The 72089-nt window shown below is 44.1% G+C and overlaps 1 protein-coding gene across 2 annotated transcripts; it reads left to right on the forward strand.

The window, feature by feature from the left end:
- Positions 1 to 16284: 16284 nt before the first annotated feature.
- On the forward strand, positions 16285 to 54833 carry CLEC3B (C-type lectin domain family 3 member B). Of its 2 annotated transcripts, none has more exons than XM_082259791.1 (3): positions 16285 to 16477; positions 50878 to 50976; positions 54052 to 54833. In XM_082259791.1, exons 1-3 carry the CDS (start codon positions 16384 to 16386, stop codon positions 54450 to 54452), a joined length of 594 nt encoding a protein of 197 aa, XP_082115917.1. In that variant the 5' UTR covers positions 16285 to 16383; the 3' UTR covers positions 54453 to 54833. The 2 variants fall into 2 exon arrangements, with proteins under 2 accessions (XP_082115917.1, XP_082115916.1); XM_082259790.1 differs by having other exon boundaries at positions 16293 to 16477; positions 50875 to 50976.
- The last annotated feature ends 17256 nt before the right edge of the window (positions 54834 to 72089 follow it).

The following is a 72089-nucleotide window of genomic DNA, read 5'->3' on the forward strand; positions in this document are numbered from 1 at the left end:
GGGACCCCTGAACTAGAGCACAGTGATGATCGACCAGTCACTTTGGCTAATATCTACAGCACATTTGTCAAACACAAGGCCCGCATGTCGAATCCGGCCTGCCAAGCCTTGTCATGTGGCCCTCGCACCCAGTTTTGCAGTTCCGCCACCTCTGGCTCCCACCCAGGTAGGAGAGAGATGCAAGGAAGCTTTAGGGGGGGAGGTTGGAGTTTCACACTGTGCATAATGCACCCCTTAACCCTGCACACTGTACATAGCACACCCCTGAACTCTGTACATAACGCATTACTGAATCTTGCATTCTGTATGTAGCATACTCCTGAACTCTGTAGCGTAATCCTGAACTCTACACTATGTACGTAGTGCACACCAGATACAACTGGCCCTTGAGGGCATCCACACCGCTGATGTGGCCAACGGTGAAATTGAGTTTGATACCCCTGATCTATGTCCTTTGCCAGTGGAATTCTAATACTGGGGACCAATTTTAACCCACTAGTCAATCCCCTCACTGACGTCTCTTCTGGCACATATGTTATTCCCTACAGAGATGTTAAATGCTAACTGAATTTTTGCCCCACGTAACATTACACCTGTATTTGGGATGTAACATGGTGCAATCGGGGGTTCCCTTGACATTGTACAAGGTTCTGTCACTTTTGAAATTGGTGTCACAGTGTGGACAGAGCACAGAGATCTGTGAATGAATGCAGTACAAGTTCTGTCTTCCACCAATGCAGACAGATTTGTAGTCCTCAATGAAATAAAAGTGCAGAGATCACCACACTTGTAGCTCATTGACACCTTCTCCAGCTCCGTTACTGGTAGCCTGTACCTCGGTACAGGCAGGGAGCTGGAGGAAGAGCCTGGCATGGTTCCTTATGATCTGCGGAACGCAGTGCAATGCTTTGAAGGCTCCTATAGAAAAAAAATAAGTAAATCTAAATTTGTTTTCCTGCAAAAAGGGGAACTTAGCCTTCAAACAGATTATATGATTACTTCACTCTCCCCACAATATGTTGTGTACGCTAAACACTAAAGAGAAAAATGACGCACATTACTCCTCTTTTCATAAGAATTATTCCAGGTTAGACTAATTTTTTTTCCCCAAACTATACTCTCCTACCTGGAGAAAGCAAGGATTAAACTCATGACTGTCTGGCCATTACCCTGTTACTATGACACTATTTTTCTTTCAGCTGGAACATAAAATGGGCAAACAAACCAAATGATTTCTGATCTTTAACCAGAAACTCTTCCATGAACATAGCAATAAAAGCAGTAGATTATTAACCCCTCTTGTTTTTTAGCTAAACAGGCATTCTTATCAGTCATTGCCATAAATGTTGTTGGCTGCAAAGTAAATGCTAGAAATGACAGCATAACAAAACAATTCCAGGCTTTCCCCTATCAGCACCAAGTGTGTTGATGGATGAAATGCATTTTCTCTAGCCTGCTTTAAGTCGGCCATAGACTGAGCGAATCTCTTTTTATCCTGACTCCCATTGTTGTAATAGTGACTTATCCCTTGCTGAGACCTATTCCTGGCCTGTATAAGCAGATACAATCACCCCAGACAATTGTTATCAGATAGCTGAACTCTCCAGACACCATTTCTTTCCATCCACCTAGTTTTATTGCAAGCAGTAGGTATAGCAGACAACAAAATGTGGAAGAAAGATGGTATCTGCAGGTCAAAACATGGTAATGTGTTGCCAGATGTGAGCAGATTGTGGAAGGCCTAGACAGATGTGGCCATCTCTATCCCCACAAGCATAAAGTAGCAGGGACAGGAAATACATCATAAGTGGGAGGGGACAGGAAGGGAAAGGAAAGTGCAACAACCAAAATACCACAAGATGGCAGTATAATGGCCAAACTTATAGACATTACTATAATTATGTATTATATTATATCTTACATATTGGTGTAAGAGCACACTTTCCTTTCAACCATGGGTTGCAGGAAAGAAAATTTCTCGATTCCCCCATCAACACAGTCAGTGTTGATGGGGAATGCCTCCCGTGGAGCCCGCGGGGGGGGTAGCTGTCCCTGCCACCGAAGAACGCACAGTAATTATTGCTAGGGGCTATAGCTGCTATGATCACTTCTACAGGAAAGCCCATTGCTGTCTGCAAGATTTGGTACCAGATCATGGCTAGTACGTATGCACCAGTGTTAGTTACTCAAAAAACGTAACTAGTTACTAGTTACTTCTGTAAATTGTAACGAGATTACTTTACTAGTTACTGCATTTGAAAAGTAACTTCACTACTTATTACTTTACTTTCCTCTTTCTTAATTGACCGTGTAGAAGAAGATACATGACACTCTTTCTGCATAGAGTTTATTGTATAAACACAGGCTTTGGGAAACATGAGAACAAAACCTGAAAAAAACAGAATAAAACATAAAGTGCAACAAAAAGTCATAAACTTCATCCCTCTCTATTCTTCGAAGTAACGATTGTATCGCACGGCTTGGGTAACGCAGGAAAGCGCGTTCCTATAGCCTAGTAAAGTAGTGTAGTTACCTCCTATAGCCTAGTAAAGTAGTGTAGTTACCATTATTAGTATTGTAACTAGTTACATTACTTAGTTACCAAAAAAAGTAATGTAGTTACTGTAATCAGTTACATTGTAACTAGTTACCCCCAACACTGGTATGTACCATACCCATCAGTCACTAATCAAGAAAAATACACTTACAATTATTATAACAATATAAAAGCAAACCAACTAAATTAAAATGGTTAAGTGTGCCTTCAATAGAAGTGGGGACCTAACCATTCAAGGCCGAGTGCAGGAGCCACAAGGAACAGAGTTGCCATCACATCCCTAATAATATCTGTAAAAGTATGTATAGTATTTACATGTGTTGCCTGCCCACTATAACATGAAGCCAGCCTAATATCATGTAACCTTCTCAAAGAGAGTGATTATATTCACACCTACCCTGATTATGCCACAAGAGGCGATGGAAAATTAACATGTGTTCCTATCTCTCCATCTTGGAACTGCTATATTGATACACCCAATACCTCTGTATACAGATTTATACCGCAAATGAAATTATATTGTTACTGTACTGTCTGCCTTCATGTTGTAAAGCGCTGCGCAAACTGTTGCCGCTACATAAATCCTATTATAATAATTACATAAATGCTTGGAATCCATTTACATTGAATAATCTTCTACTAAGAGATGGACACATACCTGCATTGGTAATATTTTTATTTGGGTAGCACAGATGATTTCTCTTGGCTATTATCTAGGAACCAAAATTATAGTTACTAATAACTTATGGGTTCCACTCAAGAATATCTGCTCAAATCTAGTTTAAGCTTTCATACCTTGGGAATAGTGGATACCAGACCTCCGGAATAGTAGATACAAGATCTCCTTATAGAGCTTCCACCTCAATACTATAATTCTACTGGACATATAAGTAAGGGGTTATGTTTCCTTTACAGTCAAAGTCCTTTAAATCTGTGCTAAATGAGTAAATCAGTTCCGCATACACAACCTAGATGGAATTATCTCCCCCACAGATGTGAATGAACATACCATCTACCAATATGTGTCAAGTTCAATAATGGGGATCTCTACCCCCCCCCCCACACACACACACACACACACACACACAGCATAGGCATGCCTTTGACATCACTACATGTCCAGGATAATGTCAGAGAAGCAGACAAAACTAGGAAAACTAGAGCCAATCAGTAATCCCTGACAGGAAGGGTGGCCCAGAAGACAGCATTATACCAATAGTTGGCAAAGAGCAGGTGGCCCCCATATTCTACCCCATAAGCCTTATATTCATGCCTGTCTAATCTCTCGTAGGTTGTAGTGCATGGAGAATTTCCAGCATGCCAAGAGGTCCCCTCAAACTCCTGTCTAAACTCTCGTAGGTTGTAGTGCATGGGGAATTTCCAGTATGCCAAGAGGTCCCCTCAAACTCTACCTACCCAGGGGATAGCAGGGAAGCATTTGAATCAGGGCAACAACCATATATACAGTACATTTAACATAAACAATTATCAAACACTTATTGGTATTGTCAAAACCACCTCACCAAGTCTTATATGATAATATTATACACTACACAACCTAAGTATATTAACCAGAATCAACATAACACAGCGAATAATAAAAATGTTTAAAGCTGGTGAATTCATTTTAACCTGGGTGGACAAGTAGCCTATAGAAAATGGATCCACTGCACTTACATTTTTTAACTTGGTCTCCTCCCTAAGAATCTGGGTGTTCTTTTTTTTTTTTTTTTTTTTTTTTTTATTCCTACCTCTTTAACCACTAGTTTGACTCCAAACCTTGCAGATATTACTCTCCTTCCTTGCCTAATATCGCTTAAAGAAAAACACTGCTTTCTCCTAAAATGTATGTACCCTATAGAAGTACTATACAAAACCTTCTGTTATTAAAAGGTAAATAAAATGTACCCTTGCATTTTGGACTGCAGTCACCGTGATTTTGTAAAACGTAAAAAAAAAAAGATATGAAAATCCTGCATGTTACATAACATAAATCTGTAAGTAGGAGGTCCTAAAACAGACAGAGCCTAGATTAGTAAAGTGCAGCTGAGCCTAATTTACCAAAGTAAAAAAGAGAGGAGGAGGGAAATTCTGGTCAATTTAAAAATCTGGCCACTTTACAATCATGGAGTTGAAGTTTTGTTGTTGTTTGTTTTTCAATTTCCCCAGCATATGAATAGATGTAGTGATGATCAAACCAAGTAAAGTTTGCTGGACATTTGCCAAGAATTAGCAAACCCCCAACACAATGTATGAAACCCTACTGAAGTCTACGTTAGCCAAATCTTGCATTTTTCTGGCTTTTTTCAAGGTCAGTATGAAAGCATTTGTTAAAAAGGCATTGGTAACTGGGCATTGCCATGGGGGACATGCACTAATGCACTAAAAAAAATGTTTAATGATACTGTTTAGTGGGGAGTAGGTTTTTAAATAGACCTAAAGGGCAACATTAGAATGCAATATTTATTTAAATACAATGCATGTTAAAGCGGATCTTCACTGCATCTGAGCGCCACAAAGCAAAAACACTATTTAATTCATTCTTAATATTTAAAGCAAACTCCACCATCCATCCATGTCTCCATGCTTCATTTTGTTGAGAAATCACTTTAAAAAACAACTCCCCAGCATTTATGGCGATGGCCATCTTGAGTAAGGGTAGATGATTCATGTAGCATTTACTTCCTGGAATATTTCTTCCCTTAGCTGAGGCAAGCATGCAGGAGAGTGTGCTAAGCTGAGAAAATCCCTCCTCCTCTTTTCCCTTCCTGAAGACTCCTGGGATGTATGACATAATTTGCCAAGGCAAGAAACCAGGAATCAACTAGAAAATGAAAAAACAAAAGAAATGTAAAAAAAAAAGTTTAAAACAAGTAAATATAATATACTTTCCTATCTATTTAATAATGCTAGCAGCAGGAGGATTAAAAATAGCCAATGTTGATTGGGAAAGTGAAGTTTCACTTTAAGTGTTGCACCTTTAGGGTGTGCTATAGCAAAAGTGACATTTAAAAAGAAAACGTTCTCTTTCGTTCATTGACGGACACAGCTCCTAATTCTTCTTAACCATTGGGTTATACTGCCACCTACAGGAGTAGGACACTAGGCAGGAAAAAGTTTGACTACGCCTATGGGCAGTCCCAGGGGCACTCAGTTTTTTTCTGCCTAGTCAGGAGTAAGGACCCCCGGGTTCTCCTCTTTCCCCCAGCCCCTCTAAAATTTCGGTGTTCACTGTGGGTTTTTCGGACCCCCCTCCTTGGGTAAGGTTATGAACTGGCTGTTGCCACATGCTCTTAAGGAGGGATGGTTGGAGTTGCTGCTGACTGGGTTTTTCCTGGTGGGCAATGAGGGGTTAAGCAGGATTCCCTGCCACCCTGGGGGTTGGTGACTGGGGCAGGGGTGTCCTCTGAGCTCCCTGCGGCGGTTGTTGGGCTGGGGGACCGGATAGTTTAGTGTCCGTGGGTCTGCGCCTCACGCAGCCGGATCGGGCTCAAAAATGTAGGCAGCGGCTTTGCGGCCCACCAGTTGGAAACTACGTGAGGTGGCCCCTGTGAGGGTGGCTGAAGCCACTGCCTCCGGTTTGAGCATCCACCCTCCCCTCCGCTGCCCCTGGGTGGTCAGCTCCACTGGGGCTTGCTTTCAAGCGGCTGGGGGCCCACAAAAATTTAGGCCGCGGCCTGCTAGGCCATGCAGCCGAGTCAGGCGCCTCTGTTGGGTGGCGCTTCATTTTTTTAATGACAGCTTTGCCACAATTATTGTGTGGGCCCACCTGTGTGTCACGGCGGGCTGCCTCCTTTTAAGGGGGCTATTTCCTATTATGTCCTCTATGGAGGGATCAGGGGGAGACCCCCTTGTTTTTTTGCAGGGTCCAGTAGGTGGTCCATTTGTGAGCACTTGGTTGGTGTCCAATTTGCAGGGTCGCAGTTGGCGGCCTCCCCTGATTGTTATTTTTTCCGGGTGAGCTTAGTCCACGCATCCTGAGTGCTCAGATAGTGAGGATGGTTCCTCTGCTCCTCTAGCCGCGCATGAATAGGCGCTGGTGGATGCACTGTTTGTGTCAGTGTGACACTTTAAAAATGGAGGTTACAGCTGATGCTGCGTCGGAGGCGACAGTCCCTTTTGGCACCCACAGGCCCTCCAAATCAGCGAGGGTGCTCCCTTTCCTGCTTACTTTGGCAACATTGTCACAAAACAGTGGGGTTGTCCAAAACGCAGTGGTTCCTAAGCATTTTTTGCTTGCGGCGTCCTTATGAGGATTAACTGCGTTAAAGGTGGACGGTCCCACCTGTAGTGGATTTGTCGGTTTCCAGGTTAAATAAAGCTACCTTCATTCTGGTTGAGGAGACCCCGGCCTTTAAATATCCAGCTGATAGGAGGGCGGAGGCTCTTGCCCGCCATATGTTCCCTGTGGCTGTTTCGGTACTTAGTTCAAATAAACAGATTCCCCTTGTCTTGCGGAGCTGGTGTATCAGTTGGTCCAGGGGCTACAGTTTATCTGTGATGCCTCTTTGAATGCCGCTTTCTGATTATCAGTGCAGCCCCAACAGTGGACATCAGTGCCACCTCATCCGTGCCCATCAGTGCAGCCTCATCGGCACACATCCGTGAGAAGAAAAATTGCTTATTTGCAACATTTTATAACACACTAAGAAAAACATTTTCTTTCCCTCAAAATTGTCAGTCCCTTTTCGTTTAGCAAAAAAAGAAAAAAAACAGTGGTGATTAAATACCATCAAAATAAAGCTCTATCTGTCTCAAAAAATATTTCATATGAGTACAGTGTTGCATTATTGCACAATTGTCATTCAAAGTGTGACAGTGCTGAAAGCTGAACATTGGTCTTGACAGGAAGGGGGTGAAAGTGCTCAGTATTAAAGTGGTTAAAGGGGGCTTCCATATTCCAATAGGTCCACTAAATACAGATTCCTGCACCCACCAGGCCAGGAATGTGGGGATGAGGCCCTTATCCTCATCAATATAGGGACAAGGTTTTTTGCCATGTATTTTGGGGGGACACCATGCTATTTATGTTGTTTTGCATTTGGCAAAAATGAGGACACAATGGCATTTTTATATATTGTTTTGCATTTGGCCCCTCTTAAATTTTCATACCAGACCCCTACCTAGGATAAGGGTTTGATAGAGATTTTGATGGGAACCTTTGCCATTTTTTGCATAAGGCCCTCTCAAAAATCCATACCAGATCACAATCTAGGATAAGGCTGGGTTCACACTTATGCGAATTGGATGCGGGGCTCCCCGCATCCAATTTGCATGACAGGAGAGTGTGACCGGCTCTCAATGGAGCCAGTTTATACACCTCTGGGGAGGCCAGAGTCCGCACTGGAAAAAGAGTCCTGTGCATCCTTGGCTCTGTTTTAAGTCTGAATTCGGGCAAAAATTTGGACCTGATTCGCACCTGTAACGGAGAACAGGGACGCACCAGACCCCCTGCTGTGAGCTGCAGCCGCTAGTGTGAACCCAGCCTAAAGGTCTAGTATGAATTCTAAGTGGGATCCCCACAAAACAACAAAATCAAAAAAAGAATATAGCAAATAACAATATTAAAAAATTCATTCCGGACCCTTAGTCTAAATAGGGGGCTGGTTTGGATTTTAAGGGGGGACACCACATGCACACTAAAAAAAAGTCATGGAATCACCCCAAAATATCAGACCCGTATTTAGGCATGGAGCCTGGCTTGTCAATAAAAAGAGGGGCAGCAAGTATGCAACCCTCTCCCTCTGAATTATACCGAGCTACATACCCTCAAAAAGGGCCTAATCCCCAAATGGCTGGGTGGATGATGTTGGGGTCTGCAAAGGAGACTTATCAGAAGACCCCTATGAGCTAAGAGGGGGGGCACAGATATCTGACTCCTCTATGTGAATGTACTCCTTTTTACTCATCTAGAGTAGATCCATCACATGAAGAACGCATAAACATGATGACCAATGCTGCCAATCCTCTCCCAATTAATTCTCATTACAAATGACAGCTCCTGGGCCAGCTGGTGGCCAATGACATCAACTGGGATGTTTGCTGTTTTTTATACCATTTGAAACAAACTGGTGGGCGTCCAGAAGCTTAATTTAGTGGCAGCGGTAATACCATCACTAGATGAATGACTTCTGTCTGCAGCAGCTGGTGGTTTGAGTGGGCAGATGAACCAGATAAACCTGGTAATTTTGTTCACCTGTTCAACAAACACAGGAACAGCTCTAGTTTGGGTTGAATTCATGGTCAGTGCAAATCTGAAGCTCATCCCTAATTGGATACTTGAAAATCACACTTAGTTTGCTTCACATGACCTAACTATACACTTTAGTAAATAAGGCCTAGATTAATTTTATTTCACAGAGGTGGATCTGAAAACAGCCATTTTACTTGTTTCACAAGTGAGATCAGATTTTAAAAGTACATTTCATATTCATATGGGCTTAAAAGATTTTAGTAGCTTCTTAGTTTAAATCAGATACTTACGTTCCATCAAAAATTAAAATTAAAAAATAGGAGTAGAAAAGCCTGTCCTCTGCCACCAACTGCTGCATAGTCAGACCCTAGCCATGTGTGGAGAAGCAGTGGTCTCCGACATGCTCACTGCCCACTCCTAAATCTGAGCAAGCCCTCTCCAATCCGTGGGGAGAATAAGCTTTGCTGATGGCAGAGCTCTGGATCTGATTCAGTATGTAACATTGTGTCAGACCAATGGGACCACTTCTTCCCCACAGCAAGAAAGGATCCCACTCTGCAGCTGCTGGCAGAGGACAGGCTTTTCTCTTCAGGCTGCGGCTGCTTTACAAATACAAAGAAAAAATCTGAAAGACATTGAACATCTTTAGTTCAGAAGCACCTGTAATATATTCAGCTGAAATATAATGAAGGGGTAATTCGGCTTTATGTAGTTATGGTTGATGGTCACAAGGTACACATGCAAACCTTGCTTGTGTACCTTTGCTATTATCTTTCTTCTGACTTTTTGGTTTCATACAAGATTTACACTAGACATGTGCATGAAAAAAAAATGTTGCTTCCTTTCGATTCGTTAATCTAGTTTTTTTAAGTTTCGTTAAACTCGGTTGATTAGCTCAATACGTATTCAGAATTCTTTCTATGTATTTTTGGAATTTTCTGAGAATTTACCAATTTTTTTCTATTCAAAACGTTCGAATCATTTAATTTTTTAAATTGGTCAATCGAAAACGTTTGATTTCTTTTTTTTTGTTCGAATGCGGCAGCCGAGTAACCAAACATCTGATTGTTATTTATATACATTGATCTTGTTTGTAATAATAGTACGTTTATTCAAAATATGCGACGTGTTCTAAATAATAAAAGTGGTATCTAAGTGCCGGTTCACATTCTTGCGGCTGCGGCGATCGCATGTAATATCGAAGCGCACTGCTCCTTCATTACATGCGATCGGCTGTGCGGTGCGAATTCAGCCATACACTTTGCATGGCTAAATTCGTACTGCACCCGCACCAAAGTCACACAGGACCCTTTTTTTCAGCCGCATCAGGATCGGATCGCACAGTGGTTCACACTTGTGTGATCCGATCATGTGCGAACTGTAAAGATCGCACTGCAATATGCAATCAAACTGGGGGTGTCGTTAACATTTCATTGACACCCCCAGCGTATCGCATATGGCAGTGTGAACTGCCAGGGGTGCGTTTGCGATGCAGGAACAGGCTGCGAATTCGCAGCCTTCCCGCATCGCACAAGTGTGACCCGGGACTTACTTTCCTAGTTACATAGTTAGTCAGGTTGAAAAAAGACACAAGCCCATCTGGCTCAACCAATAAAAAAAAAAACAGTAAAGAAAACCCAACCATACAATCCCATGTACACAATCCTATACCCGCAGTTGATCCAGAGGAAGGTGAAAAAACCCCAGCAAAGCATGATACAATTTGCTACAGCAGGGGAAAAAAAATTCCTTCCTGATCCCCGAGAGGCAATCAGATATTCCCTGGATCAAATTTACCTATAAATATCAGTACCCACTTATATTATTTACACCTAGGAAAGAATCCAGGCCTTTTTTAAAGCAATCTGGTGAGCTGGCCAGAACCACCTCTGGAGGGAGTCTATTCCACATTTTCACAGCTGTTACGGTGAAGAAACCTTTCCGTATTTGGAGACTAAATCTGTTTTCCTCTAGACGTAAAGAGTGCCCCCTTGTCCTCTGTGTTAACCTTAAAGTGAACAACTCAACACCAAGTTCACTATGTGGACCCCTTATGTATTTATAAATGTTGATCATATTCCCCTTAATCTCATCTTCTCAAGAGAGAATAAATTCAGTTCCTCTTTTCTCAAAGCTGAGCTCCTCCATGCCTTTTATAAGTTTGGTTGCCCTTCTCTGCACTTTCTCCAGCTCCCCGATATCCTTTTTAAGAACTGGTGCCCAAAATTGAACTGCATATTCCAGACGAGGTCTTACTAATGATCTGTACAGGGGCAAAATGATATCTCTCTCTCTCTGGAGCCCATGCCTCTGTTATTACAAGAAAGGATTTTACTTGCTTTGGAAACCGCAGCTTGGCATTGCATGCTATTATTAAGCTTATGATCTACCAGAACACCCAGATCCTTCTCTGCTATGCCTCAGTTCCACTCCACCTAGTATGTATGATGCATGCATATTCGTCCCCCCAGGTGCATAACTTTAGATTTATCAACATTAAACCTCATTTACCACATAGTTGCCCAATGAAACAGTGCATTGAGGTCAGCTTGTAAATTGGAGACATCCTGTAAATAAGTTATTCCACTGCAAAGCTTTGTGTCATCTACGAAGACTGAAATGGTACCTATATTATTTCTAAAGATATAATTACCTGAACATGACTTAGTATCTCCCTCTTGCAATCCTCTGTACAGCTGCAAATGTGTTGATAAGATACATGCTGATAGGAAGAGAGAACAGTGGCATGACCTCATCAGCCTGCTGCTGCTTCTTTGCTGTCCAGTCAGAAGGCAGGGAGTTGGAAGGAAGGCACCATTGTACTCCTGAACACTGGTGTCATCCACTTGGCTGTGCTGGGGAGAGAGGAGGCAAGCCAGAAGCACTACGGGGCAGGGGGGCCAATGCGGGGGAAGCCCGGGCAGTAAGGGGAATTGACAATGCATTAGGGTGAGCCCAGGCACACCCAGCACACCCCCTGTGCACGCCTATGTGTATTTAGTTGCCCGGAGTTCTGCTTTAAGTAAGACTGTCTAAAGATGGTCAGATAATTCCTGCTAGCTCAATTCCTCGCTGGATTTCAGCAGTGTATGGCCCTGGTGGCATCTTCAAAAGTCAATTGTTCAATCATCACTTGTCTGAAGCGTGTCGGAAAACAGCACCTGTCGGCTGAACAGCACCTGTATCCAAGTAGAGGTAGGCATTGTTTGGGTATTTTGATAGCCAACAGCTCTGTCTCTCGGAATACAATAGCCCAACAGAGGGCATTTGTCCATCCACACTGTTACGCCTGGATGGAGGAATCTGTAGGTTTCCTTTGCTCAGCCTGTATGTGTGGCCAGCTTTAGTCTATGCCAACCTACACCTCTACAGATGCTATTGACAGCTTGATGAATAAGAGCAGAAGACGTGTTGAGGAGAAGCTGTGGGCAAACATAATCTAGTGATCACATCTGAGCAACCTAAGGTACCTGGACCAGGTAAGTAACAGAACCCAGGGAATTTGTCATGATCTTTCTTTAGACTGTATGTTTTACAAAATATGCAGTGAAAATTAGTTTAGAGGTGAGACATACATATTTAACACATTCTGATGTTTTAACTAAAAACTCCAACAGGGGATTATTTGGACGTTCTGCTGAAGTATTTTTTTTTGTTTAAAATCATTAACTAGTTCTGGACCAGAAGATTTTGCCCCCTTAATGACCAGGCCATTTTTTTGCGATTCGGCACTGCGTTAATTTAACGGACAATCGCACGGTAATGCGACGCTGTACAGAAAAAACATTGATGTCCTTTTTTCCCAAAAATAGAGCTTTTTTTTTGGTGGTATTTGATCACCTGTACGATTTTTATTTTTTGCGCTATTAACAAAAAAAAAAAAAATGTTTCACTTTCTGCTATATAACATTCCCAAAAACAAATGTAAAAATGAAAAGTTTTCATCCTTTTAGGCCAATTTGTATTCTGCTACATATTTTTGATAGAAACAAATAGCAATAAGCATATTTTGATTGGTTTGCGCAAAAGTTATCGCGTCTACAAACTAGGGAAAAGATTTATGTAATTTTTATTTATTTTTACTAGTAATGGCAGCGATCTGCGATTCTTAACAGGACTGCAACATTGCGGCGGACAGTTCGGAGCCCTAACTGACATTTTTGACACTTTTGGGGGGACCAGTGACATTACTACAGTAATCAGTGCTAAAAATATGCACTGTTACTGTAATATTGACATTGGCAGGGAAGGAATTAACCTAGGGGTGTTAAAGGGTTAAATGTGAGCCTAGGGGAGTGTTTTCTAACTGTGGGGGGGATGGGCTTGTGAAATAACCATAGAGACCTGTGATCCTATATAGAAGGATCACATGGGCTCTATGATCATTTCAGAGAGAACAACGTCAGCTGTGTTTACAACAGCTGACCGTCCTTCTCTCTCAGCTGGGAGTGATCGCTGGTGCCCAGTGGCAATCCAGCCCCGTGGATCGGCATCCCTGCGCTCACCCCCCACCACCACTCCTGTGAACCGAAATACTCATACATCGACTCGCGCAGCCGAGTCAGCCTGCCGCAGTATATATGGGGCGGGTGGTCGGCAAGTGGTTGAGGACATCTTAAAGTGATACTAAACAGGGAAGTGGTAATTACCATAATTTATGCACATAAATCATGTATATCATGCCACTGTATTTTGTTTTGTTTTTTAAATCCTCCAAGTACTGTACCTTATTTCTTAAGTGTTGTTGTGTAGTCACAAGATCTTTCCCTGTTCTTTAGTATCTGCAGAGAAAGATCCTTGGGAGGGGCTTCTATTATTCTTCTGATGTGTGCTCTTCACAGTATAAGACTGTGTCTGCCCAACCCTGATTGGTGCTGTGCTGGCCAGATGACTAAAAAAAAAAACATTTCAGAAAAGAAATTAAAATTAGATTATAAATATCAAATAACTATTTTACAGCTCCCTATAAATCTTTATTGAACATCAAATGTGTATTTTTTTTGTGCATTAATATGGTGTAGGCGGAATCAAAGATGATTGACACTAGCTTTCATTTTATTCAAATGGCATCTGCATCCAAGGTTCTCTTATACTTCAAAGGAATTGGTATTTACTTTCAATATATGTAATACTGATTTATATTAAAACAAAGCTTTTTTGAGTTTCTTAGTGAATGTAATCAATCTGCATACTATATCCAGCCCCCATAATGTTTAGCAATAGGAGGAAATGAAGGAAGAGGGAGGGGAGTCTCATTTATCCCTGTATATACGCCCACATGTGTGACTCATGTGGACTGTACAGATAAGAAAAAGGAGGAAATGAAGAGCTTAGAAGGGAACTGAAGTTGAGCATGCTCCATAGAGGACACCAGCTTATCTTCACAAACTCAGCCTGCAGTGGGGACACAGAGAAAATGGGAAGGACAGCTGAAGGCAGGATCAACCCGGTATATTTTACTTTACACTAAACAAATGCTTTAGTGACTTTTTGAGTGTTCACACTCTGTTTTATAGCATGTTATGATAGTTGTATGACACTTTAAAGATCGCATTTAGGACCGCATGTCTGTTGGTTATCTATGGTAATTCTTTCAGTTCTCAGAAGTAAAATGTCCTGTTGTATTTCAGCTCTGTGTCCAGAGTCTGGAAGTACTCATATCTATACCAGAAGCCTCTGAACAAAATGTTATAGTAGCTGTATACTTCTATGTACCTTCAGTAGCTGTATACTCCTATATACCTTTAAGATGTTAATTGAAACCTATACTAATAGAAACATGAAGGTTGTCTTTAGATGACTTCAGTCACTGTGATGAACTGCTTACTGTAAGGTCCATAAAGAGGACACAAAGCCATTATTTGGGGTTATAAGAAAGGAGGTGTAACTGTAGATTATGGAAAGGGTTCTTTACTGTTATTGTAATAAAAATGTAGAATTCCCTCCCCGGAAAGTGGTTCTAGCTGAGAGTGTTGACACCTTCTGAAAGCTTTGAAATGCCTTCCTCAGGAAACAGATTATACAGGGCTATGGAAATTGTTAGAGAATAAAAATCACACACATATAAGTTGAACTGCATGGACCTGTCTTTTTGTCAACCTTACAAACTATGTAACCATACACAGCGCTCCTTGTCATGGTTCAAAATAAATTCTAACACTATCATAGTAGAAAGCATTAGGGTCCTTTCACATGGGCTTTCTGCCCGGCAGACTCCATTTTACTCAATGGGGATTGATCCGCCGATCCCCGCTGAGCAGGCGGATGACAGGTCCATCTCCGCTCACTGTGCAGAGACAGACCTGTCAGATCCCTGCTCTCCTCCATGGGAGATCGGATGAAAACGGTCCGCCTGTCCGTTTTCATCCGATCCGATCCTCCAGACGGATGGAAAATAGGGTTTCCTTACACCTGGATTTCACGGACAGGATCGGATCAGATAGCAACACTGACATCCGCTGCTCCATAGGGGTGCATGGAGCATCCGATCAGGTTCGCCTGAAAAACCGACTGGTGGCCCCAATCAGAAAGCCCGTGTGAAAGGGCCCTAGGAGAAATTTATTTACACAGGACAGTATTGAGTTGCTCTAGTAGCTGATTAAGGTAGCAATGTCAGTTCACTTGAGCAAAGTGTTGTATTGCTGTCAGGGCCGGCCCTACCATGGGTCCCGCTGGGTCCATTGGACCCAGGCAGAACTTTGAGAGGGGCAGCAATATGACGCCCAACAATTTTGTGTGCCATTACGTTACAGGTGGCATTTCCCCATCTCATACTGCCGCCCGTAGTGCAAACTGATGAGTATGAGGAGGCGGAGTGTCTACTTTGAAGAGCGGCCCTCGCGTGATCGTGGTGTGCACAATTACGTCAAAAACAGCGCACTCCATCTCACGCAGTGCAGGCTGGATCTTCCAGGGTGGTGGCCACGGCAGACACAGGAGTGACAGGAGGACTGAGGACAGACAGTGGGTGTTTGGTGGTGAGTTATGAAAAAGATATCAGTATACTGTATATAATATTTTCTAAATTTTATATTTATGAATGTGGGGGCCTTTTAGTGGGCATGATTTGTTCGAGGGGGGGGGGCAGCATTTCATTCTCGGACCCAGGCAGCACAATGTCTAGGGCCAGCCCTGATTGCTGTACAGAAAAGGCAGTAAATATGCTTCTAATTTATACTAGGGCTCCTGTGAACTCCATGTTTACTCCTAGTAATATAGAATCTCATTACCAAATACAATGACAAGTTAAATTGTGTAACCATCTGTCACAGCTCACTCAAAGATTCCATAAATTTCTTATTTCTAAAATAACTGCAACACTTCTGTTTGCCAGTAATGTACAACAGATTTTTTTTTTTTGGTCAAAGTAGTTAATTAGATTTAGTATTGTTTTAAGATGCATGCCTAATCAGAGTTTATAACTTGCTATACCCTTAAGTACCATAAAACTAGCATTTTCCAGATCTTTATTAGCAGACATAATTGTATTATAATGCCTATTGCTAGGCTCTGCAGAGGTTTAGGAATGCTTTGCTCATGATGTGGAAGGAGTTCCTGAACAGATGTTTTTATTATAGGCGTATTTAATAAAGTGCAGGAACACACTGTACTTCAAACAGCGCTTGGGATCGCCATGGAGTACAAACGAGCCTTCCTGGTGCTGTGCCTCTTCTGCTTTGTTAAAATCACCTTTCAACAGAAGAAGCAGAGGCATACAACTAAACAAGGTAAGGCCTATTTTGATAATACGCTTTTTTTTTGTCCTTTGCAGGAGCACAAAAAAGCATTTAGATACATTTGGTAAGAAAAAGATGTTGATTTCATGATTGCATTTCACTTTCATGCACTTCTGATTTATATTAGTGATAGGTTTTTCAAAATGTTATACAAAGGTAAATATATTTAACAAAGAAAATAATATAAAAAGGCTATAACTGTGTTTCAGTATGTTAAAAAAAATAATGATATAATTATTAGAAAATAATATAAATAAATATACATACAAATATACATATGGGGGGGGGGGGGGTACAATCTATCTATCTATCTATCTATATATATATATATATATATATATATATATATATACAGTATCCCACAAAAATGAGCACACCCCTTTGTAAATATTTTATTATACCTTTTCAAGTGACAGCACTGATGAAATTACACTTTGCTACAATATAAAGTAGTGAGTGTACAGCTTGTATAACAGTGTAAATTTGCTGTCCCCTCGAAATAACTCAACACACAGCCATTAATGTCTAAACCGCTGGAAACAAAAGTGAGTACACCTCGAAGTGAAAATGTCCAAATTGAGCTCAAGGTGTCAAGCTTTTGTGTGGCCACCATTATTTTCCAGCACTGCCTTAACTCTCTTGGGCATGGAGTTCAACAGAGCTTCACAGGTTGCCATTTGAGTCCTCTTCCACTCCTCCATGACGACACCATGGAGCTGGTGGATGTTAGAGACCTTGAGCTCCTCCACCTCCCTTTTTAGGATGCCCCACAGATGCTCAATAGTGTTTAGGTCTGGAGACATGCTTGGTCAGTCAATCCCCTTTACCCCCAGCTTTTTCAGCAAGGCAGTTGTCGTCTTGGAGGTGTGTTTGGGGTCATTATCATTTTGGAATACTGCCCTGCTGCCCAGTCTCTGAAGGGAGGGGGATCATGCTCTGCTTCAGTTTGTCACAGTACATGTTGGGATTCATGGTTCCCTCTATGAACTGTAGCTCTCCAGTGCCCGCAGCACCTAATGCAGCTCCAGAGCATGACACTCCCACCACCATGCTTGACTGTAGGCAAGACACACTTGTCTTTGTACTGCTCACCTGGTTGCCGCCACACACGCTTGACACCATCTGAACCAAATAAGTTTATCTTGGTCTCATCAGACCACAGGACATGGTTCCAGTAATCCATGTCCTTAGTCTGCTTGTCTTCAGCAAACTGTTTGTGGACTTTTCTGTGCATCATCAAGAGGCTTCCTTCTGGGACAACAGCCATGCAGACCAATTTGATGCAGTGTGCAGCGTATGGTCTGAGCACTGACAGGCTGTCCTTCCACCCCTTCAACCTTTGCAGATATGCTGGCAGCACTCATATGTCTATTTCCCAAAGACAACCTCTGGATATGACGCTGAGCATGTGCACTCAACTTCTTTGATCAACCATGGTGAGGACTGTTCTGAGTGGAACCTGTCCTGTTAAACCGCTCTATGGTCTTGCCCACCGTGCTACAGCTCAGTTTCAGGGTCTTGGCAATCTTCTTATAGCCTAGGCCATCTTTATGTAGAGCAACAATTTTTTTTTCAGATCCTCAGAGAGTTCTTTGCCATGAAGCACCATGTTGAACCTCCAGTGACCAGTATGAGAGCGTGAGAGCGATAACACTAGATTTAACACACCTGCTTCCCATTCATACCTGAGACCTTGTAACACTAACGAGTCACATGACACCAGGGAGGAAAATTAATTGGGCCCAATTTGGACATTTTCACTTAGGGGTGTACTCACTTTTGTTGCCAGCAGTTTAGACATTAATGGCTGTGTGTTGAGTTATTTTGAGAGGACAGCAAATTTACACTGTCATACAAGCTGTACACTCACTACTTTACATTGTAGAAAAGTGTAATCTCTTCAGTGTTGTCACATGAAAAGATATACTAAAATATTTACAAAAATGTGAGGGGTGTATTCACTTTTGTTAGCTACTGTATATACCTCACAAAGGCTAGACAGGTATACAAAATGTTGTAACCTAAGAATGCTTTAAAAAAAAAAGAAGTGTTAATATTTTTTTTTTTTATCAATTGACTAAATGGACAGTAAATTAAGAGAAATCCACCTTTTGCCTTCAAAACAGCATCAGTTCTTCCAGCTACACACAGTGCTTGTGCACACAGTTTTTGAAGGAACTCGGTAGGTAGGTTGTTCTAAACATCTTGGAGAGCAAACCACAGATCCCCTGTGGATATGGGTTACCTAAAATCCTTCTCTCTCTTCATGTAATGCCAGACTCGATGTTGAGATGTTTGCATGTTTGGGGTCGTTGTCTTGCAGAATAAATTTGGGGCTAATCACTTGCCTCCCTGATGGTATAGCATGATGGATAAGTATCTGCTTGTATTTCTCAGCACTGACAACACCATTTATCCTGACCAAATCTTCAATTCCATTTGCAAGAATGCAGCCCCAAACTTGCTTGGAACTTTCGCCATGCTTCACTGTTGCCTGCAGACACTCATTTTTGTACCGCTCTCCAACCCTTCGTGAACAAACTGCCACCTGCTTCAGTGAAATATTTCAAAATTTGACTTATCATTCCAGAGCCCCTGCTCCCATTTGTTTGCACCCCAGTTCCTATGTTTTTTTGTGCATAGTTGAGTTGCTTAGCCTTGTTTCCATGTCCTATGCATATACTCAAAAATATATATATCTACAGCCGTGGCCAAAAGTTTTGAGAATGACACAAATATTAATTGTTACAGTTTGTTGCTTCAGTGTTTTTAGATCATTTTGTCAGATGTTACTATGGTATGCTGAAGTAAAATTACAATTATTTCATTAGTGTCAAAGGCATTTTTTGTCAATTACATTAAGTTTATGCAAAGAGGTAATATTTGCAGTGCTGACCCTTCCTTTTCAAGACTTCTGCAATTCCCCCTGGCATTCTGTCAATCAACTTCTGGGCCACACCCTGACTGGTGGTAGCCCATTCTTCCATAATCAAAGCTTGGAGTTTGTCAGAATTTGTGCATTTTTTTTTTGTTTACCCGCCTCTTGAGGACTGACCACAAGGTCTCAATGGGATTATGGTCTGGGGAGTTTCCTGCTGGCCATTGACCCAAAATTTCTATTTTTTTTTCCCAAGCCATTTAGTTATCACTTTTTCCTCATGGCAAGGTGCACTCACACTTGCCTGCTGCCATTTCTGAGCTAGCTCAGCACTGGTGGTGCCCCGATCCTGCCGCTTGCCGTACTTTCTTAGGCGCCCTGAAGCTTTCTTGACAAATGCAAAGGAAATCTTTTTTTTTATGGGATTCATTTAATTTTCATGGCAAAGAGGGACTTTGCAATTAATTGCAATTCATCTGATCACTCTTCATAACATTCTGGAGTATATGCAAATTGACATCATATAAACTGAGGCAGCAGACTTTGTGCCACAGCTGTATGTATATATATATATATATATATATATATATATATATATACAGCCCTCAAATTTTCCACTCGCCTACTCGCATTTTGCGAGTGGAAAATTATTTATGGCGAGCGTGGGGCTGCTCCGGCCAGGTGCCGCTCAGGGGAAGAGGAAAGCCGATGGTCCATCGAGCGGGGATCATGCCCGTCAATGCACTTACCAGTGCAGGGGAAGAGAGAGGAGAGGAAGAGGAAATCTGGCCGTATAATCACAAAGCACGATCGTTCCGCTGTAACAGCTTTCATTGTAATTGCCGGGCGCTCAGACACACACAGTCCCGCCTCCTAGCCCGGCTTCTTTGATGGACAGAACACCTGGCCAATCGGGACGTGTGATGTCTATCAAAGGAGTCGGGCTAGGAGGCGGGACTGTGTGTGTCTGAGTGCCCGGCAATTACAATGAAAGCTGTTACAGCGGAACGATCGTGCTTTGTGATTATCCGGCCAGATTTCCTCTTCCTCTCCTCTCTCTTCCCCTGCACTGGTAAGTGCATTACTGGACCCAATTAAAGCTGCATTACTGGACCCAATTAAAGCTGCATTACTGGACCCAATTAAAGCTGCATTACTGGACCCAATTAAAGCTGCATTACTGGACCCAATTAAAGCTGCATTGCTGGGCACAGTTAAAGCTGCATTACTGGGCACAGTTAAAGCTGCATTACTGGGCACAGTTAAAGCTGCATTGATGGCACAGTTAAAGCTTCATTGGTGGGCACAGTTAAAGCTGCATTGATGGCACAGTTAAAGCTGCATTGATGGGCACGGGTGAAGCTGCATTGATGGGCACGGGTGAAGCTGCATTGAGGGGCACGGTGAAGCTGCATTGAGGGGCACGGTGAAGCTGCATTGAGGGGCACGGTGAAGCTGCATTGAGGGGCACGGTGAAGCTGCATTGATGGGCACGGTGAGGCTGCATTGATGGGCACAGGGGAGGCTGCATTGATGGGCACAGGGGAGGCTGCATTGATGGGCACTGGGGAGGCTGCATTGATGGGCACTGGGGAGGCTGCATTGATGGGCACTGGGGAGGCTTCACTGATGGGCACTGGGGAGGTTTCACTGATGGGCACTGGTGAGGTTTCACTGATGGGCACTGATCAGGCCGTACTGATAAGCTTCATTGATGCTGCTGCACTGATGGGCACTGATAATGTTGTTATTAATATTTACTTTTATAACTTCTGCAATAATGCAAAAATATTTAACAGTGTCATTCTATGAGAAAATTTATCAAGGCGTGTTTAAGGGTGGGATTAGGGGCGGGCAGGGTAGGAGTTGGGTGGGGCAACTGGTGGCGAGTAACACTTAAGGCCTGGCTAGTAGCTCAGGACTTCAAATTTTGAGCCCTGTATATATATTTATATATATATATATATATATATATATATATATATATATATCCGGAACTGTAAGTAGAAAAATATCTGGAGCTCCTATTGCTAGCTCCTCATCCTGGCCCTACTACCTAAGGCATCACTGGTCAGGAGCAAGCACGCAGCTAGTGAAGTATTAAAAGTTTGTATAACCTGTGTGCAAGTTCCAGGTCCGTAAATTGCTACGAAGTATAGCAGGGATCAGAATGACAGCTCTGCAGCTTATAAGCTTATGTATAAACAAGTCAGCAGTGTCCCCTCAAATGTTTCTATCCTCCCAATATGCCATTAATGCTATTGGCTGCATTTTAATATACATTCCTATGACCAAAGTCTTCATCACTGAGTGCTGCAAGCTGGAATATTCAGCACTTCGAATTATTTCTTCTTTCCAGCCATAAAAAAAATGTTAACCCTTTGAAGCAGTTGGGGCAGCAGATGAAAGTCCTAATGTAACAAACTGCTAATCTCTATAACAGTTCAGGCAGTTCTAGTCATTCAGTTCTTGTACATTTAAGAAGTGAACTCTATGGCTTATAAGGCTCTTTTTACATGTGGTTTTGGTAATTATTGTCCTCTAATTTATTCAGCAGGGCGTTTTAATAGTAGGGCTAAGGGAGGGCTCACTGATGCTGATGATGTTTGATTCTAGTTCAGCATTAATTTGGATAGACAGCAAAGGCAAATTAACATGGACTGAAAATGATCTTGAGAGATAAATACCATAATTATGTGTTCTTGGATGAAAAAACACTAATCGCAGTTTCACTGTTTCAATAACCACTCATCTGCCAATGTGAGTATTTATCTTTGATCAGAAAACTGTGTGTAGTTGAAGGGGTGGTGTAGTAGTATCTCTCTCTTGGCTTGACTTTATTTGATGATGTGGTGTGTTTTGGTATTCATATGCTTTCCCTGACTATACAATATGACTTTGTTAGCAACACTGTATCTGCTGCCTGTATACTAACTGTATGTCAACGAATCAAAAACAAAAACAAATCTGGGCCAGAATAAAACTCAAAAAGCTGCTGAACACTGTGTTCATGATACAAAAACACAACAAATATAAAGCAAAAAATAGTGCAGCGCTGTGAAAAAATTGTCCAATAATCATGTAAAGGTCCCAAAATCCAGTGAAGGTGATAGTCCCACAACCGTTGTGATAGGTAGGAGATTCTGATGTAAACCCAGTGACACCTCTCACATAGAAATCCTGCTTACCATACCCTTGTGACCCCCTGTTAGAGTGGTCAACAAACGCCGGTGTACAGTGGGAATCGAATGTTTGGGCACCCTAGGTAAAAATTTGTATTGATGTGCATAAAGAAGCCAAGGAAAGATGGAAAAAATCTAAAAAAGGCATCAAATTACAGATTAGACATTCTTATAATACGTCAACAAAAGTTAGATTTTATTTCCATCATTGACACTTTCAAAATTACATAAAACCAAAAAATGGCATCTGCAAAAGTTTGGGCACCCTGCAGAATTTATAGCATGCACTGCCCCCTTTGCAAGGCTGAGACCTGCCAGTGTCATGGATTGTTCTCAATCATCATCTGGGAAGACCAGGTGATGTCAATCTCAAAGATTTTAAATGCCCAGACTCATCTGACCTTGTCCCAACAACCAGCACCATGAGATCTTCTAAGCAGTTGTCTAGAAAACTGAAACTGAAAATAGTTGATGCTCACAAAGCTGGAGAAGGCTATAATAAGATAGCAAAGCATTTTCAGATGTCAATATCCTCTGTTCGGAATGTAATTAAGAAATGGCAGTCATCAGGAACAGTGGAAGTTAAAGCAAGATCTGGAAGACCAAGAAAAATATCAGACAGAACAGCTCGCAGGATTGTGAGAAAAACAATTCATAACCCACGTTTGACTGTACGATCCCTCCAGAAAGATATGGCAGACACTGGAGTTGTGGTACACTATTCCACTATAAAGAGATACTGGTACAAATATGGTCTTCATGGAAGAGTCATCAGAAGAAAACCTCTTCTACATCCTCACCACAAAAATCAGTGTTTGAACTTTTCAAATGAACATATAGACAAGCCTGATGCATTTTGGAAACAAGTTCTGTGGACCGATGAGGTTAAAATTGAACATTTTCAATTTTGGCAGGAATGAGCAAAGGTACGTTTGGAGAAGAAGGGGCACAGAATTTAATGAAAAGAATATCTGTCCAACTGTTAAGCATGGGGGTGGATCAATCATGCTTTGGGGTTGTATTGCAGCCAGTGGTACAGGGAACATCTCACGAGTAGAAGAAAAAAATGGATTCAATAAAATTTCAGCAAATTTTGGATGGTAACTTGATGCCATCTGTGAAAAAGCTTAAGTTAAAGAGAGGATGGCTTCTACAAATGGATAATGATCCTAAACACATCTCGAAATCTATGGGGGATTACATCAAGAGGCGTAAACTGAAGGTTTTGCCATGGCCTTCACAATCTCCTGCCCTTAACATAATTGAAAATCTAGGGATAGACCTTAAAAGAGCAGTGCGTGACAGACAGCCCAGAAATCTCAAAGAACTGGAAGACTTTTGTAAGGAAGAATGGGCAAAGATACCTCAAACAAGAATTGAAAGACTCTTGGCTGGCTACAAAAAGTGTTTACAAGCTGTGATACTTGCCAAAGTGGGCAGTACAAGATATTAACTCTGCAGGGTGCCCAAACTTTTGCAGACACCATTTTTTTGTTTTCTGTAATTTTGAAAGTGTGAATGATGGAAATAAAATCAAACTTTTGTTGACATATTATAAGAATGTCTAATCTGTAATTCGATGCCTTTTGGAGATTTTTCCATCTTTCCTTGGCTTCTTTGTGCCCATTAATACAAATTTTTACCTGGGGTGCCCAAACTTTCGATCCCCACTGTATATCCCGGCTCACCAGATACAGTGGTAAGAGAAGGTCAACGTCAGTTTAAACCAGGAGGAACTTCCATGCGGCGTGATCAAATCCAGCAAAATTGTAACATTAAAAATAAAAGACTGCCAACACAGCGTGATACTGTAAAAAGTGATACTGTATAAACTAGAAAGTTATTAAAATAATTGTGGGTGCACTCAGCATAAATACAAGCATTGATTAGCGAATCAAACGCTAAAATCCTCGATATCCAGAAGTTAAAATGGCCGACTTGCGACCGCACATGCGTAGTGGTGTGTGTGTACGTCCCACCTTAACGGTTTAGTCACACATGACATCTTCAGGGGCTGCTGACATGCACGGTCGCAAGTCGGCCATTTTAACTTCTGGATATCAAGGATTTTAGCGTTTGATTCTCCATCAATGCCCCTGTATTTATGCTGAAAATATGACTACACCCACGATTGTTTTGATACTTTTCTGGTATATACTGTATGGTATCACGCTATGTTGGCAATCTTTTATTTTTAATGTTCCGATTTTGCTAGATTTGATCAAGCCGCATGGAAGTACCTCCTAGTTTTAACTGACGCTGACCTTCTCTTACCACTGTGGCTGGTGAGCTGGGATACACACAGGCAGTTGTTGATCACTCTAACAGGAGGTCACCTGAGATCTGGTAAGCAGGTTTTGTGTGTGAGAGGTGTCACATGGTTTACATCAGGATCTCCTACCTATGACAATGGTTGTGGGACTATCATCTTCACTGGATTTTGGGACTTTTACATATGATTATTGGACAATTTTTTCACAGCCCTGCACTATTTTTAACTGTATGTCAATACCCGTGATTCTAATACCTATATTCTAACAACTAGAGAGCATGTGGAATACATTTAAGCTCCACACATAAGTTTTAGATATAAGCCTTAATAAATTGCCCAGTACTCTGCTGTGACTACATAAATAAAGCTTGCGAGGGTATTTGATCACTCCTGCAAAAAAGAGCAAACGTTTTATCTATAGGTTATATATGACAACTTTGAGTTTCTTTATATATTTCAGATTGCTAGTGGTTGGGATAAACAAATCCTAAATGGTTGTTAATATGTGCCTGCTATAGAAATTATAACCTAGGCCAGTTATGTAAGGTATCAATTAAAAATAACTCTAAGCTTGTTATTTTTATATATTGTTTTATGCTAATTTTTTGGAAATGTTAGCTCTTTAACTGTAGGAGGTCTGTGTTTTAGATTATCTGCCTTCACTTTTACATCTCTTAATGAGATCCATATAGATGGACATAAAGTTCACCAACTTTGTTGGAACACCTTGGAGCCTACCAGACCTCTCACAGTTACGGAATGTGAGGAAACAAAACAGACTAAAAGGTCCCTCTAATGATGTGAAAGATTAATTGCCAATACTGGACTTATAAGAAAAGTTGCATAGCCAACTATCAATACTTCAGATATTTTGCAGTACACTTTTTTTAAATTACATTTGCAGTGAAGTCAAAACAGAAAACTTTTTTTACAGGATCCATAGCAAATACAGATTTTTATGGTTTTTAGTCCATTTACTCTTTTTTTTTTACACCCCCCTCCCTCTCTTCCCCAATTCAGTTAGCAATGGGTCTCCTTCATCCAGAGCTCTAAGATCTTATTAGTCAGAAAATCAGGTTACAAAAAAAAAAAGATCCTAAGATCCTGTTTCTTTAAAGCATGTTAAACAGCATAGTGCTTGTGCTGTGTAATTTGTCCCTTTCAATGCTGTAAAAAAACTGGTTGATCCTGCCTGTTCCTGTGTCCCCTATCTGTCCTGACCATAGTAATCATGGCTACTGATCCATGATATCGTGGTCAGTTTACATGCCTCCTTCATCCCGATGTCTTAGAGTCCCTCCTCTCTCATCCTCCCTCCCTACCTTTCAGTTCCTAGTGTGTGAGTGATCTCCAAACCCTCCCCTCCCCTCCTGCCACTATTTCGTGTTGCAGTAAAGTCAGTGAGTACCATTGCTGCCAGCCCTTCTGTTAAAACAAGCTATAATACACAGTGTCAATGTTATTTTAAAATTATGCTGCTAACTACCTTATTTCAGAGCACCACTGTGCGTTCACCTGACCTCCCGCCGCTCTCCTCTCCTGATCTAAGAACTACAGCGGGAGGGGCTGAGCGGACAGCACAGCGGTCACGTGACCTCCAAGCTGACGTCAGTGGGGAATATCAGCTCCTCCCACTGTAGTCCTTATAAAGTGGGAGAGCAGCCGGAGATCACATGACTGCACAGTGATGCTCTGAAATAAGGTAGTTAGCAGCATCATTTAAAATAAATATTGACACTTTGTATTATACCTTGGTATACCAGAGGGTCTGGCAGTAATGGTACTCACTAACTTTACAACCACTTTAATGTTTAAATCTTTTTCAGCTTGAGTCAAGCATCCACTCATCCTGCTTATAACACCAACTACCTCTTGACAGACTGGGAACTGTTCACTGGCACTAGTGTTTCCAGGTGCCAATGAACAGTTCCCAAACTGTCAAGTTGTTGTTTATCCAACTTAAGCTCTCTTTTCTATATACGACTTCTTATGTACAGAGTAATTTTTGACGTTTCTGCTATGGGCAAACCAATGTTAGTTTTGAAGGAGCAATAAATAAATGTCCGTATATGACTACACTCCTGGAGGCATCATCCCATAGTAGTCATAAACAAAAATAAGAACAGAGTAGTGGGATTTTAAATATGTCTTTGGGGGTGAATGCATAAAAGGATAGATTAGGTACTGTTAAAAGCCAATAATTTTTATTACAAAGAATCAAACAAAGATTGTTCTTAAAATTGCTGATAGGCAAACATAAAATGTGGTAAAATAAATGTGGTTTAAAACATAGTACATAGGTGCGACATTAGAAAACCACAAAAACTCGATCGGTCTATGCGTTATGTGGATATTTCGACTTCATCAGGACCTTAATAGCCTTATACAGCTCCTAACTCAGGGGCAAAGGAAAAATGGCCACCAGTCCATGGGGGGAACCTTTACAGAGTTCCCAAAGACTGAAATGAACCCAAAATAAAAGCTATGAAGGCTTGCTACAAGGTTGTCTCATAAAATTCTCAAAATATATTTAAGAGAAAGCCGAATCTTACCCAAAATACACAACAAGGTTCAATAAGATGGCCATTAGAAAAAGTCACAATGAGCTGGAGTGTTTAAAAGGTCTAAAGATAAAATATAGTAACCCAAAATACTGCTCAATTAGATATCCACAGAAGATTTGATGTCCAAAAGCTAAAAAGGAAAAATGATATTCGGCCTAATGAACAAATTATGATAAGGCAGGTGTTCAAATCAACCACATACTGGCTTCTCCAAAATAGGCAGAGCATGTATATAAATCTTTCTTTTGCTCTCTTTATATATGTGGGGTTATTGTTCCCATTTTTCTTTGGTGTTATGAGTTTTATTTGTTCTGTTATTTTTTCAGTAAAAAGTTTATTACCTTCGGTCAAGCACATATAAGATGTATAAGGTTCTATTGAAGCAGAGATTTCTGCAGAATGCATAGACTGTTCAAGTTATTGTGGTTGTCTATTGTTAAACCTATGTACTGTGTTTAAAATATTTGTGTTTGCCTATCAGCAATTTTATGAACAATCTTTGGTTCTTTGTAATAAAAATGATTGACTTTTATCAGTACCTTAACTCTTTTATATACATTCACTCTCAACTGCATAATCAATTCCCACCACTCTGTTCTAAGTTTTGTTTCTACAATTGCCATGTTTATTTATTGATAATACTGTCATAATTTAAATAATTAAGTAATACATACAGTTATTTTTTGTCAAGAGAAACAAACCTATCTTTTGACAATACAGTCTTTGAAAAATTTATTTTATTTTCTATTAATTCTATTGACAAAAAGTATTACAATGAAATGTGTTTTCTCTTTCATTCATCGACGGGCACAGCGCTCCATAAATCATAACTAGTGGGTTATATTGCCTCCTCCAGGAGTAGGACTAGGCAGAACAAAAAACACCTGGCTACGCCCATGGGTTGTCCTCAGCTGGTATATAACCCCCTCTCTGCTCTAGGTATTCAGTTTTAATCTGTCTAGTCAGGAGTAAGGACCTAGGCTCCCGGCTGGGATCTCTGGTCCTAGCAATTTTCTCCTTCCATACATATTTTTTGTTTTCTCTTGAGGGATCTACAATCATCTGTCGGGCTGGGTGACAGGTTGGATAATCTAGATCCAGTGGTCCCACCAGCGAGCACATGCAAACCGCAGCTACTTGCTATGTCGGCCTCAACATAGCCTCATGGACAGAGGCTGGCCCGCCAGTTAAACATCTCGCAGGGTCGCATACAACGGGGCTAGGGTCTGAGTCGCAGCGGTCCCTTGGCCGACAGCTCTCCTACTTCGGTGGCGAGGAGTTCTGTCTGGAGCATTACTCGCACAATGGAAGGGTAAGTACAGTCACCCCTCTCCCCTTTTAGTATTTTCTTTGGGGTGGACGTGGGTAACCTCCAGGGAGGGTCGGACCTGCCAGTAGGTTCCCTCCTCCCATCCTTAAATCCCTCACTGAGCTGGGCTTCCCCCACTCCTATTCCCCCTTATCTGGACCTAGAGTCTGGTGGGGGTCTCAGGGCAGAGAATGCAGCAGAGACCCCTGGGGTCTCCCTTGCTTTCCCCACTCTGTAAGGGTCCTGGGATAGTGTGTGTCCCACCCTGGTAGTCTGGAGGGGTCCCAGTGTAGGAGACCCCTAGGTGCATGCCCTGCTGTTTGCAGTGTGGGTATAGGGCAGGGGGTCCCAGTGCAGAGGTTTGTCTGGGTCAGTGACCCCTACTGTGGTGAAAGCGAGGAAGTTGTCTTCCAGCAAGATATACCATCGTACGTGGAAAGCATACATTTCTTGGTGTGAGTCGATTGACACTCATCCCCGATCCTTTTCTGTGGGTCGGATCTTAATCTTTCTGCAACAGGGCATTGATCAGAAGTTGGCTTTGAGTACCATCAAAGGCAAGGTGTCTGACTTGGCAATCTTCTTTCAGCAACCCCTAGCCACGCACTCTTTACTTCTTACCCTTATTCAGGGGGTTCAACATGTGGCCCCACCTGTACGGTCTCCTTTGCCGTCGTGGGATTTAAATTTAGTGCTTTTGGTTCTCCAGAAACCTACATTTGAGAATATTCGGGAGATTCCCTTGCCAATGTTATCTCAGAAGGTGACATTCTTTGTGGCTATAACCTTGGCCCGCAGGGTATCGGAATTGGTGGCATTATCCCGTCGCAGTCCCTATTTAATGGTCCATGGGGATAAAGTGGTTATTCATCCCTGTCCATCATTCCTGACCAAAGTTGTTTCTGACTTCCATTTGAATGAGGACATTGTGTTGCCTTCCTTGTGTCCCAAGCCGGCTCATCCCTAGGAATTTGCTTTGCATACCTTGAATGTGGTTCGTGCAATTCGAGTGTATCTGGCAGCTACTGAGTCTTTTCGGAGGTCAGACTCACTTTTTGTGGTTACAGACGGACCAAGAAAAGGGCTGGCCAATTCTTTGGCTACCACCTAAAGATGGATCAGATAGATGGTGACTCAGGGCTATTCCATTAAAGATCAGGTTCCACCTTTTCCTGTCACGGCCCGTTCTACTCAGGCGCTGAGTGCTTCATGGGCCTTCCCCCATCAGGCTTCAATATCGCATGTTTGCAAGGCGGCCACTTGGTCGTCCGTGCATACCTTCATGAAATTCTTTCAGGTAGATACATTGACATCTGCGGATGCTTCTTTTGGCCGCAAAGTTTTGCAGGCTGCTGTTTAAGAGGGGCTGTTCCCTTTCCTCTTTAAATCTTTATTTTTCAGACGGGACTCCTGTGACCCGGTTAAGACTTCTGTGTCCTGGTTAAGGGCTGTTATGTTTAGCCTTGGGTTATTTTCCCCACCCCCTCATTTTCCTTTCGCACTGCTTTTGGACGTCCCACTAGTTATGATTTATGGAGCGATGTGTCCGTCAATGAACGAAAGAGAAAATGGGATTTTTGTACTTACCGTAAAATATATTTCTCTGAGTTCATCAACGGACACAGCATCCCTCTATGGAGTTCTGACTCTTCTAATACTGCTACTAAACTGATTACCTAGAGCAGAGAGGGGGGTTATTTACAAATAAATATCTGAAAGTGTGGCGTGCGTTTGTATTCAGCCCCCTTTACTCTGATACCCCTAACTAAAATCTAGAGGAACCAACTGCCTTCAGAAGTCATCTAATTAGTAAATAGAGTCCACCTGTGTGTAATTTAATCTCCATATAAATACAGCTGTTCTGTGAAGCCCTCTGAGGTTTGTTAGAATACCTTGGCACATTCAGAGTGGTTTATGCATTCCCCTCTAGTGAGGAATCTTCTTCAGCTACTCTGCAAAATAGATAAAGAACAGATTCCACTGATCCTCATTTCCCAAATTGGCTCAAGAGAACTTGCTACACATACATACATATACAACATGGCTGTATCTAGGGGGGTGCTGAGGTGGACTGCGCCCCCCGCAGATCCCAGTTGCACCCCCCAAAGCCCCTTGACCACCCCCCTCCAACCTGGATGCTCTGCCTTGCCGCTGAGCTCCTTTTCCATCCCAGTACTGTATACAGCTCCTTCTCCTCACACTACACAGAGCTGAAATCACATTATTTTACTTACAGCCACAATCTTCACAGGGTGTAGCTGGCTACTGCAGCTACACAGCCATTCCGACGAGGGAATGTCACAGGTCAGAATGGCAACATAGCAGCCAGCTACACCCTGTGAAGATTGTGGCTGTAAGTAAAAGAATTTGATTTCAGCTCTGTGTAGTATGGTTCAGGAGGAGCTGTGCACAGTGCTGGGATGGGAAAGCAACTCAGCCAAGTGCTAGGTGATCCCTGTCCTCTGACTCTCCAGCGATGATCCCTGTCCTTTGACTCTCTAGAGATAATCCCTATCCTCTAGCTCTCCAGCAGTGATCCCTGTCCTCTGCCTCTCCAGCCGTGAGATTGTCCTCTCCCTCTCCAGCCGTGATTCCTGTCCTCTGACTCTCCAGCGATGATCCCTGTCCTTTGACTCTCTAGAGATAATCCATGTCCTCTAACTCTCCAGCAGTGATCCCTGTCCTCTGCCTCTCCAGCCGTGAGATTTTCCTCTCCCTCTCCAGCCGTGATTCCTGTCCTCTGACTCTCCGGAGGTAATCCCTATCCTCTGACTCTCCAGCAGTGATCCCTGTCCTCTGCCTCTCCAGCCGTGAGATTGTCCTCTCCCTCTCCAGCCGTGATTCCTGTCCTCTAACTCTCCAGAGGTAATCCCTATCTTCTGACTCTCCAGCAGTGATCTTTGTCCTCTTTCTCTCCAGTGGTTATCCCAGTCCTGTGTCTCTCTAGCCACGATCCCAGTCCTCTGTCTCTCTAGCCATGATCCCAGTCCTCTGCATTTCCAGCATTAATTCCTGTCCTCTCCCTCCCCAGCCATGATCCCAGTCTTTTGCCTCTCCAGCAGTGATCCCTGTCCTCTGCCTCTTCAGGGGTGATTCCTGTTGTCTGCCTCTTCAGCGGTGATCCCTACTTTCTCCCTCTCCAGCGGTAATCCCTGTCCTCTGCCTCGCCAGGGGTGAACCTTGTCCTCTCCCTCTCTAGTGGTAATCCATGTTCCCTCTCTCTTTATTGATGATCCCTGTCCTTTGCCTCTCCAGCAGTGACCCCTTTCCTCTGTCTTGCCAGTGGTGATACCTGTCCTCTGTCCTGCCAGTGGTGATCCCTTTCCTCTGCCACTCCAGCGGTGACCTCTGTCTCTCCTTTTCCAGCAGTTAGCCCTGTCCTCTGCCTCTCCAGTGGTGATCCTTGTCCTCTGCCCTGCCAATGGTGATCCCTGTCCCCTGCTTCTCCCGTGGTGACCCTTGTCCTCTCCCTCTCCAGTGGTGATCCCTGTACTCTGCCTCTCCAAAGGTGATCCCTGTCCTCTGCCCCTCCAGCTGTGATCCTTGTCCTTTCCCTCTCAAGTGGTGATCCTTCTCCTCTCCCTCTCCAGTGGTAAACCCTGTCCTCTGCCTCTCCAGCAGTGATCCCTGTCCTCTCTCTCTGTAGTGTTGATCCCTGTCCTCTGCCTCTCCAGCGGTGATCTCTGTCCTACCAGCGATGATCTCCATCCTCAGCCACCGCTGGCAGGGAAGATGAATCCTGTAATCTTCCCTGCCAGTGGTGTTCCCTGTCCTCTGCCTCTCTCATGATGACCCCTGTTCTACGTCTTGCCAGCACTGACCCCTGTCCTCTTTCCTGACAATGATAATCCCTGTTCTCTTCTTCTCCAGCAGTGATTCCTGTCATCTGCCTCTCCAGTCATGACCCCTGTCCTCTGCCCTGCCAGCTGTGACCTCTGTCCTCGGCCCTGCCAAAACTGACCCCTGTTGCCTGACCCACCCTGTTCTCAGCTCGTCCCCTGCTGACCTTCCATCCTTTGCCCTGCTGACTCCCTGTACACTGCCCTGCTCCCTCCTGTCCTCTGCCCTGATGACTTCTATACACTACCCTAAAAACCAATAGCCTCTGTACACTGCCCTACAAACTGCTAATCCTATCCTTTGCACTGCTGACGCCCTGTACACTGCCCTGCTAAGCTCCTATTCTTTACCCCCCTGACATTTGAGTGCACGCACCCACATCAGACAGGCTAGATCTGGCCCTGATACACAGACTCCTGGAGAACAAACTTACAAACAGGCCAGACCTCCTGTTACAAGGTTACACAGGGCCTAAAAGATAGAGAACCCTGTCATTCCCACCTTACTCAAAGCGAGAAAAACTACCTCTCATAGGATCTACTTTGGCACCTGGAAGGCATATTTTGGCTGGTGTGAAACCGGGCATCTCAATCCTTATTAATATTCTATTCTTCATGTCCTAGTCTTCCTTCAGTTTGACCTGGATCAGCATCTAGTTCTTAGTAGTGATCGACCGATATCGGTTTTTCGTTGCCAAAACCGATATTTTGGCCAATGCATATCGGTATCGGCCGATATTTTTGTACAAAAAAAAATATTTTTTTTATTTGACAGGTACTCTTGTGGAGGGATCTGGGGGCCTAAAAGACCCCAAACCCCTCCTCTGCACTTAAAAGCATTCAAAACGCCACGTTTGGCTGTTTTGAATGCTGTAATTTTTTTTGAATCTGGCGCCAGACAGTACCCGGAAGTGATGTCACCCATGACATCACTTCCGGTTTTTGCATGGAGACCCAATCAGAGCCGAATGCGGCTTTGATCGGGTCTTCGGCGGCCGTGCAGGCTGGTTGCCTGGGTCTCCTGGTGGGACGGGAGACCCTGGCGAGCCACGGAAGGCGGCGGGCGTCCCCTCCCGCTCCTTGTAATGACAGCCGAGCGGCTTCTCAGCCGCATCGGTTGTCATTACTAGACAGCCGACCGTCGGCTATGGACGCCAGTACCGGGGTGATGCCTCTAGCTGCAGGCATCACTCCGGTACAAGCACTTTCCCAAAATATCGGCAATATCGGTAACCTCAGGGGCCGATTCCGATGTATAGGGGAAAGTGCATATTGGCCCTAGATATATTGGCTTTGCTGATAATCGGTCGATATTTAGTTCTTAGTACTCTTAAAAGATAAGATTCTGCCTTGTCTATTCGATTTAGAATCCTTTGACTTTAACCTTTTGCTGCCAGGTCTGTACTTAGTACCTACACACTCAGTGTGTGCATATCTAACAAGCCGACTCATGTCTGCAAGATGGAAGCATTCTAGTGGCTGCCCTGCCACCAGATTGCTTTCGCACACCCCTTGTAACTTGCGTCCGCCGCCATGTATCCCGGGCTCTGCTTGCCCATTGTCGGCCCAGGAAAGGCATAGCAGGTACCACCGGGTAAGGGGGAGGGAGCTGAAAGAAACACATGTCCACTCTACCCTTCTTGTTGCTGACCCTGAAGCAACATGTAAAATGTCACTTCTGTGTCCCCCTCTCAGTTTTCCGAGGAAAGAATGTAATGCAGAGCTATTTGCACTGCATTACATTCAGTGTAGCACAGGGGAGCTATGTCACCACTGGCCCTCCTTTTTCCCTAAGGTGGTTTCTTTCTTCTTTTTGACAAGGACATTGCCCTTACTACTCTATGTCCTGCCCCAAAGTACACAAAGGAGATTTCACTCCACTGCGTGGATGTGGTTAGAGCACTAAGGGCTCTTTCAAAGGGGCGGCCAAGGGGTTTCAAAAACAGGTGGCTGAACCGTGGTTTTACTGCACCAACACCCCCTCTCCCCCCACCACCCAACCACCAGAATTGCAAAAATACAGCTTTACAGAGCTGCACACATTTTTAACTCGGGGAAGAGTTTGACAGGAGGTGCCGCAATGCAACTACAAGTTGAACGCTTGGCTCACTGTAGTGACATGGTCCCACAATGTATGCTTGCCATTCAGCAACCTAAAAATTAAAGTATAAAAAAAAAACAAAAAACAGGCATTCAGGAGGCAGCAGCATTGCCTCTTGAACATTTTCAGCCACTCCTGTACCACCCTCAAAGCCTCTGCTAAAGCGAGCTTCAGCTGTAAGGTGCTTTAAAGCTGTCCTTTGAGAATTTTGGATCTGGTTACTGTTATTTTCTGTGGGCCAGTTTGTTTGTAAGTTGCTGCACACCCCCCCAGCCCCCAGTTTATTGCTTGGAGATGTCCAATGGTCTATGACTACAAGTCCTGTGTCTTGTACTGTTTAAATAAGATAACAGAAATGTTGACTTACCTGTAAATCCCATATGTAGAAGTACAGTAAAATACGTGTCCATCCCCTCTGTTCTCTGCTTCTCTTTATTACTTGCTACAAAACTGGGGTCCCATGGAGAGAGTGGGGTTATAGGAGGGTGCATTAGGGCATTCCCAGCAACATTTTTGTCAGTGTCCAATCACCTGAAGGTAGTGGTATATAACCCATGGTTTACAAATATAAGTCTTCTGTACCGTACTGTACTCCAAGATTTGAAATTTACAGGTAGGTAAAAAATTCCCATATATTTGAGAGATGCCGGGGGGGTGAGACCTTTCTGGAGGACCGGCGCCCTGCAGATCGCTTCTGACCTCTCGTTTATTGCATATCATTGTTGGATCATGAGTACATGGGTCTCTCTTTTTTGACTTGTCACTTGATTACCGACTATGTTTAGACATGTATCATTGCCGTTTATTGTATTGTATGCCCTTTTCTCTTCAATAAACATTGAATTTATAAAAAAAAAAAAAAAAAAATCCCATATATTCTTATTTAAATGTACTGTGTATATGAAATTGAGCATATGAATATTTTGTCTTCTCTATTTGAGGCAGCAGGTAGAGTTTTAGGATTCTTTTTAACATTTTACAGGCTTACAGTGAAAGAAGCCCATTGTTTACAGAACTCAGTGAGTCAGAGCAGTGATTTATTCCAGTGAAACATACTTTATGAAATGGCTCATTTCCAAGTGTCAGATAAATTGTGCCTCAAAGCAAGCTTTAACTACTATGCTATTTAGCTAACCCATAATGCTGTGGGATTTTTTGGTTTTGTAGTACACGTTTTTTAAAAATCAAAGATAGCACATGCAATAGAAAGTAAAACAAAAACATGAAATAAATAAAAAATAATAATAAAAAAAATTAAAATTGACCCTGTAAAGACACAGTTAGTTCTTTTTTTTTAGATTTGGAGATAAAGCTTCTGGTTTCTTTCTTTCTTCTCAACAATGATATTGTCCCCACTACCCAATGCCCTGTCCCAAAGCACACCAAAGAGGTTTCACTCCACTGCCTGAATGTGGTCAGAGCAGTAAGGACTCTTTCAAAGGGACAGCCGGGGGGTAGTAAAAACAGGCGGTTGAACCGTGGTTTTACTGCACCAACCACTAGAATTGTAAAAATACAGCCTTTTAGAGCTGCACACATTTTTAGCTCAGGGTGCAGAGTTTGACATGAGGCACCACCTTTCCAGCTAGCCTGTTAAGTTCAATGGTGCTGCAATGCAACTACAAGTTGAACGCTTGGTTCGCTGTTGCGGCATGATCCCACAATGTAAGATAGCCATTCAGCAATTAAAAAAAAAAAGGCATTAAGGAGGCAGCAGTAGCATCTCCTGAATGTGTGGGATTTTTTGGCTGTGTAGTACGTTTTTGTAAAACAAAGATAGCACAGGCAATAGAAAGTAAAAAAAAAACTAAATTAAAATTGACCCTGTAAAGACAGAGGCAGTTTTTCATCAGATTTGGAGATAAGGCTTTTGGTTTCTTTGTTTCTTCTCAACAAGGATATTGTTCCCACATGAAGTAAGGCTTCTGCCATTATAGGTCAGGTATTAAACTATGTTCTATGATATCCCCCTTCCTAAATGGTAAAACCTTTATGTATTATGAGGTACAAATATATATCAAATTCACTGGACCATCAAATCAATATTATGTATTGAGATGACCAAAAAAAAAAAAGATGAAATTAATGGAAAATGCTAAATTAAAATCTCATAATCGAGAAGATTTATTGACCTTATTTAACAATGCTAAGATTAATGATGTGCAACATTCATTAACTCATAGCAATCATAGCAGATTTTTGTTTCAGTCTTATTAAATGGTAACTCCATTTTCACGAGAAAAAAATCACATTAAATAAAAAAAATATATAGCATACAGAGTTGCGACACAGAACATATTGTAATTTATTGTTATTAAAAATGTATTTCCTTTTTAATCTGCAGCACTGTCATTTTCTGTAAAATTTAATTCAATACAACAACCTGGAAGCATTCTGTACACAGTGTACGGAATGCCCCCAGAGATGTAATTTCCTGCTTGTGTGATTGGCTCATTGATTTTCCCACAAGGCTGCAATAAGATTTAGGTCAGATTTTAGGCATCCTCTGCAAGAAAATGTTAATTTTGTTGAGATGCTTCTAAAGGGTTAAACATTTCTAAAGGAATGCTACTCTCCTAAACAGAGCCCTGCAAGTGCATCAGCTGACCAAAAATATAAAAAAAAGTCACTCCTATTCAGACTTAGTTCTGCACAAGGCATGATCTAATAAATAGTTATTCCTACAGAGCAGAAACAGGTAAGACTCTGCAACAAAGTTTGTTAAATTCCTTGCAATGTACAGTGATCACCCAGAGGGGATTGTTTTTTCTGAAAAAAAACCAAGACCCTTGGCCTCTCCAAGACAAGACTATTTAATGTAGAGGTCCTTGAGACAGACAAGATTGTTCAATCTAGAGGTCCTTGAGACAGACAAGACTGTTCAGCTAAGAGGTTCTTGAGACAGACAAGACTGTTCAGCTAAGAGGTTCTTGAGACAGACAAGACTGTTCATTGTAGGGGTCCTTGAGACAGACAAGACTGTTCAATGTAGGGGTCCATGAGACAGACAAGGCCGTTTAATGCAGAGGTAATTGAGACAGACAAGACTGTTCAATGTAGTTGTCCATGAGACAGACAAGGCCGTTCAATGCAGAGGAAATTGAGACAGACAAGACTGCTCAACGTAGAGGTCCTTGAGTCAGACAAGACTGTTCAATGTAAAGGTCCTTGAGACAGACAAGACTGTTCAATGTAGAGGTCCTTGAGACAGACAAGACTATTCAATGTAGAGGTCCTTGAGTCAGACAATACTGTTCAATGTAAAGGTCCTTAAGACAGACAATACTGTTCAATGTAGAGGTCCTTGAGACAGACAAGACTGTTCAATGTAGAGGTCCTTGAGACAGACAAGACTGTTCAATGTAGAGGTCCTTGAGACAGACAATACTGTTCAATGTAAAGGTCCTTGAGACAGACAAGACTGTTCAATGTAGAGGTCCTTGAGACAGACAAGACTGTTCAATGTAGAGGTCCTTGAGACAGACAAGACTGTTCAATGTAAAGGTCCTTGAGACAGACAATACTGTTCAATGTAAAGGTCCTTGAGACAGACAAGACTGTTCAATGTAGAGGTCCTTGAGACAGACAAGACTGTTCAATCAATGTAGAGATCCTTGAGACAGACAAGACTGTTCAATGTAGAGGTCCTTGAGACAGACAAGACTGTTCAATGTAGAGGTCCTTGAGACAGACAAGACTGTTCAATGTAGAGGTCCTTGAGACAGACAAGACTGTTCAATGTAGAGGTCCTTGAGACAGACAAGACTGTTCAATGTAGAGGTCCTTGAGACAGACAATACTGTTCAATGTAAAGGTCCCTGAGACAGACAAGACTGTTCAATGTAGAGGTCCTTGAGACAGACAAGACTGTTCAATGTAGAGGTCCTTGAGACAGACAAGACTGTTCAATGTAAAGGTCCTTGAGACAGACAATACTGTTCAATGTAAAGGTCCTTGAGACAGACAAGACTGTTCAATGTAGAGGTCCTTGAGACAGACAAGACTGTTCAATCAATGTAGAGATCCTTGAGACAGACAAGACTGTTCAATGTAGAGGTCCTTGAGACAGACAAGACTGTTCAATGTAGAGGTCCTTGAGACAGACAAGACTGTTCAATGTAGAGGTCCTTGAGACAGACAAGACTGTTCAATGTAAAGGTCCTTGAGACAGACAATACTGTTCAATGTAGAGGTAGTTGAGACAGACAAGACTGTTCAATGTAGAGGTAGTTGAGACAGACAAGACTGTTCAATGTAGAGGTCCTTGAGACATTTTAATTGATTTACTAAAGGCTTAGAGACACTTTACTTTGCAAAGTGGATGTTTGCTTTGCAAATTAGATGTTCCCTGAGCTTAGTAAAATGTTTGTTTCAATCAACTTATCATATGCTAGCAAAAATCCTACTTTACTCTCTCTTGCACTTGATTGAGTGGTCAAGATAAATACAAGGTAAAATGTCCACCTTGTAGCATTCACCACCAAAACTGGCGCTGGATTTTTCTGGTCCTAGACTTTTAACCGATAATTTGGCTTACAACTGCCCCAAAAATGCTCACTGACCCACCAATGACCGAATGACAGATATCCTCTCTGTCAATGATTTTTTGTTTGAAAGAGCACAAGAAGGGTGCAGCAGCTTTGTGCATTAGCTAAGGTACCAATTTTTCGAATATATTTAAAAATAATGCAATAAACTCATAAAACCAGTTGGGTATCAGAGTTAGATACAGAAAAAGAAAAAAATCTCCAAAAATAGACTCAAACCACAACTCTAGGTGTGCATTAGCAGCATCACGAAGCAGAACCAGGTGCTTCTGCTTTTCAAGGGGTAGACCCTCTTCTTCAGAGCTATCTGACTGAAGACTTTTATGTGTTTAAATAGTATGCATTTGTAATAGGTCACACATAGGTGGCAGCTAAGCCTGCTCTCCTCCAGTGATGAGACTTTTCCTAACATAGCCTTTCACTGGAACGATTAATGTGCTGCTGTTTTTCCTCCCTCAGCTCCTCTGTAGCTGATAATTGAGGAAATGTAATCACTTATAAAAAAAGAAAAAAAAAGGTATTTATAATGTTTTTATATCTATACACATGTTTTGTGTTTCATTTCTAATTTAAACTGAATAAGTTATTTTAAAAGGTGAGGGTTTACAATCACTTTAAAGATGAGACTATTCATCTGATTACATAGAACTCCTCTTTTATGTTTCAGCTTCCTTTCTCATAAAGCAGATCTAATAAGCACGAATATTGGCTTCTCTTGAGATATACCCTAAAGCCCCGTACACACGCACAGATTGTTGTGCTCTAGACTTGCACTGGACTTTTGTTGGCCAACAAAAATCAACTTCAGAAGTGATGTCATGTGATGGTTGACTTTCCGTGTGTTTTTTCTTCTCTGAGCATGCCCAGTCTTGCTCATCTGATTTTTGTCTGCCGAAATCTGTACTGACTGAGGAACAATCTGCAGTTCTGTTGTTGGCCAACAAAAATTTTATAGCATGCACACCAGATTTTTTTCGGCCAAAAATTCGCAGTTGGTTGTCGGAAGCATCATACTAACAAGCCTACAATCGGCAGATCGGACGTTGGCCGACAATTTACGGCCAACAATCTGTGCGTGTGTACGAGGCTTAAGAAAGGCCTTAAAAAGCATTGACCCTTTACTCCCTCCCAGGCAGTAGGCCTGAGGGGGCTAGACTGGACCCTCTGAAACCACATCCAACCCAGGCAAGACCTGAGGGGCAAATGACTGGATCCCCTACACACACATCCTCTCCAGGCAAAGCTTGAAAGGACTATTCAAAAAGATATGGCATATATTTATTCTATTCCCCAGCCACATCACTGGCAAAAACCCTTCAGTGAATGGCCAGTGTGAAAAAATATTTATAACTTACGCTATTGTAATCTCTTCACCTGATCTACTGGAAAACACTCCATAATAGTAAGTAGAAGCAAACAATGTCCTGGGCTTATGGAAAACCCAAAAAAGCCAGATAACGTTAGTTGGCAATCAGAGTCTAGGCTGGCTACAGTCTAGCTAGCTACCAGGGATGGGACAAGGGCTGGGCAGGAGGGGCGGCTGCCCTGGGCACAATGGGATATTGCAGGGGTGGGGACGCCCTGACCCTAACTCTAAGTTAAGGGGGGTGGGGGCGCAATTTGGCATATTTGCCCTGGGCGCAGGATAACCTTGTCCCAGCACTGCTAGTTGCCGTCAATAAAGCCTGCCTTCCATGGATCAGCAGGGACCAGAAACATTTCGACCTATGTATGGGCAAGGCGGTTGTACAGAAGTCGATCTACTGAATCAACTTCTGTACAACCACCCTGTTGTATATTTACTATCGGCTATAGCCAGCAGCACTGATCAGCATATTCTAACAGAATACATGGCCTCAGTACTTCAAATGTGTGTATGGGGGAATTGAGTTTTCTCTTACGTCCTCCGACAGTCGCCGCCTCTTCATATTCGTCACATATGGGGTATTAGACTTTGCTCCGAAGGAGTAGCTAGGCAACAGAATATGTTAACATTAAAGCTTTTAACATATCCCACCCTCAAGGGGTGGTCCCCTCAGTCAATACCCTCCTACTTCCTGCAACCATATCTCAGTTTCAATGTCTAGCTTGTCAGGAGTGGCTGGCTCTCTCTGTGCTGGGGCTTTGTGCCCCAGACTCTTTCTTCTTTTTTGATTTTTTGTTTGAGTTTTCTCTCTACCTTTACTTAGCTGTTCTTTTTGTCAGCATTAGTTAGTTCTTCGGATGAAGAGGATCATGCGGGCTGGGTCTCGGGCTGATCCCCCTGGTCGCAGGTCGTGGGTCAGTGGCTTCCCAGCCTGCCATCGAGCGTTCAGCCAGGTAACGCTCCTGGCACAGTGAACGACCCATCCCTTTTCGGTGCAGGGATGATTGGTGAGGTGGCTACCTCACTGGACGCTGTGCGGTTTCTTAACCCCCATTCTGTGCGTCTTGTATGCGACTCTCCCTGCCTCATGTGCAGCTGCTTGTTCGCCTGTGCGGGTCCCCCACGCCATTGTGAGGTAAGTGTATCTATGTGGGGACCTGTCTGTCTGGGGGGGTGTCAGTCTGGGACTGTGTAACCTGCCTCTGTTCACACTGTTTGTCTCCCTATCACTCGGCTGCATGCTGTGGGCTGCAAGGGGGGGGGGGGGAGCTGTGTGACACTGTGTGTGTCAGCCTTGTCAGTGTGAGAAGCTGTGTGCTGTGGGGCATGTTTTGTGGCATGTTTGGGCACTATACAGTGATCGCTGCGGCGATCTAACATGTTTTTTTATACATGCAGGGGCGTAACTACAGGGGTTGCAGGGGTTGCAATCGCTACCGGGCCCCATGCTCCAGGGGGCCCGGTAGCAAACCAGTGGGTGAACTTCTAGGATCTCAAAGGTCACACTTGCGACCGGGCCCTGGCATTTCACCACTGTGGGGAGGCCCCAAGATTGCAGGAAGGGGGCCCACTGCAGAACTTGTGAAAGGATCCTGATGCGGGACCGTAATAAAAGGCCATGCAATGAGATTAAAGAGCCCCAGGATTAGTGGGAAGAGCCCCGGGCTTGAAGGGAAGGGCCCCGGCCAGGGGTCTGGGGGGCCCTTCATGGTTTCTTGCATCGGGGCCCTGAAGGTTCTAGTTACGCCTCTGTATACATGGATGACATGTGTGCATTACTGTACTGTGGAGCGGCGGTTTTGGCACCAAACGGCGCCATTTTGCCTACACTCGCTCCGGCCGCATGTTCTACATGCATGGCAGCCATTTTCTTGTAGCCTCCCATAGGCTTTCATAGAGCGCCCTGGCCGCATCACTTCCTCTTCTCCAGGAACACCGATCGAGGCAGCAGCAGCGGCGAGGGTCTCCTCAGGTTATATCCTTCTTATCCATTGCCTGTGTCAGTTTTATTGTCCCTGTGGGGGTCTCATTGTGCTTGTGTGTGGTGCGGTGGGCTGAGCTCGCCGCGCTTGTTAAAGGGGCAGTTAACCCTTTATTATCCGGCATTTGTAATAGGGGCAATGGATTCTCAGGAGGGCAAATTTCCTACCGCCTTGGTGGAAAGCCAGGGGACCGCTGTTTCCCCCCCAGGGGGGGATTTAGCCACTATTGTGGCTGGCCTTGCTGCTCAGGTACAGATGCTGGTGGCTGCTCAATCTGCTAAAAGACCCAGAGTTTCTCTTTCCTCTGATTCTGAGGGTGAAGGTGATGGGGCTGTTATGGCGGGGGCCTCCTTATCGGGGTCCCGCTCCTCCCTGGATCTAGTGGGGTCCGAGGTGGAGGCTGAAGTTGAAGGGGTTGATAATTCTCCCCCTGGCTCGCCTGAAGAGCTTGCAATCATGGATGAATTGATTGCTTCCATAAAACAAACGCTGCGTTTGCAGGATGAAGTGTGTCCCCCCGCTGCCTTGGCGGCTTATGGGACGCAGAGGAAACGCAGGACGCCGCAGGTTTTTCCCTGCAATGATGATTTTCAGCGCGCTGTTAAGGAACAATGGCGCAATCTACGCAAACCTTTTGCTGTACCAAGTAGGTTCAAGCTGCGTTATCCTTTCTCGCCTTCCACTGATGAAAGGTGGTGTGTGCCACCCCCAGTGGATCACGCAATTGCGGTTTTAAACAAATCCACTGCGATTCCTGCAGAGGATTCCCCTGTGTTCCGTGATGCCACGGATAGGAGATTGGAGTCTCTTGCCCGTCATACTTATTCTGTTACGGGTTCTATGCTTAAGGCTCTGTTTGCCTCTCTCATGGCGGCCCAGGCGGTCGCAAGTTGGACGCAGATGCTTAGGCGCGTCTTAGTGGCCAATTCGGCCTCGCCGGCGACCCTGGATATGGTGGATCAAATCCACCAGGGTGTCATGTATCTGTGTGATGCGGACTTGGACCTAGTCCCGTTGGCTGCACGTGTGCACAGCGTGGCGGTGTTGTCTCGCCGCCTGGTTTGGTTGAAATGTTGGTCGGTGGACCAATCTTCACGTAAGTCCTTAGCCAATCTGCCTTATGATGGGTCTCGCCTTTTTGGGGAGTCCTTGGATGTGTTGATTAAGGGGATCACCGGAGGTAAGAGCACTCTCTTGCCCCATTTCCCCAAGGCTAAGGGGGCTTCTGGGAAGAAGCATGCTAATTTTCGGCCCCCTCAGGGGTCCTTTCGTGCCTTTCGGTCGCACTACAAGGGCAAACCGTTCAAAGGTCAAGGCTCTCAGAAGAAGCCCTGGTCTGGAAAACAGAAGTCCGGTCAATCCGGATCCGCAGCCCATAACAGTGCGGCCTGAAGGGGCGCCCTCACCCAGTTTTGGGGTGGGGGGACGCTTGCTCGGTTTTCTTCAGCCCTGGTTGGCCCGCGTGCGGGACAGATGGGTTCAGGAGATCGTTCAATCTGGTTACAAGATCGAGTTTCTCTCTCGGCCGGAGAGCAGATTTTTTCCCTCAAATCTTCAACTGTCTCCAGAGCGTTTACGGGACCTGCACCTGGCGGTGCGGGACCTGAGGGCTCAGGGAGTGGTAGTTCCGGTGCCTCATCGGGACAGATTTTGGGGGTTTTATTCCAATCTGTACACCGTGCCCAGAAAGGAGGGCAAGGTTCGTCCAATTCTGGACTTGAAGGCTCTGAACCGCTCTGTGCGGGTTCGCAAGTTCCGCATGGAATCCCTGCGGTCGGTGGTGGCTGCCCTGGTTCCCGGGGAATTCATGGCCTCCATCGATTTGAAGGATGCGTATCTTCACATCCCCATTTTCGAGGGTCACCAGAGGTACCTTCGATTCGCCATTGCGGAGGATCACTACCAGTTCGTGGCGTTGCCTTTTGGTCTCGCCTCGGCTCCGCGGGTCTTCACCAAGGTGCTTGCACCGGTTCTGGCATTATTGAGGGCCCAGGGCATTTCTGTCCTGGGGTATCTGGACGACATTCTGGTTCGGTCTGCGACCAGCCAGGGTCTGGAGAAGGACCTGTCTGTCACGATGCAAACTCTGCAGGAGTTTGGTTGGACGATAAATTTTCCAAAGTCGACACTGAGTCCGTCGGTTCGTCTTCCCTACCTGGGAATGATTCTGGACTCGGTGCAGGCGAAGGTCTTCCTGCCGGAAGACAAACTCAGAACTCTTCAGGAGGAAGTCAGGTCCCTCAGGGACGTTCCGCACTCGTCTCTGCGGACGTGCATGAGATGTCTGGGATTGATGGTCTCGGCCTTCGAGGCGATTCCCTTCGCCCAGTTTCACACGCGGGGTCTCCGAGCGGAGATCCTGTCCATGTGGGACGGGCGACCTCAATCTCTGGATCTTCAAATCTCGTTGAGTCATCGCACCAGAAGAGACCTTCTGTGGTGGCTCCAGTCCCCGATGGTGTCCGGGGGCAAGTTGTTTCGTCCTATCTCGTGGACGGTAATCACTACGGATGCCAGCCTGTCGGGCTGGGGTGGTGTTCTGGGCGTTCTGTCCGCCCAGGGGACTTGGTCGGAGGGGGAGTCCTCCCTTCCGATCAACATTCTGGAATTGCGTGCGATAAATCTCTGTCTTCATCGCTGGACGGACCGGCTGCGGGGCTGCCCGGTTCGGGTGCAGACGGACAATGCCACGGCGGTGGCCTACATCAACCACCAAGGGGGCACCAGGAGTGCCCGAGCGGCTCGAGAAGTGGCCGACATTCTGTCTTGGGCCGAGACTCATGTCCCGGCGATAACGGCGGTTCACATTCCAGGGGTGGAGAACTGGCAGGCGGACTATCTGAGTCGCCAGACCCTGGATCATGGGGAATGGTCTCTCCACCCGGCTGTCTTCCAGATGTTGTGCGCGAAGTGGGGTCTTCCAGATGTGGACCTGTTCGCGTCTCGTCTCAACAACAAGGTGAGAAGGTTCGTGGCAAGGACGCGCGACCCTCGGGCAGACGCGTCGGACGCGTTAGTGGCCCCGTGGCATCAGTACAAGCTGATGTACGCGTTTCCACCGATTCAGTTGCTGTCCAGGTTCCTTCGCAGGTTTCACTCGGAACGCAGCACGGTGATTCTTGTGGCACCGGACTGGCCTCGCCGGTCCTGGTACGCAGACCTCGTGAATCTGGCGGTCGACGCCCCGTGGCGTCTGCCTCTTCGAGACGATCTCCTGTCTCAAGGGCCGATTTACCATCCTGCTTTACAGTCGCTGGCTTTGACGGCCTGGCTGTTGAGACCGAGGTCCTGAAGGAGAAGGGTCTCTCCCCAGAGGTCGTTCATACCTTGATCAACGCGAGGAAGTCTTCCTCGGGGAAGGTTTATTACCGTACTTGGAAGGCCTATTTTGCCTGTTGTGAGTCCAGGAGGTTTTCACCCCGCACGTACTCGGTTTCCCGAGTGCTGTCCTTCCTTCAAGCGGGTGTCGATCAGCGTTTGGCGCTGGCTACGATAAAGGGTCAGGTGTCTGCGCTGGCCGTTCTGTTTCAACGTCCCGTGGCTTCCAACTCCTTGGTTGGCACTTTTGTTCAGGGAGTGCGGCATCTGGTTCCTCCTAGGAGGGATCCTCTGCCCCCTTGGGACTTGAATCTCGTTCTATCTGTGTTACAACGTGCTCCTTTTGAACAGATCAGGGAGATCTCGTTGTCTATGTTGTCCAAAAAGGTCGCCTTTTTGGTTGCGATCACTTCGGCTCGCAGAGTGTCGGAGCTGGCGGCTTTGTCCTGCAAGTCTCCGTATCTGGTTGTTCATTTGGATAAAGTGGTCTTGCGACCTAATCCTTCTTTTCTTCCGAAGCGAGTTTCGGAATTCCATCTTAATGAGGATATTGTCTTGCCTTCGCTGTGCGCGAAGCCTAAACATCCAAAGGAGGTGAGATTACATTCTTTGGATGTTGTTCGGGCGATAAGGGTTTACCTTAAATCGACTGAGTCTTTTCGAAAGACGGATTCCTTGTTTGTTCTTCCAGAGGGTCCTTGGAAGGGCATGGCGGCGTCGGCCTCTACCATCGCCAAATGGATCAGGCAGACCGTTGAACAGGCCTATGCTTTGCAGGGGAAGGTTCCCCCTGTGCCTATGAAGGCGCACTCTACTAGATCTCTGAGTACGTCTTGGGCCTGTCGTCATGGGGCTTCTGTAGCCCAGGTGTGTAAGGCGGCGACCTGGTCGACCGTGCACACTTTCACAAAATTCTACAAAGTAGATGTTCAGGCATCGGCGGATGCTTCCTTTGGCCGCAAGGTTCTTAGTGCGGCAATTCCCTAGGGTCCCTTGTTGGGGACCACTGGCTGTTGGGATAAGTTTTTTATCCCCTGGTTATTTGTCTTTTCCTGGGTTGTTGCTCCTGTTGAGCACCTGTTTTTTCCTGTTGCCCAGCTGGGTTCCTTCCTTTGGTAAGGTTCCTTTCTTTGATGCGGAGACTGCGTTGCCTTTCGGCGCGGATGCGTTTCCCACCCCTCATGTTTGCACTGCTTTGGGACGTCCCCATATGTGACGAATATGAAGAGGCGGCGACTGTCGGAGGACGTAAGAGAAAACGGAATTTTTGTAAAATCTTACCTGTAAAATTCCTTTCTCTGAGTCCTCCGACAGTCGCCGCCCCCGCCCCTCTTTTGGGGTTTGGTTGTATACTCTACTGCTATTCCACTGAAACTGAGATATGGTTGCAGGAAGTAGGAGGGTATTGACTGAGGGGACCACCCCTTGAGGGTGGGATATGTTAAAAGGTTTAATGTTAACATATTCTGTTGCCTAGCTACTCCTTCGGAGCAAAGTCTAATACCCCATATGTGACGAATATGAAGAGGCGGCGACTGTCGGAGGACTCAGAGAAAGGAATTTTACAGGTAAGATTTTACAAAAATTCAGTTTTTTTTTAAAACCCATCTATGGGCTGCTTAAGTTTGAACTAGCTACATTACAACCTAATTTACACTTATTTACTTTGCTAACCCTATTTTTTGTTTAAACGAACAATGTGCAGTCGTTTTGTTTGTTCAATCAAAAAAGTAAAAAAAACATAAAAAAAAACCCCCGTGATTTGCAATGGCACCCCAAATGCTGTGCGATGTTGCCGCGATTTCTGCCTGATGAATTGCGGTAACATCGTGCAAACAAAATCGTGGGACGCATGACGCCCCAAAAAAGCTCTTGTACCTTTCTTGGGTGTCATGCGGAAATCGCGGCAACATCACACAGCATTTGGGGTGCCATTGCAAATCACGGGCAATGCACAGGCATCCCGTGATTTGCAATGATTTCCGGATCGCGGGCAGAATCGCTGTGATTCTGCCCGGGATCCGCTGCGCCCACATGTGAACGTAGCCTTAACCACTGGTAACAGTGTCGGGAGCGTGCAGGGCGCATGCTCTCAGCACAGCTTGTTTTGCAATGCTGCACACAAATATGTGGCCGCTTGGCACCAAGGCCTACCCACCAAGAGGCCACACATTTGTGTGCTGTCGGTGCAAAGAGGTATATATTGATTTGACATTGATTAAAAAAAAAGTCATAGACTTACATCTTTATTAAAAAAAAACATCATTACACAGGACCCCTCCCCCTTACTTTCCTAATTTTTACACAGGACTCCTTCTCCCATCATTACACAGGACCCCCTCCCCCATACTACCCCATCATTACACAGGATCTCCCTCCTCCATTATTACACAGGATCTCCCTCCTCCATCATTACACAGGATCTCCCTCCTCCATCATTACACAGGATCTCCCTCCTCCATCATTACACAGGATCTCCCTCCTTCATCATTACACAGGACCCCTCCTTCATACTACCCTCATCATTACACAGGACTCCTCCCCCATACTACCCCCCTCTTTACACAGGACCCCCCTCCCCCATACTGCCATCATTACACAGGCCCCCTTCCCCTCCCTCCACAGACCCCTGCATTGCCCCCCCTCCCCTATTTGTCTCACCTTGATAGTGTCCAGAGGATACCAGGTAAACACCAGGCACGCCTTGCTGAACCCTCTGGTGAAGAAGTTCCTCAGCGGGCCGATGGTTTGCAGCTTGCCAGACATGGTGAGGGAGAGGGGTCAGTGTGACTGTGCCCAGGACTGACAGGCACTCTCCCTGGACAAGGTCTACCTTACCAAGCTGACCAATCACCTCACAGGCTGAAGACATAAAATCCAACCAATCACCAGAGCCCCGAACATTCAATTTCCCCCTCGTTTGATAGCCAAATCCACCTATCTACTATGAGACTTGGCTGCTTTGGGCCCCACAACAATGACTGGGCAGCTACCCCTTTTGCCCCACGTTAAAGACAGCCATGGTGGCAACATATTAGTGGATTAAACTAAAAGATTAATTAGGAATGATTGTGTATGATGGAACCATGCCCAGATCTAATGAAATGGGAGTATGTTGCACTGCTGCTGTGTTTCTGAGAAAAAACCTCAACTTAAATACATGTCTGCAAAAACCAGTGCTATGAACAACGGGTATTGCTATTCAAAAATCAGTGTCTATCAATCTACCACATTATGTGAGACAAAAAATGATATGCTTTTGTGCTATTGCAATAGTGTATGCATCTAAACTGATACACTAAGATACAAGTGAAACAAATCTGTCAAACCTAAATAAACTAACTGTGAACCATGTGATGCCTGTATATGTTAATACTGTGAACTCCACAAGTAAACTAAAACTGTTCACATCATATCAAAGCTAATCAAGAACAATTGAATGCATGTATGTATATATACAGGGCCGCTGATAGGGGAGAACCAACAGTCGTCCTGTAGAGGGCCTGGGTACACAGGGGGCCCCAACAGTATGGGGAACTGGTGCGGTCGAGTGAAGGGGCAATTACAGAAGGTAGCCCTGTGCGGTTCTCTGCAGCAGCTGAAAGTTAGTTTCCAGCTGCTGCAGGTAGAGACACAGACACAGGGCATCATTCCTGTAATTGCTTCTCCGACACCGATCCCCCTCCCTGTTCTGCCTGCTTCTGATCTCCCCCCCTTCCCCATGTGCCCCCCCCCCAATTTGTAAAAAAAATAATAATAATCAAACATTGTAATAAATAATTTAAAAAATTGTAAAATAAAATAATTGTAAACCTTTTTAACATTTTTTTAAAAAAAAAAATTTTTTTTTAATGTAAAAAACAAATAAAAAGGGCTACTTCACACAGGTTCTCTATAATGTTTGTGTCCGCTAATAATGATTTTAGTGTATTTTTTGGGAAAATATTGTCTTGACATATTCGGGGGCCCTGCCAGGTAGGCTGTACTGGGCCCCGTGATTTCTAACAGCAGCCCTGTGTGTGTATAATATATATAAAAATAAATAAAATATAAAGATTCAAATTGTATGAAAGTTCTTTCGTGCAGTTCTGTGAATAAAAAATTGTGCTCAAAAGTTGTCCATTGTGTTCAAACAAAATAGTGTTGTATCTCCAGAAAAAAATATATGAAACAAAACAGCAAAAAGTAGAAAAAGGTGAAAACCTTGTTGTGTTGCAAACACTGCACCTTCATGACAATCCACCACCACTTATGTCTGAAATCACTCACCAGATATCATGCTGGTTTGACCAGCAGACAATGGCACACAAGAGTTTACAGGCTATACTGCCGGTGTGTGAGCATACGTGATTGAAGCAAAACCTCACCTAAAAGTGAAGTTTCACTGATTCTCTACCTCCCTGTAACTGAGTAGCAGGTTTTTTGGAGGGAGGGGGGTGGAGTCCATTCCGTTTTTTGTCAGTACCTGCTCCTACTTCTGCAACGTTTGCCTTGCATTGCCTTGACATTTCTCATCTCACCCTCCCCACCTCGCAATCTTGCACATGCGCAGTGGGGAGCTGGCTGTGATTTAACAGTACAGTATTTGTAGCTGCTGACTTTTAATTTTTTTCTATATCTTGATGAAGTTCCTCTTTACAGGACAAAAAAGTGATGAACTTGACAGCCTGGCCAGGGGGTAAAAAGCCGATGTTGTAATAGGACAGTGATATATGCTTTTTCATTTTACAGAGAATCAGAGGAATTACACCTCTTGAGATAATTGTGTTCCTCTAAATCAGTGTTTCTCAACTCCGGTCCTCAGGGCACACTAGCAGACCAGGTTTGCAAGAAAACTGAAATACATCCCAGGTGATATCATTTCCTGCTCAGTGGTTGCAGTATTCTAATCTGCATCTCCCCAAGGTAATACTTAAAATCTGGCCTGTTAGTGTGCCCTGAGGACCGGAGTTGAGAACCACTGCTCTAAATGATTGACAGTATGTTACTAAGCAGCTGACAGTGGAATGTCATTCTTCTGTCCTATTCAGCAGATGGGGTTACCCTGAAAATGTATGAAGAGCTGAAGAAGGAGGTCCAGGACCTTAAGCAGGAGATAAACCACCTAAAGGAACAACAGTCATTGCAGACAAGTAAGTAAAGTGCAAACAGTTTGTAAATCAATAACCAAGAAACTTGTGCTGTTTGCTCTCATTGTATTGACAAGTTTCTTGGTTAGCAAACATAACAGTCCACGTTTCTATACCCTTTACCAATGGTGCTTTAGACTTACCCTGTATATAATGGTATACCTGTGCCTAGAGCAGATTCAAAACTTAAAGTGTTACTAAACCAAGGAGCCTGCATTCACTATATCTGGTCTACCACTGTACACAGAACATGGAAATCCAATTATTTTAGTAAACACAAACTGCTAAATACCTTTTATCACCAGCAGTATACAGCAGTCTTGTGACTTCTATCAGTGTCTGGTTAAAGCTTGTAGGAAGAGTTTTCATTCTCCTCTGACTGTCCTATGAGGCTGCAGGAGCCCTAACCCCCTGTCTGGACAGTGCTGATTGGCCCTGTGCTGATCACATGTACCCTCTCTCATGCAAACTTTCTAGCAATACACACCAAACTGAGCATGTGCAGAGTAACTCCAAAGGCTCTGTCTTTTTGGGAGATGGATTGGGGACAGTGGAAGAAGAGGAGGACAACTTTTTACACAAGGTAATAAAGGGGTTAAGCACAGCGCTGTCCTTTTATAAAGCTTGCTACATATGGCAGTGTCTCCCCTTGAATGTCCCTGGGTGTGCTGATGTACTTATACTGTCCTCCCTGCTTCTCAGGCAAGACTCTGCTGAATGGATCCCCCCTGAGCCAGCCTGAGCCCAGCCTGGAGATAGGATCTCCCCTGGAACTAGGAGACCCCTCCTTGGCCACAGAAAGTCTACTCAACAATCCATCTTCCACCCAACTATAGTAGTTGTATAAAGAATGCACTATTTATCTTTCAAAAAGTGCTAAACCTTTAATCCAAATTCTAAATTGCTGCCTTTGTAAATTTCAGAAGCCAGTATAAAGGAATAGTAGTGGTAAAAAAAAAAAAAAAAATCACTTGTTGCTTTACATAATAATTTTTTTGGTATAATTCTCTTTTACGGGGCACGGCAGGGGGTGTGTCCTATGCCTACATACTTTTGCTTATAGGTGTCCCTCGTTCCTATCTTACAAAGTTGAGAGATATGTATATGCGAGTGTGATATTTTAATAAAGTGCTTATTTTAAGAGATAAAGCACAATGATGGTATTTGATTCTATTGAGTAGAATTTATACTGTGTTTTGTTTTTTCTTTTTGTTTGCTAAGATTGTATTGTATAACACACTCCTATATATGTACATAAAGAAGTAAGGTGTAGAATTTTAGTCACTATATTGTTACATTTGAGACATAGTCATAGTCATTGTTACATTGGAGATATAGTCATAGTCATTGTTACATTGGAGACAAAGTGCGCTGCACTTTGTATAGCATTTCTTCTGCCAGGTGTGGAAAGCACATATCAGTGTGAGCAACAACAAGGGGTGTTTTGAATTAGTTATTTATTTTTTCCTTTTTTTTTTTTGTAATTTGGTTGGATAATTTAGGAATTGATTACCCAGAATTTGTCAATAAAATTGTTTATTGATTGGTTGTGCATATTGATCGCACTGCTTTAAATTTTTTTCCATTGTTCTATGCATTTGCATTTACTGCAATTGTTACACGTTGTCTGCATTTTTGGTCAGTGGGGTTCATTTGTTTGTAGCACATGAAATTTTACACATTTATAAGTTAATTTACTTTTTTAGCACAGCACATTTTATACACAATATTTATTACACACACTCAGTGTAATGCAGCTTATTATTGTTCTTGAAATGCATATGTTTCATTTACATCTAGTAGCCTTATTGCTGCCTGCAGGCTTGACTGGGACTCTTTTCATGTGCACCAGCGGTACAACTGGGCCCCAGCGCTAGCAAGTTGAAGAGTTAGGACTAAATACTGTCCTTTTACAGTTGCTACAAAGAGACCTTTACCTGTTGCCTATGCTAAAAGTTACCTCTCAGAGGACATTGTACCATATCCTGGCCATTCTCCTAGAGTGCACTCTACACTACTTATATTGGTATTATTTACATTGTAGTTAAAGTTTTTATGCACTGTTTATTGCTGACTTTACTGATTCATTCGTTATTCTCAGCCAAGTGGTAGAAAACTCTATTCTAATTTACCTTGGCATAGTAATTAAACTGTCTAGCAGCCTATCCCTGATCTACCTTCAGTGTGTTCAATTTCACAAGCCACCATTTATTCTAACCTGTTCCAATACAACAAGTTAAATTACCACAAAACAGTCTTGTGTCTATTTCCTGGTGCTAATTCACAGCCGAGCTAACGGTATTGTGTTCCTATAAAAGCTTGCAGTACCTTTCATTCAACCAGCTGTCTCAGAGGGGCTGAGATTGTTCTTGGAGTCGAGGTCCAGAAGAGAGAACCCAAATTATCAAGTGGCTCCTGCAGGGGTATTGCTACAGTTGTTTAGTGTGAGCAGATACATTTGGCTACATAATGAGTTCAAACATGTCCTAAGCTGATCAAATAAACAGAAACAAGAAGGTTTTAGCTGCAGCACCAAATCTGGGGCAACTGTGCATGGTAGACAATCAGCTTCTAACTTTACCAATTAAGCGTTGACAAAAAAAAAGAAGGAAGCTGATTGGTTTCTATGCAGAGCTGGACCAGATTTTGCACTCTCCAGTTTTAGTAAATAAATCCCTTTTTGTCTTGTATGGCTTTGGAAAGATGTTCTTTTGGTCCCTTTATTTTAATAGGGCCTGCTTATACCCTCTCCTAGGTAATGTAGTCATAGAGATGCGGCAAACAAAAATTATGAAGACATCCATAAATTCCATATCTATTCTAACTGGCCAAACTCAAGATAACATTTACTGGTTTCAAAACATAATTTTAGTTACTGTGATGATATATTGTTGATTTGCAAATGTTTCTGGTGTGGAAAGAAAAGAATAGTTTTCTAGATCAGTATGTCAGCTCAAAATTAACATTCCTACAGTTATTCACGCTTAACACTGCCACTGGCAACCCATAAAGTATACTAACTCAATATATATTAATTTAAACTCATGGATCACCGTTACTTATTACATGTTTCTTCAGTCTGTTTGAAGGGCACGAAAACACTCAACAAATGCTTCCTGTCCGTCTCTGAACCAAAGAACTACCACGAGGCCAGCGATGACTGCATTGCACAAGGTGGAACCCTGAGTACCCCAGAAACCAAAGATGAGAACGACTTTTTGAATGATTATGTGCGTAAGAGTTTAGGCATGAGCTTTGAAACCTGGATAGGCATCAACGACATGGCAAATGAGGGTTCTTGGGTGGATATGACTGGAAGTCGAATTTTCTATAAAAATTGGGAGACCGGAACAACCTTTGAGCCTGATGGCGGCAAACAGGAGAACTGTGCAGCATTGTCTGCAATTGCAGATGGCAAGTGGTTTGACAAAAATTGCAAAGCGGAACTGCCTTTTGTATGCCAGTTTGCAATTGTTTAGTTGACATCTCTCTATTATCTTATATCACTTCAAAGAGTAAGTCCCACCATAATGGACCGTTTTGGATGGCTGTTGCAAAAGTTACCAGCATCCACCCAAAACTGAAAAATGTTATATTTGTCCTTAATCTACAAGCATGCTTAGAGCGATAATGTAGCAAAATCCAAAGGCAATAGGCTCAGTCACCTAAAAAAATGTAAAACTTCATGCTTAATGAAACTACACTTGTCATTGTTACTGCTATATTTTATTTAGACCCAGTCTTTAACTTGCTGGCACATGTATTTATTTACATATTCTGTATTGTACATAGCTTTATGAGAGGAAATAATTAACATTACATGCTATTTTAACTGTACCAAATAAAGTCTTTTTCATTTATGTCTTCATATTACAAATTAGTGTTTTTCTTGTGGTTTTCAAAATTACTTCCTTTGAGAAATATTGAGACACTATCACCAGACCATTTATTTCATCAAAAAAAACATTAGATTATATGTGCATTTAATATATACCGTATCTCACAAAAGTGAGTACACCCTCACATTTTTTGAAAATATTTTATTATATCTTTTCATGTGACAACACTGAAGAAATGACACTTTGCTACAATGTAAAGTAGTGAGTGTACAGCTTGTATAACAGTGTAAATTTGCTGTCCCCTCAAAAAAAACTCAACACACAGCCATTAATGTCTAAACTACTAGCAACAGTAGCTGGTGAATATTAGAGACCTTGCGCTCCTCCACCTTCCATTTGAGGATGCCCCACAGATGCTCAATAGGGTTTAGGTCTGGAGACATGCTTGGCCAGTCAATCAACTTTACCTTTAGCTTCTTTAGCAAGGCAGTGGTCGTCAAACTATACGCCCCACACTGCATCAAATTGGTCTGCATAGCTTTCATCCCAGAAGGAAGCCTTTTCTAAAAATGATGCACAAGAAAGCCTGCAAACAGTTTGCTGAAGACAAGCAGACTAAGGACATGTATTACTGGAACCATGTCCTGTGGTTTGATGAGACCAAGATAAACTTATTTGGTTCAGATGTTGTCAAGCATGTGTGGCGGCAACCAGGTGAGGAGTACAAAGACAAGTGTGTCTTGCCTACAGTCAAGAATGATGGTGGGAGTGTCATGGTCTGGGGCTGCATGAATGCTGCCGGCACTGGGGAGCTACAGTTCATTAAGGGAACTATGAATGCCAACATGTACTGTGACATACTGAAGCAGAGCATGATCCCCTACCTTCGGAGACAGGTTTGCAGTATTCCAACATAACGATCCCAAACACACCTCCAAGACTACCACTGCCTTGCTAAAGAAGCTGAGGGTAAAGGTGTTGGACTGGCTAAGCATGTCTCCAGACTTAAACCCTATTGAGCATCTGTGGGGCATCCTCAAATGGAAAGTGGAGGAGCGCAAGGTCTCTAACATCCACCAGCTCAGTGATGTCGTCATGGAGGAATGGAAGAGGACTCCAGTGGCAACCTGTGAAACTCTGGTGAACTCCATGCCCAAAAGGGTTAAGGCAGTGCTGGAAAATAATGGTGGCCACACAAAATATTTACACTTTGATCCCAATTTGGACATTTTCACTTAGGGCTATACTCATTTTTGTTGCCAGCGGTTTAGACATTATTGGCTGTGTGTTGAGTTATTTTGAGGGGACAGCAAATTTAAACTGGTATACAACCTGTACACTCACTACTTTACATTGTAGCAAAGTGTCATATCTTCAGTGTTGTCACATGAAAATTTATAATAAAATATTTAGAAAAATGTGGGGGGTGTACTCACTTTTGTGAGATACTGTATGTTATGCTTGTTATTTGCCTAAAAAAGCATCCCTTGTGTAGATATTCAAAAGCTCCAAAGACTGCTGCTAGGTGCTGCCATTTTGGATGTGATGTCAACAGCCCCAGCAGGCTCAGAGCTGGCCCTCAGGTTTGAGGGTGAAGGGTATGTACAGCCCCGTACATGATTCGAATATTGGGAGACAACGGGCGCTTCGAAAAAGAAAAACTGTCCGACATTCGGCTCATGTGTGAGTCGGTTTGGCCGGCTTCTGTCGGACGTGCATGCTGGTAAACCAGCACCGGATCGACTCCTAATGGCAGAGATCGCTGATCAAAGTGTTTTCAGTGGATGAGCCGTCCCTCTGACAGAACACAACAGATCAGCGGGGGAGATCGCTGAACTAACCTTGCATTGTTAGAACAACGGCTGCGACCAGATATGACAGGTTTTTTTTCGCAACCCGTAGGGTTGTATGAAAAAAAATTTAATAGTGTGTACCTGTCTTAAGGTGGTGAAGAGGAGGGTGGAGGCGCTGAGCTAGCACAGTCAGCACTTAGACACTCCCAGAAGGCTATTACGAGGGAGAGGGCTCTGCTAGGTAAATGATTCTTCCTAGCATGGTCACATTTTCTAGCCAGTTCAATGGAACATTGCAAGCGAATAAGAAATGTTTTACTGACCTTTTCACATGGCTAATTGCTAAAGTGACCCCTGGTAAGCAAATATGGAATTAACTGATTTTTATCTCACTCCAGCTCACATACCTTTTGTTGTGCTGTGTGTGACTTCCTTTAGTCACCCAGTCTTCCAATTGATTGTTATAGTTCACTTTGGGGATGTGGATAACAGGCTATGAGCCCAATCAGAATAATAGCTTAGACATTTTGCATGACAAGAAGGAAAAATGTGTGTTAGGCTCCATTGACATCTGATTGCAGGCGGAATTGCTGCGATTCCGCCTGCCCTTCCTTCCGCCCGCGATTCCAAATATCCAATGCTATTATTTCTAATAGCACCCCAATCGCACCAAAATTTTGCTGCGATTGTTGCGTGATAAATTGCGTTGCGATTGCATCATACGGCGATTTCGCCCAAAATAAGCTCGTTCCTTTTTGAGCGACCAGTTGCAGTTGCAATGCGACTTGCTGCTTGATTGGGGTCCCATAAAGAAGTATTGGAAACGCAAGTGCGTCCCGCGTTTTGCAGCGATTTGAAATCGTGGGCGCAATTGCAGCGATTCTGCCTGTGATCAGGTGTGAATGGAGCCTAAATGTTCCCTATGTAGTCTTCCTTTTATAGTGTGATAATGTTATGTAGCGTCTTACCCTAGGCTGGGTAAATGTAGTTTTTGGCTCTTCTGTATCCAGCTGAGCAGCAAAATTATTTTTCAGGTCTGGTTAGGTCTGCTTTGAACCTCCCCCCCCCCCCTCCACATTGCAAATTTAAAAGAGCCCTTACTGTCCTGAGTCCCCTTTCACACGGGGCAGAATCCGCTTACTCAGCAGGGGATCTGTCTGCTGAGTGGAGTGGGGGGAGAACAGATCCTGGTCTGCTTCACATGTGCAGAGCAGACATGGACACAGACCTCTCTGCTCTATGGGCCCTCTGATCCGATCCCCCCCAAACGGAGGGGAATGGATCCCCTTATGTTTTTTTCTTTGCTGATTGGATCAGATTGGAGGTAGGCAGGTGTAAACTCACACAAGTCTGTTTACCTCTGCCGCTCCATAGAGGTGAATGGGGGGTCCGATCTGACTGATCGTGGGGAAGGGGCCTAAGGCTGCATTTGCACTGATGCGCTGCGGTTTACCCACACCGTGGGTACAGTGCAAAGCACCTGTGGCTTTCCTGCGGGTTAGCCACACTTTGCCATAGACTTCTATTCTATCTTGTAGGTGTTGTGCACAGCACCGAAACTCCTGTATTCAGTCCAATACTCAAAGAAACAGATGTCTGCTTTCCTGCTCTTATTTCCAATCCTTAACCACTTGACCTCAGGAAGATTTACCCCCCTTCATGACCAGGCCATTTTTTTGCGATACGGCACTGCTTTACTTTAACTGAAATTTGTGCAGTCGTGCAACGCTGTACTCAAATTAAATGTATGTATTTTTTTTCCCACAAATGGAGCTTTCTTTTCGTGGTATTTCATTACCTCTGCATTTTTTTTTTATTTCTGCTATAAACAAAAAAAAGACCAATAAAATATATATTTTTTACTTTCTGCTATAAAACACATCCAATAAAAAATGTAAAACCTAATCTCATCAAAAATATAGGCCAATATGTATTCTGCTACATGTTTTTGGTAAAAAAAAAAAAAAAAAAAATTCCAATTGGCGTATATATTGATTAGTTTATGTAAACGTTATAGCGTCTACAAACTATGGGATATATTTATGGAATTTGTATTCATTTTTTTTTATACTAGTAATGGTGCCGATCAGCGACCTATAGCAGGACTGCGATATTGTCATAGGCATTCTGACACTTTTGACATTTTGTCTGTAACCAGTGACACTAATACAGTTATCAGTGCTAAAAATATGCACTGTCACTGTACTAATGACACTGGCTGTGTAGAGGTTATACCTAGCCAGTGTTTTGTGTTAACTGTGTGTTGCTTTTACTAGGGGAAGTAATGGATTCTAGTGCCTGCTTTGCAGGAACACAGAATCAATTCATTACCCCATGTCAGAACTGAGATATGCCTTGTTTACAAATCTCAGAGATATATACATATCTCTTGTGTACATATTGCATATCTCAGTATTGCTGACGCCCGACACCCGCATATCAGCTTCTGCTGTGAATTATAACAGCAGAAGCCGCATGCCTCCTGCAGGCGTAAGTCCGGAATCACATATACAGTGCCTTGCGAAAGTATTCGGCCCCCTTGAACTTTGAGACCTTTTGCCACATTTCAGGCTTCAAACATAAAGATATAAAACTATAATTTTTTGTGAAGAATCAACAACAAGGGGGACACAATCATGAAGTGGAACGAAATTTATTGGATATTTCAAACTTTGTTAACAAATAAAAAACTGAAAAATTGGGCGTGCAAAATGATTCAGCCCCTTTACTTTCAGTGCAGCAAACTCTCTCCAGAAGTTCAGTGAGGATCTCTGAATGATCCAATGTTGACCTAAATGACTAATGAAGATAAATAGAATCCACCTGTGTATAATCAAGTCTCCGTATAAATGCACCTGCACTGTGATAGTCTCAGAGGTCCGTTTAAAGCGCAGAGAGCATCATGAAGAACAAGGAACACACCAGGCAGGTCCGAGATACTGTTGTGGAGAAGTTTAAAGCCGGATTTGGATACAAAAAGATTTCCCAATCTTTAAACATCCCAAGGAGCAATGTGCAAGCGATAATATTGAAATGGAAGGAGTATCAGACCACTGCAAATCTACGAAGACCTGGCCGTCCCTCTAAACTTTCAGCTCATACAAGGAGAAGACTGATCAGAGATGCAGCCAAGAGGCTCATGATCACTCTGGATGAACTGCAGAGATCTACAGCTAAGGTGGGAGACTCTGTCCATAGGACAACAATCAGTCGTATACTGCACAAATATGGCCTTTATGGAAGAGTGGCAAGAAGAAAGCCATTTCTTAAAGATATCCATAAAAAGTGTAGTTTAAAGTTTGCCACAAGCCACCTGGGAGACACACCAAACATGTGGAAGAAGGTGCTCTGGTCAGATGAAACCAAAATTGTACTTTTTGGCAACAAAACGTTATATTTGGCGTAAAAGCAACACAGCTCATCACCCTGAACACACCATCCCCACTGTCAAACATGGTGGTGGCAGCATCATGGTTTGGGCCTGCTTTTCTTCAGTAGGGACAGGGAAGATGGTTAAAATTGATGGGAAGATGGATGGAGCCAAATACAGGACCATTCTGAAAGAAAACCTGAAGGAGTCTGCAAAAGACCTGAGACTGGGACGGAGATTTGTCTTCCAACAAGACAATGATCCAAAACATAAAGCAAAATCTACAATGGAATGGTTCACAAATAAACATATCCAGGTGTTAGAATGGCCAAGTCAAAGTCCAGACCTGAATCCAATCGAGAATCTGTGGAAAGAACTGAAAACTGCTGTTCACAAATGCTCTCCATCCAACCTCACTGAGCTCGAGCTGTTTTGCAAGGAGGGATGGGCAAAAATTTCAGCCTCTCGATGTGCAAAACTGATAGAGACATACCCCAATCGACTTACAGCTGTAATCGTAGCAAAAGGTGGCGCTATAAAGTATTAACTTAAGGTGGCTGAATAATTTTGCACGCCCAATTTTTCAGTTTTTTATTTGTTAAAAAAGTTTGAAATATCCAATAAATTTCGTTCCACTTCATGATTGTGTCCCACTTGTTGTTGATTCTTCACAAAAAATTACAGTTTTATATCTTTATGTTTGAAGCCTGAAATGTGGCAAAAGGTCTCAAAGTTCAAGGGGGCCGAATACTTTCACAAGGCACTGTATATGTGATTCCGGACTTACGCCTGCAGGAGGCATGCGGCTTCTGCTGTTATAATTCACAGCAGAAGCTGATATGCGGGTGTCAGCAATACTGAGATATGCAATATGTACACAAGAGATATGTATATATCTCTGAGATTTGTAAACAAGGCATATCTCAGTTCTGACGTGGGGTAATGAATGGATTCTGTGTTCCTGCAAAAAGTTTAAGGGGGCCGAATACTTTCGCAAGGCACTGTATATATACACATCATCCGACACACACCTGCCGCCCTGTAGCAGTAAAACTGATATGGGGCAGACAGCAAGGGAATAATACTTCACTTCCCCATGGGTTCACCTATGTATGTACACCATGTTCCTCCATCTCCTATGTGGGCCATTGGGAATGGGACTTTGGGAGTCCTATAGACTTGGAGAACTGGAGCAAAGCCTGGATGAACATAGGTAAATGTTTGTTTAACAGCACTATTCTAGAATCCACATACAAGGTTCTTTTTTGGTGGAACTGGGTCCTGGTCTGCTGATTTAATGTGAAACCGAATCACAGTAATACTTCAGAGGTTGTGGACAGGGTGGGGATGTACTCCACATATGGTGGTGATGACCCAAACTGACAGCATTTCGGTTTAGAATCTTTAGCCTACTGCATACCCATTTTACCTGATCCTTTATAAGGATGATATGATAAGATAGCCCTTCTCCATCTCCCAATCCATGGCCTTTTCCCAAACCAACCGAATTTGGTCATGTATGTTTATCTGGTTGCCAAACAAGTGATCGCCAAGGCCTGCAGGAAACACGCTGTCCCTTCCATCAAGATGTCAAGGATCACATAAATGTAATTTCTAATAATTGTCTATCATCCTTAATTATTCCTAACCAACATTTCTCAAAATATGGAAACCGTAGCCTAATTATGCTCTACCTTCCCCACCTACCTCAAGCTTGTACTCCAAGGTTCTGTCCTGGCACCAATTCTGTTTAATTTATTTATAAATGATATAGAGCCTTGGGTAAATAGCTCAATCTCAGTGTTTGCTGATGACACAAAAATAAGTAGAGCAATAGCATCACAGCAAAATGAATGTTGTGATGTGTCTACCCAAGCGGATGGGACACTATGACCATATCAGGAGGCTACATGGGATCTAACAGTGATAATATACAACCTGACAACAGTGCAATACTATGGGGCCCTGAAATTACCTGTGGGGCCATTCTGGTTTCGCTTAGCCTTACTAACACTTCCCCCTCCCACCCTTAGGAGCTAGAGTAAAATGTGAACTAAATTTGAGGGGCGTGTTCTCACACACATCTCCCGAGGAAGTCATGCATCCCAGTGATGAAACGCTTTTGGGTGGCTGTAACGGTACTCACCATCACTGGGAGTGAAAACAGATATTTAATGGTTACTGGAAAATGGTTTGGATAACTTCAAATGGGAGAGTAATATTGATCAACAAAATCTCTCAAGAAATATGAAGATTTAATCCCACTTTACACTGTGAGACCTATAGCCTGTTGCCATGAAGTATGTGACTCCTAAATATTCAAAGAGATGCTTAGATGTGTATTCCCTGTACTTCAATGTAGAAGACGGACAGACTGTCACTGGCAGTCTTTTCCTATTGTCTGTCTATTGAGGTGGGATGTGTATTCTGTTAAGACTGTGTGTCCCATTGTTAAATGTTAACAACTTTAGCCCCAGCCTCCGCAGATGTATGGGGGCAGTCTGGATCTCCCAGGCAAAGTCCCGTACATGTACGGCGCTCGCCTGGGAGGAACTAGGGGGTGATCTCGCGCCCCCGGAGGCACGCTCCCACCCCCGCTCGTCAGCGGGGAAGCTAGTGCCAGTTACAGGTGGCTCCGATGGCCGCAGACCACTTGCGATCTCCCGCCGCTGACAGAGACGGACGGATGGCTGATGTAAACACGGCCATCCATACTTTTCCCTGAAGTGATCACAGATGTCATGTGATCCTGCTATATAGGATCACATGTCTCTGTGATGACTTTGCAAGCTATGCCCTCCCACAGTTAGAATCACGCCCCTAGGGTCACATTTAACCCCTTGATCACCAATACTGTTAACCCCTTCCCTGCCAGTGTCACTTTTACAGTAACAGTGCATATTTATAGCACTGATTACTGTAGTAATGTCACTGGTACCCCCAAAAATGTTAGTTAGGGGTCCGATCTCTCTGCCGCAATGTCGCTGTCCCGCAAAAAATTGCAGATTGCCGCCATTACTAGTAAAAAAAAAACAATAACGACATAAATCGTTCCCGTAGTTAGTAAACGCAATAACTTTTGCGCATACCAATCAAAATACGCTTATTGCTATTTTTTTTACCAAAAATATGTAGAAGAAAACAAAGTTTGATTTTTCCTTTTTTTTTTTTGAAAATTTCATATAAAAGAATGTGAAAAATATTGTTTTATTTTCAAAATTGTCACTCTTTTTTTTGTTTATAGCACAAAAAAAAAATCGCACAGGTGATCAAATACCACCAAAAGAAAGCACTATTTGTGGGAAAAAAAGACATCAATTTCGTTTGGGTACAGCGTCACACGATTGCGACTGCGGAATTGTCCATTAAATTCACGCAGTGCCGAATCGCAAAATAGGGCCTGGTCATTGAGCAGCTTAATCCTCCGGTCTGAAAGTGGTTAATGAACTCATATGGCTAGATAATTCGTTCAGGTTAATTCTATTTCTGTATACAATTTCATCTGCATATGATAATGTAATCAGGCAACCCCTGACCTGTGTGTGGTAATCTGATCAGGAGGGGGAGGCCCATGTTGTATATAAGTTCTGTGTGACTGTTCAATAAAGGAGATTCCAGTACAAGCTAAGTTGTCAGCTAGCTTTGTATGGGGGCAGCAGAAAAATCTGATATCTATGTTCACGACTGGTAGGAAGCCATATACTGACGGAAGTCCACAAGTACAGTGTGTACATATACACAACGTTCGACCTGCGCCAGTGAAAGAGTCAAGTACATTCGATCTTATGAAAAAAGTTTCAACTGTGGCTGTAGGTAGTCTTTTTAGGAGGTGTGCAGGCTAGTTCAATCCCTGGGGTTAGTGGAGATGGATGGTGGAGGTGGCTGCAGGCTACATACAGAGCTAGAGGGACTCTGCAACAGACAAAAAGGGGTAGGAGAAGAAAAGCAGCGCCACCTCAGTGTAGATTAAAAGGTTATTTATTACATAAAAACAATGTAGTAACACAGAGGAAATAGTTGATTAGCAATTGGTGATGGTTCATCTGCAACACTGTAGGGAAGTACACTGTGGCGGCCGTGGTCCTGGCTGTGCCGGTGGAGTTCGACACTTTCTGCGTTTCTGGCAGCGTTCAGTATCCAGGCTTACATCCAATAGTGGCAGGGGGGTGCTCGCGTTCGGAGCATGCATGCTCCTTCCTCAGGCGATGCAAGTACAGTGTGGGTTGCGGTTCCATTACAGTGGCATTTGGATTACATCAGCACGCTGTTTACATAACCTGGAAGTGCAGTATCTGTTGGCTGTTTGGTTGTTGTCAGATAGTGGTGCGTTTGAGCACTTATAAATATCAGTGCAAAAAATTGTGAGAGGGTTTTTATTAAGTATTTAAAAGTTTAAAGCACTGGAGTGGAGGATATATGATGCCTGCTGGACAGAGGATTGCACTTAAAGGGGAGTTGACGCCTCTTGCAGAGGGGGAAAAAAATAGGAGTCCAAAGGATCCCATAAAAAGTGGACAGGTGCTTTTTTTGACCTTACATTATATATGTGGGTCATAAATAAAAGGTGAGAGCTCAACTGGTGTTGGTTCGCAAGGGGTGTGAAGTGGAGTGGATGAGAGGGTTGATGCACAAATTAAAAGCACGAAAGAAACACGTGAGAGACTTTGGTGTATCTGGACATTTTATTCTTATCTTAGTAGGCCAAATTCAAGACTGTGATGTCATTGTGGTAACTTATAATGCAGCATCTACACCTGAACAGATGGGACCTCCATCAACTCCCTCTTTACTCACCATGACTGTTGAAGAAAGCAACACCCCACCATGATAGACTACACTTTTTGCTCACACCAACATAGCTAATTCTCACACCAACATACCATCTTCATGTCCCACACTATGCAGCCTTCCAGTGTTAATGCCACAATTTAATCAGTACTCTGAATGGTTCACTGCATGGTATCGGTCACACTCTCCCCATCTTTAGCAGTAAACATTGATGAAATTACATCCCTTACTGACTCCTTTAGAATTAATCCTCCCAAGCAACCATTGACTTGTTTATCAAGGAAGACAAATATCACAGTCAATCCCCTGACACACCACTGTCACTCTTTGGAAGGCCCAAAGACCATAACTAGGGGCCAGAGTATTCATTCAGCATTGAGACCTGCGCATCTCCTTGAACAAACATTTCATGAAAAAGCACTTTAGAGAGCCCCTCAACAAAAAATAAGACTGAACTAGAAAATGTTAGGTGCAAACTCAACATGCTCCTGGTAGGTCAAGCAGACTTGTTCTACCTTAAAAGAAAATGAGCAAGACTCCTTTCTGTCACCCAGACTGAGGAGAACTGATCCAATAACCTTTCTGACTTCAGGGCATAAAGTTGGGAAGAATGCATATACTAGTAATCCTGCTAAAATAGCTCTGGAAATTCAACACACCTCTCAAAGTTGTAATCTTACACCGACACATTTTTCTGGGACTTGGTGGACACTTTATTAAGTCGTATTGCTTTACTGACAGCAACAGAATCCATCAAAGATAGATTAGAATCAACAGTCATATGCCATAAAGCCTTAGCAGTAATGAGGTCCCTAAATCATAAAAAAAAATAGCTTAACTGCCACCTACTGCAAAAAGTCCTCTGGCCTCCTTTCTCTTTCATTAACTGATGTCTTTAACAAACTTCACCAATACCAAACCTTTTGACAAGAATCCCTAATGACCATCTTTGAAATGATTTCAAAACCCATCGTGGACAATACCAATTTGTTTATTTACAGACCGATTTCCTAGCTTAATTAAAATTTTAGATACAAAATTATTATTATTATTATATAAGATTTATATAGCGCTAACAGTTCGTGCAATGCTTTACAATATAAAGGGAGATAGTACAGTTACTATATAGTTCAATATAGAAAGAATAATAGGTGACTTCCGGTTCCGGCGCCCATGTAACAGGCAGCGCGGAACAGCGGCTCCGGACTCACCCGCTCATAATCAGGATTCTTTTGCCCATCCGAGCCTAACGATCCTCGGGACGGACTCCCAGCACACTACAGAACCGGTAGGGATGGATAAATTTGTCCTCCACGGCCCCCACTCGTCTGCCCCCCCGAACAGGGGTCCCGCTCCGGAGCAGGCCTCAGGCGCCATGGAGGTTGCTGACGCGGCCTCGCCACCAGCACTTTCTGTGTCACAGACTGCAGTGTCCCCTCTCCCTGACGCACAGGTGGCTTCCCTAGCCCAAGCGGTAGCCGCCCTGCTGTCCCCGACTATTACAGCGGCGGTGGACAAAGCGATTGCCTCCGGGATGGCACAGCTCCGGCGGGAACTGGGAGAACACACCCATAGGCTGCAAGAGCTTGAGCACCGTGTCTCTGACATTGAGGAAGAAGTACAAAACTCCTTCACACACGATCAACATGCTAGGCAGACCCAGCGCTATATACTGGAGAAACTGGATGATCTCGAGAACCGCTCTCGGCGAAATAACCTTCGCATAATTGGTTTGCCAGAAACATATCAACTAGATCTGCTGACTGACATTTGCATGTCCCGCGTACCTGCAGCCCTGGGCATACATTCCCCGTGCTCAGTTGAAAGGGCACACAGGATCGGCCCCCCCTCAAATGAAAGGAAATCCCCTCGTCCTATAATAGTCAGATATCTCAACTATGCTGACAGGCAAAATATACTTAGGTCTTTCAGAAACTCTAAAGGACTGCAATTGGATGGTCACAAACTCCTGATATTTGCTGATTATTCTCAGGAAGTTTCCAAGCGCAGGAAGGCGTTCCAGCCAATATGCCAAGTGCTTTACAACAAATCAATCAAGTTCACGCTTGCGTACCCGGCCACGCTTCGAATAACGGACGCCTCAGGGGATGTCAGATCTTTCACTCACCCAGAGGAAGCCAGCCATTACCTACAGTCTGCCTTTCATATCACTCTGGATTCCCCCGCGGATCGCCCCCCCCAACACTCTTCGGGAGCTCGGGACCAGAGAAGCCCCAGGAGGGGATCGGCTAAGAAACAACGGCTGGTGGGCCATAGATCCAGATCACGTACCCGCTGAGATCTGCTTGGTTTTGGAACTTTGAAAGTTAAATTGTTCTTTCCAGTAATGGTCAGTGAGCCAGAGCGGAAACCTTTGTTCACGGACTTCGGAGTTTCTCCTCTACATACTTGTTTGGGTAACATTGTTGATGTGTTTCATTTATTCTCTCCTGTTCTGCGTTAATTATTCAATGAGTGAGGGCCGGGGATACCCATGGGTGCTCTCTTGGAGTGCGGCCCGTGGGTCTCACCGGCCATTATCCTATGTGATAGCGGCTTTGCCGGGCGCTGATCTGTGGGAACCAAGTCCCCTCCTCCCTCCTCTCCTCCCTACCGAGGATCGAGAGATAGCACTTATCCCAGCCTTTTTAGGGCACAAAGCAACGTCCCCGGTAACGCTGTTTCTTCCTATGATATCTGTTACATGCGGAAAAAAGAGAAGTACAGGCTTCCCACTATGCGTCCCTTGGGACTTTTGTTCTCTGGCCTAGTAAGGGCCACCCTCACCCTCTCTCCTAGCCTACCCCCTCATAACCTACCCCTTCATTATTTACCATGTTGTATGTTTTCTGGTGTATGGAGTCATTCAAATGTTGACAGGTTTTCTTACAGGTATCTGAATCAGCTCCTTAGTCCTATCCAGTCTCGGCTGCTCAGTTGACAGTGGTAACCTGGAATGTGAAGGGCCTCAGGTCCCCCCACAAGCGCATGGCTGTGCTTCGGCATCTCAGACGTCTGAAGGCAGACGTGGCGATCTTACAGGAATCTCATCTCCATGCCGATGACTTCCATCGCATGAAGAAGTTATGGGTGGGCCAGGTGCATGGTTCCCCTGCCATCAAGGGCAAAGGTGGAGTGGTGGTACTGCTACATAAACGGTTCTCCAGTGCCCTCCTCTCCTCACACTTTGACGACCAAGGCCGGGTAGCGCTTTTGCACCTCCAAACCGGGCAGCAAAAATGGACCCTTGTGGGGATCTATGCTCCCACTCCTCCCCCTAAATCCTTTTTCCACTCCCTCACACCCCTGCTAGCACCCTACCTCCATCTACCTTTGATGGTGGTGGGGGACTTCAATCAATGCATGTCCCCCGCGGAAGATAGGGCAGGGCCACTCATCTCAGCCCAGACACGTTCAACTCCCCATTCTACCTGCCTAGCCTCTTTCGCCTCCAGTCTGCTACTCACGGACACGTGGAGACTGACCCATCCAATCGACAGAGAATTTACATTCTTTTCGCATCCCCACAACTCCCTTTCCCGCATAGATTATATATTTGCTAATGACCCCATGCTCCCCTTTACTTCACGCACTTCCATTCATGACATCGCGATCTCGGACCACGCCCCTGTGGCAGTAGACGTTTCCTTCAATCCCCGCTCCCCGGGGGAGAAAACGTGGAGGTTCCCCTCTTATCTTTCTAAAGACAAAAACATCGGCCCTACCCTCCACAACACGTGGAAGGACTTCCTGGCGCACAACTCTTCCCCTGACTGCTCCCCGACCCTCCTCTGGGAGACAGGCAAAGCTGTTTTACGAGGACGCGTCCTGTCCTATGCCTCGGCCTACAAAAAACGAGTGAATGCGGAGTACCAGACCGCTAGCAAGAGCCTTCGGGAGGCTCAAGCAACACTTAACCGCTCCAATACCCCTCAACACAGGGAGGATTGGAAATTGGCGAAATTGCGCTTTGACCAGTGGACGGAGGCACAGGAGAGTCTGCACACCTCTTTTCGAAATTGGCAATTCTATAGGTTTGGGAACAAACCTGGAAAACTTTTGGCCTCCCTATGCAAACCCCCCTTCACTCCTACTAATATCACTGCACTCAGAAACAAGCAGGGTTCTGTGGTGGAATCCCCCTCTGAAATAGTGGAGGTCCTTGAGCGTTACTATAGCTCGCTCTATGGCCCGGACCCTATTGATGAGGCTAAGGCAGTGGAACTAATAGACACAGCACATCTACCTTCAGTAGCAGAGGAACATCTCGCTTTTCTAAATGCACCCATCACAGTTGATGAAATCCTTTCCACCATTAAACAACTCCCCCCTAATAAAGCCCCTGGCCCGGATGGTTACACCTCCGATTTTTACAAACTTATGGCCCCTGACATAGCACCTACCCTCTGTGGAGTCTTTAACTATATACTCCAGGGCCACCCCTATCTCCCCACGGGTTTCCAGGCTCACATTAAGCTTATCCCGAAGAAGGGCAAGGACCCTTTAGATCCTGGCTCGTTTCGTCCCATTTCCCTTCTCAACCTGGACTCCAAACTGCTTTCCAAGATCATGGCCAATCGACTGGCATCCTTCCTCCCCACCATCATCCACCCAGCCCAAGCGGGCTTCACCCAGGGGCGGTCAGCCACCTCGAACATTCGGAAGGTACTCGTGGCGCTGGAAGTTGCCCGCAATGATCCCGCCAAGAACTGTGCCATAATTACCCTCGATGCTGAAAAGGCATTCGATAATGTCAGCTTCACATGGTTAGACATGGTCCTGAAGAGATTTGGCTTTTCTGGCCCCTTTCTTCATTTGATCCAGGCCATGTATGCCTCCCCTTCAGCACAGGTCCTGGCGGCGGGTCATTCCTCGCGACCCTTTCGTCTGTTCAAGGGTACTAGACAGGGCTGCCCATTGTCCCCTCTCCTTTTTAATTTGGCTGTCGAACCCCTTTCCAGGACACTCACTTCTCATCCCCAGTTGCGGGGGATACGGGTGGGAGACGCGGAACTCCGATCCGCGCTTTTTGCGGACGATGTTCTGGTCTTCACCTCGGACCCCCTCACGACCTCCCGATCATCCAATCAATATTTGAGTCATTTCGCCTCTGCTCGGGCATGCGCATTAATTTTTCCAAAAGTGAGGTTCTCCCTCTCAATGTCCCGCGGACGCCCCATTGGGCCTCCTCGTCCCCGTTACCTCTGGCCAAGACCCACATCACTTACCTGGGAATTAAAATTGGTCCCCACCCCTCGTCTATGTACCGTTTAAACTTCACCCCTGTCATAGATAAATTGGTGGCAGATCTCCAACATTGGAACTCTCTCCCCATTTCCTTTTTTGGCCGTTGCCATCTCTTCAGGATGGCCGGTTTCCCCAAACTCCTGTACCCGATGCAGACAATCCCTCTCCTATTGAAACATGCAGATATACAAAGACTCCAAAAGGCCCTCGCCTCCTTTCTATGGAAGGGACGCCGGCCTCGCATAGCACTTCCCAAGCTGTTCCTCGCCAAAAGGGAGGGAGGGATCGGCCTGCCCAGCACCAAGGTCTACAATCTTTCTTGCCTGATGAGGGGCTGCCTAGACTGGATACGACGGGAGTCCAGATACACCAATTACGAGCTGGAAACTAATATGGTGGCACCTTACGACCTGTCCTCTTTATTACACTGTCCACATAGAGACCTGCCCGCACACCTCAAATCCAATCTTTTGGTCAGAGACACTGTCGCCACATGGAGGGCGGTCAGGAAACAACTGCAGGTCCCTGCGACCATCTCCAAGTTCCTTCCTATACGGGGCCACCCCATGTTCCCACAGGCCCAACATCATCATCGCATCTGTTCCTCCTGGGCAGCAAGGGGTCTGACAACGTTCTCTCAACTTTATAATGATGCACTGGGGACACCCCTGTCATTGGCGGACCTCTCTGAGCTATATGGGGTCACCTCCAACCAACACCTGTTCCTCCAGCAATGTCTCAGCTTCACAAATGCAGTATGCCCCTCCAAGGCTCTCCGATTCCAAACCTCACAAATAGACTCCTGGATCCACTCGCAAAAACATAAAATTTCGCATATCTATCAACCCCTCAACTCGGACAGTCTTACAAATGTTGCTCAGCAAATTGCCCTTCCATGGAATAAAGTCTTGAATTCTCCCCATGCGCATACGTACGCCTTACAAGGATATCGTTACACGTGCAAAAATGTAAACGATGAATTTTGGAGGGAGCAACAATTTAAAATTCTGCACAGGGCCTACCTCCCGCATCTTCGTTTATCCAAAGATCTTTGCCATCATTACTGTACACTTTGCCACTCTCTGCATCCCACCCTACTCCACAAATTTTGGGAGTGTCCATTGATCTCTGCCTTCTGGGATAAAATACTCATTTTCATCTCTCGCCTGGTGGGCTATCCATTACCCAAGGATTTCTATGCTTTGGTGTTCGGCTTCCTGAATACACAACTGGACTCAGTACCTCCTCGAATGAGAACTCCCCTGACTCAATTCAAACCATGGCTTTCCTCCTGCTACATGATTGCCCGCAGGGCTATACTCAAGCACTGGATGGACACATTTCCTCCCACTATCTCTGAAATCAGGGCTGATGTCATGGCATTATGGAAACTAGAACATATGGACCTTGCCAATCACCCCCACCGACATTCATCCAGATTCAGGAAAAAATGGATAGGCCCCCTCTCTATCTTTGGACTCCCCCCTGCTTCAGGAGACCTGAGTTGACCACCCGATCTCATGTTTGTCACCGAACTGCCCGATACCATTCCGCCTAAATAATGATGACTCCTGACTGGTTACCTATTACTACTAGTTATAAGATACCGTTTGATGTTTCGCTTAACAGTATTAATCTCTTTACTCTGTGACTCCATACGACACACCGCAGTACTATATGCCGTTGGTTAAGTTGATGTATGCATTTATGTTCCTGTTACCCCCCCCCCCCACCCCCCACCTCACCCTTGTCTTCCCGTGCCTCCTTCCCCCCCCCCCGTCCTCATTCACTATATGGCCAGTAGGTCCCTTCGGGGACGTCCCAATGATACTTATAGTCTCCTACATAACAAAAAAAAAAAAGAAACTTGAGGCTTGTCGCCTTCCTTGACTTATTGGTTGTGTGCTCATTTTATGCGTTTATTTGTTACGTTGTATGCTTTGACTACTGCACTGTTGTTTGCTGTGTAAAATGACAAAGCCTCAATAAAATCTTGTTTAAAAAAGAAAGAATAATAGTACAGTTACTATATAGTTCAATATAGAAAGAATAAGAGGGCCCGGCTCATGGAGTAACAAT

The sequence above is a fragment of the Pelophylax lessonae genome (assembly GCF_965119305.1).
Source record: "Pelophylax lessonae genome assembly, chromosome: 5".
Lineage (NCBI taxonomy): Eukaryota > Metazoa > Chordata > Amphibia > Anura > Ranidae > Pelophylax > Pelophylax lessonae.

Coding starts and splice junctions, on each gene's coding strand:
- CLEC3B (XM_082259790.1), top strand. CDS start 16,384: ATGGAGTACAAACGAGCCTTCCTGGTGCTGTGCCTCTTCTGCTTTGTT. Junction 16,478..50,874: donor GAGGCATACAACTAAACAAG/GTAAGGCCTATT, acceptor TGTCCTATTCAG/CAGATGGGGTTACCCTGAAA. Junction 50,977..54,051: donor ACAACAGTCATTGCAGACAA/GTAAGTAAAGTG, acceptor ATGTTTCTTCAG/TCTGTTTGAAGGGCACGAAA.